This window comes from Miscanthus floridulus, chromosome 7 (assembly GCF_019320115.1).
Source record: "Miscanthus floridulus cultivar M001 chromosome 7, ASM1932011v1, whole genome shotgun sequence".
NCBI classification, from domain to species: domain Eukaryota; kingdom Viridiplantae; phylum Streptophyta; class Magnoliopsida; order Poales; family Poaceae; genus Miscanthus; species Miscanthus floridulus.
In genome coordinates, this window is record NC_089586.1 from 80,860,684 (window position 1) to 80,932,772 (window position 72,089).

The 72,089-nt window shown below is 45.3% G+C and overlaps 3 protein-coding genes and 1 pseudogene across 3 annotated transcripts; all 4 read right to left on the reverse strand.

The window, feature by feature from the left end:
• Window positions 1-3,603: 3,603 nt before the first annotated feature.
• Window positions 3,604-5,299, reverse strand: LOC136463566 (E3 ubiquitin-protein ligase EL5-like). Its single transcript, XM_066462554.1, has one exon. It carries the CDS (start codon window positions 5,169-5,171, stop codon window positions 4,182-4,184), a length of 990 nt encoding a protein of 329 aa, XP_066318651.1. The 5' UTR covers window positions 5,172-5,299; the 3' UTR covers window positions 3,604-4,181.
• A 9,002-nt stretch (window positions 5,300-14,301) lies between these two features.
• On the reverse strand, window positions 14,302-15,560 carry LOC136463567 (E3 ubiquitin-protein ligase EL5-like). The gene has a single exon (XM_066462555.1). It carries the CDS (start codon window positions 15,467-15,469, stop codon window positions 14,546-14,548), a length of 924 nt encoding a protein of 307 aa, XP_066318652.1. The 5' UTR covers window positions 15,470-15,560; the 3' UTR covers window positions 14,302-14,545.
• A 14,576-nt stretch (window positions 15,561-30,136) lies between these two features.
• Window positions 30,137-37,252, reverse strand: LOC136463568 (E3 ubiquitin-protein ligase EL5-like; annotated as a pseudogene).
• An 8,959-nt stretch (window positions 37,253-46,211) lies between these two features.
• LOC136463569 (E3 ubiquitin-protein ligase EL5-like) lies at window positions 46,212-47,383 on the reverse strand. Its single transcript, XM_066462556.1, has one exon. It carries the CDS (start codon window positions 47,292-47,294, stop codon window positions 46,404-46,406), a length of 891 nt encoding a protein of 296 aa, XP_066318653.1. The 5' UTR covers window positions 47,295-47,383; the 3' UTR covers window positions 46,212-46,403.
• Between the last annotated feature and the right edge of the window lie 24,706 nt (window positions 47,384-72,089).

Consider the following 72,089-nt stretch of genomic DNA (forward strand, 5'->3'; position numbering starts at 1 on the left):
CAAGGTGGAGAAGATCAAGACATGACTTGGCTTGATGGACCGGTTACAAGCATGAAGGGCAAGTCAGGGGCTTTGGAGTGATGGACCGCATGGCGGTGAAGCTTGAGCGAGACTTGGCACCGATGGACGAAGGCAACGGTGAAAAGCAAGTGAAGTCAAGATTGATGAACCAATACAGTCACGTGATGATATGAAGTGGATCATATCATTTGGTGATTGGTTGGTGCATGTGTTGCATCAACAATGGAGGAGATGGAATGGAATGCGCAAGGCAAAGGTATAACCTAGGGCATTTCATTTCACCGATCATAGGTGTGTAGAGAAGTTTATGACCAGGTTTAGGATAGATGGTCGTACTATCAAGAGGGGCAAACTTGTTTGCATATCGGTCATCTAGTGCCACTCGAGTAATCTAACTTTGCATCGTCGCTAGGATCGAGTGGCGTGGCAAGTTGAGTGGCTAATCCTTTGGAAAATGTTTGTGAAAAGCTAATACACATACACATGGTGGTGTACACTTGGTGGTGTTGGCACATTTAAAAAGGAGAAGAAGTTGGAGTTGATGAGGATCAACTCGATGAAGAAACAGAGGCAAGAAGGTGTCAATGTGAGTGACTGGACGCTGGCCTCGACAGGACCGGCGCGTCCGGTCAGTGGCAGCAGAGAGCGCGTAGGCGTCAGTTTTCGACCGGACGCTGGGCGAAGAAGTGACCGGACGTGCAAGGCCTACGCCCGGTTACGTGTGATGTATGGTGACGTAGCGCGGGCAGCTGAGGTAGCGAGGACCTAACGCTCGGCTGCGTCCGGTCGCAAAACAGAGGCTCGAGGAACTATCTAGAAACAACCGGACTCAGGCGTAGCAGCGTTCGGTCATCCTCACTGTACTGCGGCCAATCATCACTTACCGTTGGCACGCGATAGCCGACCATTGAAATCAAGCGATTGAGGTTGAATGGAGGCGACACGTGACGTGCATCCGTTGACCGGACGCTGGACCGGGTGCGTCCAGTCGATCTGACCGGCACGTCCGGTCGCCCCGAGCAGTGCCCAATGAAGGGGTACAACGACTCTATTTTTGTGGGGGCTATATATAGAAGGGGGTCTCGGCCATGGCTGAGTGAGAGAGCACCTTGGGGGACTTTGTGTCCATGCTTGAGAGTGCTTAGGAGCCCTCCATCTCACATATGCTTGATAGTGATCATCCGATTGTGTGAGAGAGCGATTCTAGTACAATTGCATCGTGAGGTTATATCGAGTGGCACTAGGTGATCGAGTTGCAAGCCGGTGGTGCTTGTTACTCTTGGAGGTTGCCACCTCCTAGACGGCTTGGTGGTGGTCTCCGTCGAAGCCCGCAAGAAGCTTGTGTGGTGCTTCGGAGAAGAGCTTTGTGAGGGGCATTGTGCTCACCCCGCAGGAGCCGCGAAGAGCAACTCTAGTAGAGCAAGACGCGAAGGGCGACAAGTGGTCCGGTCGGGTCAAGTGCTAGAGCTTGTGGTAAGCACTCCACGTGGGAGAGTGTGACTTGCGGGTCACTACTAGCAAGAGGACCGGCGGCAACCTTGGAGCTTGTCTCAACGAGGACTAGTGTGTTGGCAAGCACGTGAACCTCGGGATAAAAATCATTGTGTCATCCTTATATTCCCGTTGGTTTGCATCCTCGTTACACAAGCTTGTATTTACATTTCATATACATTATGCTTGTGTAGTTGCTCTTATAATTAGTTAGCTTGTGTAGCTCACTAGTTACCTTCTTGCTTGTGTAGCATAGAAGTAACTCTCTTGCTTGGCTAATTTGGTATGTGTAACATTGTTAGTCATATTGTTTAGTTTGTATAGCTAAGTATTTACACTCTCTAATTGGGCATTGGTTGCCTTGTTATTGAGCATTGCTAGTGAGCTTAGGTGGCTTTGTGCTTATGCTTACTAGCATGTGTTGGAGCTCCCTCATTGCTAGAAGTACTAGTGGTATAGGTTTGTGTGACTTTGCTCTTAGAATTGGATAGGTGAGCTCTAGCTAGCCCGGCACCTTTGTTGCCTAATTAGGATCTTTATAAGATGCTTATGAACTTCGATAGAGGGGTGTAGTCTTGGCTAGACCGATTGTTTTAATTTCGTATTTGTTTCGGTTAGCTGGCATGACTAAGTTTAAGAAAGGACTATTCGCCCCCTCTAGTCCGCCATCTAGACCCTACACTAGCTCAACGTAAAAACACTGTTCACGCAGATGGTCCACTGGGCTTGCTCGCATATCGTCGGAACTCTCTAGCTTCCGTCGGGGCTATCGACAGACATGACGAGCCAGGCGACTAAGTCCCAAAGCATCGGGACTTCCGACACCCGGAACTTCCGACTCCCGTCAGGACTTCCGACGAGCGAAGATGTGCAGGCGGCTAAGTCATGAAGTGTCGGGACTTTCGGAGGGATCCGGAACTTCCGGCACCTGGAACTCCCGACTCCCGTCGGGACTTTCGACGGACGAAGATGTGCAGGCGGGCTGCGGCTAAGTCAGCAAGCGCCGGGACTTCCAGCACCAAATGTCGGGACTTACGACAGCCGGAACTTCCGACTACCAAAAGTCCACAAACTATGTCCAAGTGTTCGTGAGGTGATTTTGTGTCTCTCTTTAGATTTTATTCTTATGATTGAGCACTCTATCTTTCTCAGACCACCTAAACTTGCATCCCTCTTTATAGTACGGCATATCTAAACCCAAAAGAAAATAAAAAGGCTTTGGAGAGCGCTTTGGGTTCGTCCGCTTTATGCACTTGAAGAATTGAGGGATACCATTTCATCTTAAATCAACCCTTTTAAAGCTTTCAAGGGATTAAAGCTATAATATATCTCATTAAGATCTCATTAGTTCCTAATTTAGATGTCATCAATACACGAAAACCCACGTAGGAGACAAATACACTTTCACTATAGGTTAGTTTTTTTTTCTTTCCATCCAACCTGGTGGACTAGGTCTGTTTTATGTTCTTATCTTTTTTTGTACTTTGCAAACAATTCCATGCTATGTTATAAGCTACCTAAGTTAATGTAGGACTCACACAACATGGAACCACTATTTAGCTATGCATAATCCTTACTATTGAGTTGGCATATGATGTCAAAGTATATGTAAAGATTGCTGATAATAGCTATCCAATTAATTCAGACTTATGCCCTTATGTCTGTTACAAACCTGCCTCTGTTTGTCTCAATGCTCATGTTCTCAGGACCAACTTTGATTACTGCTCACATATAGAGGCTCATGTGTATGCTAAAAGGGCCTTCTCTCCTTTCTAAAATTATGCGGCCATGTTTTTCGTTACTGCATGTTTATAGCCTTTTTTGGTTACTGGGTTCTTCAAAAAAACAAGATATGGGTTATCAACTCATTATTGCTTCATGCCTATTGTTCATTTGCTATCTTGTCTTCCTGCGTTCTGTACGGGTGATTTATAGAGCAACCCTGATCTTGCAGATATCTGTACTCATCTCAGGTTGCTACCTTTTTTACATTGAATTTATTTTCAGTCTTACTATTTCCCTCTTGTTATTGCATTTTGATTTACATCAGTTCCCATACACGTTAGGTTACTGTCTCTTTTTAGGCTGATTTGGATAAGGCACTGTTATTGAAAACTTCAACACTATTGCCTTTCTTAGCCTCTATCTTTTCCTGTTATAGGCATTGCTCCTTAGCACTATTATCAGATCAGTCCCTGCTATTATTAAATAGGTCTTTCTACTTTAATTTATAGAGTGAACTGTAGACAAAGAGTAAATTTAAAAAGTACATCTTGTTTATTTGCCTTTTGGTGTATTCAATTCTAGGTTCCTGTGTTCATGTTCAGCTAACTGAATAGACATGGGTTTACCAATGTGCGTCTGTGGTTGTTTATTTCTAAGAAAAATGCCTCCATGATAATTTCCTGCCGCAACGAAACTATTTCTCGAGGTACATGATCAATATTTTCGCTTTTTGTATACAACTGCAAAGGACGACGATAACGCTGTCAGAATACATTTTCAAATACATTGCAGTGCTTCCTTGGTGCACGTCCCCTTTTTCAGAAATGGAACAAAAGGTTTCGGTGCTTGATGGTTAGTCGGCCTGACGCACGTTTGTATCGACTACCTGAAAACTGGAGTTGCTCTCCGGTTAGTCGGCCTGACGCACGTCCGGGGGTCCGTCGCTACACGGCAGATCCCTGAGCCACACCGGCCGTGGCCTCTGATGGCAGTTGCGCTTCCGCGACGACCACGCCAATGGTAACGCCCATACCCTGCTCCACGTCGGCTACTTCGCCGGCGCCGCTGTAGGTGCAGGAGGAGCTCGAGCTGGGGCCTTGCCTTCCGAAGCTCCACAGCCTCCGAAACGACCTCGGCCTCGCTGAGACTGGCGATGACTTGGCCGCGTCGCGCGGGGTCGGCGTCGGCACGGGCGCCAACTCAGGAATCTCGATCACCGGAACGGGCGCAGCGGCAGTGGAAGCCGAAGCGGTCGTGTCATCTCCGTCGTTACTGGTCATGTTCACCGCGGTGACCGCGCCCTGGTCGGAGACCCCGAGAAGCACACTCCTGGGCGGGTTCGCCGGCTCCGGAGGGAGCGGACGAAGAGCCGAGGCTGGCGTTGGGGTTTGGGACGAGCCGGGGTCGGGCTTGGAGACGGTGAGCCGGCAGAGCGGGCAGGTAGTGTGGGACGCCAGCCACATGTCGACGCACTCGGCGTGGAAGCCGTGGCCACAGAGGGGCAAGAACCGCGCCTCCTCGCCGTCCTCAAGCTCCGCGAGGCACACCGAGCACTCCACCGCGTCCTCCTTCGACCCCGGCGCAGCGGCGCGGTACACCGTGACTGGCAGGGAGCGCAGCAGCTCCGGGTCGACGCCCCGAGTCCGGACTCCACCACCATTCGAACCCGCCGTCCCGTCGTCGCCACGGCGGCGGCGTCCTCGGGGCCGGGCGCCGTGGTTTTCCCTGTCCCACGCGTCGAAGCAGTACTGCAGGGAGAGGAGGCCGATGGAGATGACCACAAAGATCACGATAGCGCCGGCCACGGTGATGGCGCCGCCGGGCGTCATGGCGCCACCCGAGGCGGCCGCCACTGGCGCAGCCGTGGGAGGGCCGGCGCTCGGCCATGACGGCGACGACACGTCGGTGGCGCCTTGGTGCTGGTGCGTCGTCATGCTCGGTCAGACGACCCCTTCAGTGGCGCGGCGAAGCGCAAGTGTAGGTCGGGCACTCAGAGTCAGAGAGCTCGCACAGATATACGGGGAGGCCCTATGGGATGCAGCGTGCACGAAGTGTCCGAGCGTTGCCGTGAGCCCGTGACGACAGGGACAGACAGACAGCGGCGTTGATGCGTGGAGCAGGAGCGTGGGCGGATGTGTATGTTAGTACTGTACGAAGCAGGCAAGACAAAGAGAGAGAAGGCACCGAGAAGGAGGCTTTTGCTGGTGTTTTGCTCGCCCGGCCAGGCATGGCCGGTCGGCCGGTCAGTGGCGGCGGTGAGACCGAAAGAGTGAGACATTTGAATCCACGAACGCGAGCGGTTGGCGCTGTGGAGAGCGCCTGTCAGCGTCAACTGCTGGCGTCTAGCGACTGCAGAGCGCTGCCTGGTTTTATTTGGCTATCGATTTGATACGGCCCTCTTCGTTTCGCTCAAATTTAATTTATGTTAATGCTTATACTGATTTGTTGTGAGAGAAAACACTGTTTCTGTCAACATGAAGAGTTGATAACTCGACTGTCCAACGACCAAAACCGAAGACGCCGTGGCAACATCCCCCCCCCCCCCCCCCCTAAAAAATAACGTATATATTTTTTGACTCAAATTAAAGAATAAGATTGTGGATAACTTCCCTCCATGTAAAAATCTAAATTCGCAAAATATGGCATGCCAAATGGTCATTTTATACTTGGCCAAATGGGGAAGGCCCACTGGGCCGGCATTGGCACGGCACTATAAAGCCCGGCCCGGCCCGAGGCCTATCATGCCCATGCCTGGCACGGCCCGGTCATAGTGCCGTGCCTAGGCCGCAACTTAGGCCCGCAGTGTCGGCCCAAGCACGGCACGGCTAATGGGCTGGCATGATGCTAGCCCGATTTATTTTAACCATTGGATGGCCTTAGAGAACTCAGCACCGTTGGATTAGCCTCAAACCCTACCTTCCAATCACCATCTCCTTATCCGCGCCATCACTGCATCTCCTCCCGACTCGTGCGTAGTACACCCTCGTCCCTTCCGACTCGCCTACTCGCTCGTCCCTCCCGCCCTCGCACGCGTACTGCACTCGGCAACGCGAAGAGCTCGGGTTGTCTCCTCCCGGACTAGCGCGTGTACTCCTGCTCAGCGGCGGCGCTCCCGTGCGTACTCCCGGTCAGCCGTGCGGCGGCAGGAAGGCCTTGGCGCAAGGCCGGAGCTAGAGAGTGGTGCTACAGCAAGCTTGGCACTGCGGCGGTGCGGCAGCAAGACAGCCTCGGCGCTGCAGTGTGGCGGCGCGGCGGCCACGAGCGCAAGACGCGGCGGCCTCAAGGGCAAGGCGCAGCTGCGGGCCGGCACGGCCACGCCGGGCTGCCGTGCCTAGCAGCACGGCGCGGCTGATAGGCCATAGTGCCGTGCCTGGGTCACGACCTTGGCACGGTGCTGCCATGTCCCATCGTACCGTGCCGCGTCGTGCCTGGGTGGCCCGGTTGGCCATGTATAGTCACCGAGCTGAAAATTGCCTGGGCCAGCAGAACACGTCTCGTTGATGTCCAATGCAACTATTCGAATTCAATACCCAACCTAACTATTCAAATTATCGGATATCAAATACATGATGGTACTGCCCTCCTTATATTCAAATATGGAACATCTGAAAAAATATTCAAATATGGTACTAAAAAACTATAAAAAAATTAGTTCCAAATTATTTATTTTTCTAGAGCTCGGATCTTGAGATTGACGAAACCATCACATACAGCTCGTTGTCAACAACATATCACTTATCACTAAAAAATAATAGCATCATTAAATCTCGAAATAAATAAAACAATGAACACTCATGCCAAATCAATGGCTTAAACCTGTACTTACCTACAAGTATCCAACTTTGGCTACCATCGTATTTAATTATTTATTGACTTCGCCAAGAGATTCTATAACCGGCAACGCAACGCATTGATGCGGGCGACGCCAGTGTCAAATTCTTTCTTACCACGTCTTTGCTGATGCATGCTGATCTTTCCTTGGTCCGTCAAGTCAACAAGCAGCCAGATCCGGGCGGATGCATTGCACGCCACGCATGGCGCATCTCATGATCCTCGTGTTAGCTTTTTTGTCCATGTCGTTTTCAGTGTCAAGTTTAACAGGCCGAGCCAAGCGACGACAAATGACAAATCGGTTGGCCAGTTGGGCACTCCCTGCTGGTTGAAATAGTTCGGTTTATATACTAGTAGTAACAAGGCAGTTCAACTTGTCATTTTGGTTTTCAACTGGCCAACCGATTTGTCATCTGTCGTCGCTTGGCTCGGCCTGTTAAACTTGACACTGAAAACGACATGGACAAAAAAGCTAACACGAGGATCATGAGATGCGCCATGCGTGGCGTGCAATGCATCCGCCCGGACGGGTCACGTTGCGATCTGGCTGCTTGTTGGCTTGACGGACCACGGAAAGATCAGCATGCATCAGCAAAGACGTGGTAAGAAAGAATTTCACACTCGCGTCGCCCGCATCAATGCGTTGTGTTGCCGGTGTTACGAACGACATACAGGGATATCAAGTAAAGAATCAAATCACAGAGGAGACACACGATTTAATATGAAAAACCCCTCCGATATAAAGGGGAAAAACCACGGGCACTAGCCAGCAACAATCTCACTATCTCAAGAGTTTTGGGTTACACGCCTATGATGGCTTACAAGAGAATCAAGTCTCCACGAAACCCTAGCAAGGGTGTATATACCGTACCGTACCGCGGAGGGCTCCGCCCCCCCCCCCCCCGCACCCCCCAAGCACAGGGGCGAGACCTGATGGGCCGGCTTCAGACTCCGCTACGCTCCGGCCCAAGTCTCCGGCGACAGACCTCCGCTTCGCTCCGTTAGAAGCCTGGCCTATATCCTGGAGTGAATTTGGAATAACTCCAACAAACTCCACCTTGAGACAAATTCATCTTGTATCATAAATCAACCCTCCATCCTGAACATAACAAAGATAGAAAACCACTGGTGCCAACAATAGTCTCTTGGACTATCCAATTAAACCAACTAAGCTTGAGCACAGCTCAAACTTAGCAACAGGAACAGGCTTTGTCATCATATCAGCAGGATTATCATGAGTACTAATCTTGCATACCTTCAGCTTACCTTCTTCAATCACATCACGCACAAAATGATACTTGATATCTATGTGCTTAGTTCTCTCATGGAACATCTGATCTTTAGTGAGGTAAATTGCACTTTGACTGTCACAGTGCAAACTTATGCAAGATTCAACTCCACAAAGCTCAGCGTACAAACCTTTCAGCCAAATTAATTCTTTGCACGCTTCACAAATAGCCATATATTCTGCTTCAGTAGTAGACAAAGCAACAACTGACTATAAAGTAGCCCTCCAACTCACAGCACAAATGTCAATAGTAAACACATAACCTGTAAGTGATCTTCGCCTGTCCAGATCAGCAGCATAATCAGAATCCACATAGCCAATAAGACCCTTATCAGTTCTTCCAAACTTTAAACAGGAATCTGCTGTGCCTCTGAGGTACCTGAAAATCCACTGAACTGCCCTCCAATGTTCTTTGCCAGGATTAGACATATATCTACTAACAAGACTCATAGCATATGACAAATCTGGACAAGAGCAAACCATGGCATACATCAAAGACTCCACAGCACTAGAATAAGGAACCCTTGACATGTATTCAATCTCTGCATCTGTACTAGGACACTAAGCAGCTGACAACTTAAAGTGAGGTGCAATAGGGGTACTAATAGCCTTAGCATTTTGCATGTTGAAATGCTGAAGAACTTTCTTGATATAATTTTGTTGACTAAGAAATAGCAAACCAGATTTTCTGTCTCTACTAATTTCTATACCAAGAATTTTCTTAGCACTACCAAAATCTTTCATATCAAAACCACTACTCAATAGCTTCTTTAACTTAGTGATTTTAATCTTACTCTTGGCAGCAATCAGCATATCATCAACATATAACAGCAAATATATAGGTGATCCATTAACATGCTTGATGTAAACACAGCTGTCATACTTAGATCTTTTAAAACTGTGTGCTAACATAAATGAATCAAACCTCTTGTTCCACTGACGAGGGGACTGTTTCAAACCATACAAGGATCTCTTCAACTTGCACACATATTTTTCCTTGCCAGGCACTATAAACCCTTCTGGTTGGTCCATGTATATGTCCTCCTCAAGCTCTCCATGTAAAAACGCAGTCTTCACATCTAACTGCTTAAGCTCAAGATCATGTGAAGCAACAATACTAAGGAAAGTACGAATTGAACTGTGTTTTACCACTAGAGAGAACACATCATTGTAGTCAACACCCGGAATTTGAATGTAGCCTTTAGCAACTAACCTTGCCTTATACTTTGGAGGCTCACTTGGAGATAAACCCTCCTTTCTCTTGAAGATCCATTTACAGCTGATGGTCTTCTTATTTTTAGGCAAAGGTACAATCTCCCATGTACTGTTCTTCTCAAGAGACTGCATCTCCTCATGCATAGCAGAAATCCAATTCTCAGTATCACCACAACGAATAGCTTCTTTATAGGTTGTTGGCTCATGAACGTTCTCCACCTGTTCAGCACAACTCAAAGCATAGTAAGACAAATTACACTCTTCAATAAGACGCTTAGGAGGTGTAATTGTCCTTTTTGACTTGCGTTGAGCAATAGGTAAATCCTCCTCTAACTGTAAAATAGGAGGAGTTTGCTAAGCATCATCATGAGCATCATCCTCAGCAACATCATTATCATGGTCACCATGCTCATCAACAGGCTCCACCTGCACACCTGTATCATCATCAACATGCTCCACCTGCATGCGCATACGCTGCAGCTCTTTTTCTAGAACATGATCTGAGGGCAAACTGTCAGTAAACATCACAGATTCATTGAAAACAACACTCCTGCTCATAAAAGTCTTTCCTGTTTTAGGATTCTACAATTTATAGCATTTGACTCCCGAACTATAACCAAGGAAAAGACACTTAACAGCTCTAGGCTCTAATTTTTCATTATCAACATGAGCATAAGCAGTGCATCCAAAAACTTTCAACTGTGAATAATCAGCAGGCGTACCAGACCATACCTCAATGGGAGTTCTTTTATTTAGTGGAATAGAAGATGACCTGTTTATCAAGTAACAGGCAGTATTAGCAGCTTCAGCCTAAAAATGCTTGCTCATCCTGGCATTAGACAACATGCAACGGGCCTTGGACATGATGGTTCTATTTATGCGTTCGGCCACACCATTCTGTTGTGGAGTATGGGGTATGGTGTGATGCCTAACAATGCCTTCCGATCTGCAATAATCATTAAATTCACGCGAACAAAATTCTCCACCATTATCAGTACGAAGCAATTTTACCTTACTTTCAGTTTGCCTTTCTATCATTACTTTTCAGTCCTTAAAAGCAGCAAAAGTATCATCTTTCTGTTTCAGAAAATAAGGCCAAATCCTTCTAGAGTAATCATCAATAATTGTAAGCATGTAACGAGCACCACCAAGTGAGAACTTACGGGAAGAACCCCATAAATCAGCATGAACATAATCAAGAGTACCTTTAGTGGTGTGAACAGAAGTGTTGAAATGTACCCTTTTATGCTTCCCGAAAATACAATGCTCACAAAACTTTATTTTGCTCGAAGTGCAGTCATCCAGCAGGTTTCTCTTCATCAATTCTGCCATACCATGGTGACTCATATGTCCCAAACGCATATGCCAAAGGTTAGTTTACTAGGTTCATCATTAGTAACAGCAGCAACAGCGGAATCAGAATCAGGTAAAGTACACCCTCTAAGGACATATAACTTTGTAGAATTAAGATCACCTTTCAAGCAAACAAGAGAACCTTTTGATACTTTCAGAATGCCATCTAAACCGGAATATTTGTAACCTTCTGCATCAAGCGTGCTCAATGAGATAAGATTTCTGGACATTCCTGGTATATACCTGACGTTTTTCAGCGTGCGTGTCATGCCATCATCAGTCTTGATCTGAACTGATCCAATCTCTACAATGTCACACGGGTTATCATCTCCCATCCGCACAACATCCCCTTTCTGCACAGGCTTATACGAGCTAAACCAATTTCTGTTAGTGCAAATATAAAATGAACATGCGGAATCGAGAATCCATTCATCATGACCAGCAACACAACCAGCAAATACTACCAGACAATCTCCAGAATCATCATCAGACGCAGCAGCAGCAGCAACAGAGACCTTACCAGCCAACTTTTGTTTCCTTTTCTCCTTATTCTGTACTTTTCTGTAATCCTCAACATTATGATTTGTCAGCTTGCAATAAACACAGAACTTTTTATTACCATGCGGCTTGGACTTTGAACGGCCTCTCCTTTCGTAGTTCTTTCTACCATCATTGCCATCATTGGAGGATCTGTTTTCAGTTCTGCCTCTCACATGCAAAGCATCGCCCTTGGAGGACGACGTCCCGTCATTCTGCACCATGCCTCTCATCTTCTCCCTAGACTGGAGAGCCTCATAAACTTCCTTTAGGGTTAGTTCATCACGGCTCAAAAGTATGGTGTTATGAAAATTTGCATACGAATTTGGCAAAGAACATAGCAGTAAAAGACCTAAGTCCTCATCATCATACTTCACCTCCATCGACACTAGGTCGGCGACGATCTTCTTGAATTCAGCGATGTGGCTCATCACTGAATCCTCCTCCTTCATCTTCAGGGTGAATAGCTTCATCTTCATCTGCATCTTACTGGTTAGATCCTTGGACACACAGATCGATTCCAGTTTCAGCCATAGTTCTGCAGCAGTTTTCTCTTTCAGACACTCCTACAAAATATCATTATGAAGATGCAACTGAATTAGGGCGAGCGCCTTCTGATCCTTGCGGATCTCTTCTGGAGTCCACTCGGCCTTCCTCTTTCCGAAACTATCCAGCGCCTCATCATAGTCTTGAGTCTACGCCAGAATCCCCCGCATCTTGACTTGCCATAGCGAGAACCGCATGTCGTAGTTCGGCAGCGGAAGATCGAACTTCATCGACGTCGTCATGAACCCTAACAGCAACCAAAGCTCCGGTACCACTTGTTATGAACGACGTATAGGAATATGAAGTAAAGAATCAAGCCACAGAGAAGACACACGATTTAACGTGGAAAACCCCTCCGATGTGAAGGGGAAAAACCACGGGCACCAGCCAGCAACAATCTCACTATCTCAAGAGTTTTGGGTTACACGCCTATGGCGGCTTACAAGAGAATCAAGTCTCCACGAAACCCTAGCAAGGGTGTATATACCGTACCGTACCGCAGGGGGCTCCGCCCCCCCCCCCCCCCGCACCCCCCGAGCACAGGGGCGAGACCTGATGGGCCGGCTTCAGACTCCGCTACGCTCCGGCCCAAGCCTCCGGCGACAGGCCTCCGCTTCACTCCGTCAGAAGCCCGGCCTATATCCTGGAGTGAATTTGGAACAACTCCAATAGCCGGTTATAGAATCTCTTGGCGAAGTCAACAAATAATTAAATACGATGGTAGCTAAAGTTGGGTACTTGTAGGTAAGTACAGGTTTAAGCCATTGTTTTGGCATGAGTGTTAATTGTTTTATTTATTTCGAGATTTAATGATGCTATTATTTTTTAGTGATAAGTGCTATGTTGTTGACAACGAGCTGTATGTGATGGTTTCGTCAATCTCAAGATCCGAGCTCTAGAAAAATAAATAATTTGGAACTAATTTTTTTTATAGTTTTTTAGTACCATATTTGAATATTTTTTTCAGATGTTCCATATTTGAATATAAGGAGGGCAGTACCATCATGTATTTGATATCCGATAATTTGAATAGTTAGGTTGGGTACTGAATTCGAATAGTTGCATTGGACATCAACGAGACGTGTTCTGCTGGCCCAGGCAATTTTCAGCTCGGTGACTGAAGTGGACTTTCTTATTTTTCTCTAACATTTTATAGATATGACACTCGAGATACCAACAAACTTTTATTTTCAATTTACTTAAGCATTCCTTATAACTTTAAAGTAAAACTAAATATGCAAATAGTCAAGTTAATGTAACTTATTTAACGGAAGTTTCAATTTTGAGAAAAAATTTAGGGGCTTGAATAAAATTCAAGCACAGGTTTTAAGTACAAGAACATCATAAAAGTTATTTAACTAGTTGATTGATTACTATGCCTCTGTGCGACCATCTATAATTTTTTCCTTTTTAATATGTTAGAATGCCATGTGGTCAAGCATTTATACATATCTAACTATTTATATCTATGCAACTTGTGATTTATATCGCTGGATGGACTTGTAGTGTGGTCAGATCATCAAAAAAAATATGACGTAATTAGAAAATTTTAGATCACCCCCGAAATTCGGCCAAAATTTCGCCGGATTTTTTTAGAGGCTTAAACATGAAGTATGTTTTTTCTAGAAAATAGATCTAAACAAAATATTAACATGATTTATGACTATACATCTATTAGGTAGAAGAATATACTATATAAACAATAGAAAATATGAGTCTAGAGTTCACATGCATTGGTGTAATGCAAAATTTCAGATTTTTCTTTCAACCACCTCCGAAATTACTGAAACTTGTGAAACTTCGGTGAAATTGTGAACCTTGATATAGTTGTTGCTTTTACTCAGTGTGTGAAAAAATATTTCAAATGAGCATTGCTCGTCCCATATTTGATACGTAATTATTTATTTATTTACATTTGTAATGTAGACACTATGCGGTCATATCTGTATCTGATATTATCTATATATCTGATTATGATAGAAAATGTGAAATCAAGTATGGTTCAGCGATGTTCAATGGCATACGATTTGATTGCACCTCTACTTAACATTTTAAATCTGGAGAAAGGGCAACTCAACTACAATTTGGATGCCATGTTTCTTCACCTCTGAAATGGCACAATTGCTACCAACTATTGCTACCAACTCGTCGAAAGTAACATTCACTTTATAAGAATGTAACTATCGAGTTCCATTTTTTAGGTAATGGAACAAAGGTTCCAGCCTCTACCATAACTATCGAGTTCCATGAAGGAGGCACGTTTTTTCTTTTCAAGTAAAACGAAAACATGATAAACATTTCTTTTATGTTTTTTTTTGTTCCTTTGATGGATATGGATCAATGGAGAACGATGAACAAGAACTGAGACAAAAGTGTGAATTCCAAACGAAAACGAATGTACGTATTCTAAAACTAAGAAATGGTACATTAATTGAATATACATGTGCACCATTGCAGAGAGCGCAGTGCTCTCCGGCTGGCCGGTCGGCCGCATGTCCCGTTCCGGTGCTGTGCTATGGTAACGGTAAGTCGATAAGGCTAGCTGATACCCTGCTCCAAGTCGACTCCTTCGCTGGCGCCGGCACCGGGACAGGAGCAGGAAGAAGCCGCTCCGGCCCCTTGCCTTCCGAAGCTCCAGAGCCTCCTGATCGATCTCAGCCTCGCCGACCCCGGTGACTTGGCAGCGTCGCAGGGTGTCAGCGTCGGCGTCGGGACGGCCAACTCCGGGATCTCGATCACCAAGGTGGATGGGTTCGTGGGGACGTCGGTGGTCGTGGTCACCGCGGTGACTGCGCCGTGTTCAGACACCCCGAGAAGCACGCTGGCGGGCAAGTTGGCAGTGGCGTAGTTCGCGGGCTCCGGCGGGACGGGTGGAAGAGCTAAGGAAGGCGCCGGAGGAGATACCTCGTCGGGCTTGGAGACGGTGAGCCGGCAGAGCGGGCAGGTGGTGTGGGAGGCGAGCCACATGTCGACGCACTCGGCGTGGAAGCCGTGGCCGCAGCGGGGCAGGAACCGGGCCTCCTCGCCGTCCTGGAGCTCGGCGAGGCACACGGCGCACTCCACCGCGTCCTGCTGGTGCTGCCCCTTGTCCGAACCTTGCGTCGCCAGATGGTACACCGTGACAGGCAGCGACCGCAGCAGCTCCGGGTCGACGCCCCTGCTGGTCCGCGTCCCACCCCTGCTGCTACCACCGGCGGCCGTCCGCGGACCACGGCGCCGCCGCCCACTCCCTACGTCCCTGTCCCTGCTGGCGTGGAAGCAGTACTGGAGGGTGGCGAGGCCGAAGGCAAAGACGACGAAGAGCAGGAGGATGCCCGCGACGGTGAGGATGCTGCCGAGCGTCATGGCGGCCGCCGCACCCGCCGTGGGCGCCACGGGAGTGTCGGCGTCGCCGCCGCTCGGCCTCGGCCTCGGCCACGACGAGTGCGCAGCCCCGGCACCTTCGTCTGAACCTTGCGCCATGCTGTTTCTCGATGCCTCGATGCAACCCGGTTGGCAAGCTTGCCGGTGTGCCGTGTGTGTATGTAGCGAGTGAGCACTCGAAAGTGGGGAGCTCGAGCCGTCGAGCGCGCGCGCGCGCACATATATAGGGAAATTATTTCCTACTCCTATATATATATACACACACACACACGACTCCATGGTTGACGCGGCGACGGACCGGCGGGACGGAAGCCGCCGAGAAGTTGTCGCGCGCTTGCGCTTGCACCGGCTGACCAGCGGCTGCGGCTGCGGCTGCTGGCAAGGCTTGGGGGCCAAGGACCGGCAGGGCGGCCGGTCAACGGCAGCGATCGCGGACTGCCCGTGCCTCCGCGCGGTGTTTGGCATGGATGTCAGCATCTCGGTGCACTTTCTTTCGTTTCTCCCTTGGAGTTGGGAAGGTAGTACTGCACCGTGCCGTGACCATGAGGCACTTTCTTTGCCACGTGAGTGACGTAGTGTTCGTGATGATCAAGCAGTGAAGTGGCCGGAGTTTTTATATAGCTGTCACTTCCAGTTCCATTTTGACACGATGCATGTATTGAAGCTGCAATGACCAACTTGAATTCCTCACGTGACGTGTCTATATAAACAACTTATATAACACGCGCCTAATTAATGATGTGAAGTGAGCCTCATTCTCCGACCCTGGTAATAATCAAATACGTACGGGTGGAGTCGAATTTCGTTCCATGTGTTTGAATCGTTGCTCCTCCGTCATGGATCGATACAGCGACAGGGGGGTCATGAGATGCGGCTAACCAAATGTAGTTGGACCTTGGTCGCGTGGAGGTGTGGTGCACTCCACCTGGTTTGTGTCTCGGAAAAAGTCTGCTCCACCCCCTCAACTATGGAAGGTGGTCTACATAACCCCCTCAACTATGAAACCGTCTGTTTTACCCCTGAACTTTCCAAAACCGTCTAATTTACCCTCTGGGCGGTTTTTCAGCGGCGGTTTGCTACAGCAACAAACGGTACTGTAGCAACCCCGATGTTACTGTAGCAGACCTTTTTTACTGTGGTAGACCTCTGTTACTGTAGCAAACCGCCGCTGAAGACCGCCCAGGGGTAGAATAGACGGTTTTGAAAAGTTCAGGAGGTAAAATAGACGGTTTCATAGTTGAGGGGGTTATGTAGACCACCTCCCATAGTTAAGGGGGTGGAGTAGACTTTTTCCTTTGTGTCTCGTCCGAGCTTGACTTTCAAAGTTTCCAACTTGGCCGACTGCTATCCTGCTACTGATTATTAATCAGTTGGACTTGCTATTCCGCACTACTACAGAAACCTTCTGTGCAGGTGAGCATTTCCTCCGCCTGGAAATAAATGTCTGGGTTAATAAAGAAAAATACACGCGACCTCCATGTTCGCCTGCAAAAATGCAACTACAATGGATAACAAAAAAAAACACTCATGAACCCGCTAGCTAGCTAGTTCCAAGCCCCGATCCTGATCCTCTGTCCAGATCCACCGCCCGCGGTGAGGAAGGGGTGACCGAACCGCCGGTGGTGGAGGAAGGGGTGCCGCCATGCCAAAGTCCGCCAATCGGGGGTGGGGAAGGGGCGTCGTCGCGCTCGGTGCTAGGGAAGGAGGGAAAGGGGTGTCAGATCCGCTTGGTGGTGGGGTGCTCCGGCTCAGCGGTGGGGAAGGGGTGCTGGATCTGCCGGTGGTGGAGGTGCTCCGTCGGATCTATGCTTGGTGGTGGGGAAGAAGCGGAAGGGGCGCTCGATCCGCCGGTGGTGGAGGTGCTCCAGCTCGGTGGTGGTGGGGAAGGCTGGATCCGCGCTCGGTGGTGGGGAAGGGGCACAAGATCTGCTCGGCACGGCCCCACGCCGCCGAACTCGCACCGAGGAGGTGCGGCCCCCGCCAATAAGGATGGATTCGAATGTCCAGATATCCAAAACATCCGATATCCGTATCCGTTTTATTGTGAATATGGATATCCGTATTCGAATTCGATTTAAATATGGATGTTAAATGGATGTATCCGTATTCATTTTTGAAGTTTATTCTCTATCCGATTCCACATCTGTATCCAACAAAATATGAAATATCCGATAATATCCGTATCTGGGAAGTACAAATTATTTTGAAACCATCTAAATCTTGCAATTATGACTAATTAACTATGTAAATGACAATAAATTTAATATAACAGATGATATTCATTATTATTTAAAAGTTATCTAAGGCTAATATAATTTTAATATTATTAACAATATATAAACCTCGAGTTAAATTAATTTAACATGGCTAATCATATAATTAGTATATTTTTTATTTTGTATCATTTTAAAAATTATTTTTATTTATCTAAATTCAATAATTAATATATATAATCTTTAATTTTATTATATTTATATATTTAATTATTCAAATATTGATTAAAATATTTTATTTTTGGTAGTTGTCTTTATCCACAGTGTTATATAGCTATATGTTAAATCTCTTCATCCATAATGATTTTATTATACTATCAAAATATCAATAAGCAAATAGATACATGTGATCTTCAAAATCAAGTGGATATCCGAATCTGAATCTGAGATATCCGTTTTGTATTAGTATCTGATAATATCCGCATTCGTATTCGAATTCGAATTAAAATGTGGTAAATAGTGCTATCCGAATCCGTATCCGTTCGGATCCGATCGGAATCCATCCTTACCCGCTAAGGAGGCCCGGACCCACCGTCGAGTCAGAGAGAGAGGGGCGCGGTGAGGAGGAACAAAGAGAGGAGGCTGCACGGTGAGGGAGAGAGACGGAGGAGTGTTTAGGTTTTGTGTTTTTCTTTATATACTACAGATGATAGCGGGCTGCTATGGGTTAGCGGGCTGACCCCGATTTTTGGAGGTGGGTGCCTTATAAGTCTGCATGCGTAAATGATTTATCGAAGTGAACATTTTTTACCGTCTTCATAAATCCATTTTCATAGGTGGATATTTTTTACCACCTTCGTAAATCCATTTTTGGAGGCAGACATTTTTTACCACCTCCATAAATCCATTTTCAGAGGCGGACATTTTCTGACTGCGTTCGTTAATAAAATGTCCGCCTCCGTAAATCAATTTTGTGAGACGAACAATTGTGACTACCTCCGTAAGTAAAATTACCGTCTCCAATAATCGTCGCGTATTTTAGGAGATAGTTACATTTTGTGACCGCCTGCGTTAATGTTTGAGCATTGTCTCGTAGAATCATTTTGTAGTAGTGTAGGGTAGTGTCTCTTGGCAATTGTGCGTCTAAAATCGTGCGAGGGAACTCCCTCCCTTGTGCGCCACCTGCGCGCTGTCGCCGATCGCCTCCCTGGCGCCAGTGCCCTCCGAGATCCCTACTAGGGATGGGGCGTCGTGCTGATTAGGCGCGGGAGGAGTTTCTCCATGATCCTTGCCTTCTTCGCATCCATCACCTCTCAACCCCAATCCCTTCTGAAAGGAACAAGATGTCCAAGAGGGGGGTGAATTAGGCTAATTCTAAATTGTTTGCAATAATTAAGCCCTACACTTAGCCCACTTCACCCCATCTGCCTAGAATGTGATTCTATTGTTCTACCGCACAAAAGTTTTGCACCCTAAGTTCCAATCCTACTCTAGCATGACAATTCTAGGAATGTAAAGACATGAAATGAATTGCTCGAATATAAATGCTTAAAGTAAAGAGAGGGAAACGAACGCGGCAAAGTTTTGCCGATATATCGGAGAGTCGCCACTCCTCACTAGTTCTCATTGGAGCACCCGCACAAGGGTGTAGCTCTCCCTTGATCTGTACAAGGATCAAGTGCTCTCTACAAGCTGATTCTTCATCACTCCGTTGTGGTGAATCGCCCACAACCGCTCACAACTTGAGTTGGGTCATCCACAAGCTTTGTCGGATAATCACCAAGCTCCCAATCACCACCGAGCCGTCTAGGTGATGGCGGTCACCAAAAGTAATAAGCACAAACTCTCACTTGACCATGACAAGCCTAATGAGAAGGGTGGATACACACTTGCTACTCTCCTTGCACTAATGAGGACTTTAATCTTGAATTCTCAAATCTCAATCACCTCACTAGGCTCTTGCTCTCCTTTGCACTCTCAAGGGTGTTTCTTAGCTGAACAAATGGGCAAGAGATCTCCCTTGGACGAGTGGAGTAAGTATTTATACCCTCTCATTCAAAACTAACCGTTGGGGGCTGAGTCAGCACTTTGTGGGGTGACCGGACGCTCCGGTCAGTTATCCCTGCCACTGTGTCCGAAAGAGCCATTAAGTTTTGACCGGACTCTGACATGCGTCCGGTCAAGAAAAACTCTCTTTGGAACCTTACTGATGTTGACCGGACGCTGGCACCCAGAGTCCGGTCACTTCGCTGTTCAGCATCCGGTTAGTTATCTGATCCTGACTAGCGTTCGGTCAAGAAAACCCTCTCTGGAACCTCTCTGGAGTTAACCGGACGCAGGCACCTAGTGTCCGGTCGCAACCATACGACTTCAATTCCTGCATCCGGTCACTTTTCACTCAGCGTCTGGTCGCTACCAGACGACTTCAATTGATCAAATGAACTGATTGGACTCACCCTCTAGCATCCGGTCAAAGCCAGACCAGCGTCCGGTCATAGCCAGACCAGCGTCCGATCAGTCATTTGACCCTCCATTCACTTTGAACTCAAAATCCTATGTGAATGAAGTTTACTCCAATTGATCTTAGGGCTACTCCTGAGCTACCTAGTGCTCGATTTGACAATTGTGCACCACACCTAACCCACTAGACTTACCTAGGTCAAGCTACTAGTCCATACCCCCCTTAATAGTACGACCAAAGGAAAAATAAAGTCTTAAACTACTCTAAGTGTCTCTTCAACACCAAACAACACTTAGAACTAGTCCATCCTTAACCTTATCGTCCATCCTTTGAAAACCAAAATGATTTCCATCGACAGAGGCATGACAACCATGATTGCCTAATCAATTGCCATTACCATGACCTAACTCAAATTGCCTCTACAAAATACACGTTAGTCATAGTAATCTCATATCGTCATTAATCATCGAAACCTAACTAGGGGCATAGATGCTTTCAATCTCCCCCCTTTTGGTGATTGATGACAACATAACCTCGAGTATATAAAAGTGATGAGTGAGGTTTTCAACATGCTTGGTTCATATAAGCTTTTGACAATAAGAACAAAAGGGTTAGACATGCTTATATGACCCAAGCCAACATGGTGTACTCAATAGATATGAATTAAGCAAGAGTACATGAAGTAAAGCTCATTTGAATAGGAGTAAAACGCGGAAGCAAAGCAATGAAGTAAAGCTCATTTGAATTGGAGTAAAACGTGGAAGCAAAGCAAATGAGCATAATCAAGTGACATGACATATATATAAGTATCAATGTAGAGAGCACACATGTCACAAGTCTCACCATCACAAGTATGTAATGCAATGCATGAAGGTAAACTTGAATGCATAACATATCACACATAAAGATCCAAAAGAAATGAATCATATGCTCCCCCTAGATGTAATGCCCTAGATCTAACATACTCGCCCCCTCTCCCCCTTTGGCGTCAAGCACCAAAATCTAAGGGTCGGATGGTGGGACAGGAGCAGACGAGTCAGGCGCTGAGGTGTGATGATAAATCTAGAACTGAGCAGCATCATCCTTTGACCCCGAGCTCTGAGTGGTCTGACCTTCTGTTGCTGGAAGTGAAGGTGAAGCGGTCTGGGTCTACTCAGTAACTAGTGTGGCATGTGACTCTGGAAGTATCACTGTAGGAAGTGGAGCCACATCTGTTGTTGTCGCTGTCGCTGAAACAACTAAAGTAACTGGCTCGGACGATGCAACAGACGATGGGATCATCTCAGTAGTCCCGATAATAGGAGCAACTATGGTAGGGACAGGGACACGTAGCTCTAGAGGTGTAGGCTACCCTATAAGCTCACTGAATGTAGCACCAAGACTCCTGGAGACTAGGGTGTCAATCACTAGCACTGAGGAACTCTAAGGCGGAGTGAAGCCTGTAACAATAGGAGTGAAGTGAGGGCCCTGAGCTGTCACTGGTGAGGCAAACCACTAGGACACCTGCTCTATAGGTGAAGCAAACTGAGTAGGTGTTGGTCCCTGACTCTAAAGTCTACTAGGCTGTATAGCTGGAGTCACTGAAGTGGTGGCAGGCTGGCCGATTTGAGGTGTAGACTACGGAGGAGCCACCCCAATAGCAGTAAAGACATGCTGCATGAAGCCAAGTAACTACTATTGGATCATAAGCTGCTGCTGCTGCATGGCCTGCTGCTACCTCTAGAACTCATCTTGTCGAGCCTGAACCTAAGCAAGTGCAGCTGTGGTCTCCTATGCCTGATGTGCCTGGTCCTGCCTCATCCGCTCAAGTACAGCCAGAAGAGCTGGGTTTGTCTACGGTGGCTATGGTGGAGTGGAGCTAGAGCCACTGGTCTCTTTGTCATGTGGTCGAGGATCTATCTATGGAATAGGCTGATAGTCATCATCAGAGCTGTCACTAGGGTCGCTGTTAATCACATCCGCCTGCTGTGCATCAAGCTGCTCCTCCTCTATAGCAACAATGCCCCTGATAATATCATCTTGCTAGGCTCCTATCTCTGGTACCTCTGGGCGATGGCTCGGCTAGCGAGGTGTCCTCGCACTACTATGGCAGAGCATCTAGGTCATGTTATATGGCGGAAACTCCATAGTAGCACATGTATACTCTACCATCGCCTCAGGAGACTTCTGTGTAACTACCTTGCGAATCAAGAAGGTGATCCAATGAGCATATGGCAGCTGACGGTGACCTCAAAAGCCCTCTGCTAGTGTATCCTCCATCTCTGAAAGGATCACATCCCAAATATCAAAGACTGACTGAGATACCAAGTGATATACTAGCCACAACTGAATGCGAGTCAAGCCCTCGTGGTAACCCATCCTCGGGAGCAGAGTCCTCCTCATAATAGCATCAAGAAGCCGAGCTATAGGAGTAAGGTCATGGGGTGTCCTGCTCGACCGCTCGCCAAATGGCTCTGTGAAGCAAGGTCTGACAATATCTGTAGGTGGCACAAGTCCACCGTGAGGGCATCTTGGAGGCTCTGTCTAACCATAGCAAACCTCATGAAGGTGAATAGGTGACTCTAGAATCCTAAGAATCTCTCTGACCCTCAAGCTCTAGAGCCTGTAGTCACGGTCTTTGAATACAAAGTGAATGAACCTGTGCCTTGGGTCAATCCAAAGAGAGGAGTAGAACTCATGGACCCATGAAGGAACAAAGCGACCAGTCCATCCAAGAAGATCTGTCAAGCCTAGCAGATAAGAGAGGTGCGAACAGATCTACTTGCCTGCAGCTACAACAAGTGACTCTATGGAGCAAACTCTCTAAGACCTGAAGGCAACTCTACTGTTAAGATATGCATTATAAAAATCCTCCTATAGTATGGTGTAGAAGTGCTCTAACGCTCACTCATCCCGCCTCGGTGGAAACTAGTCCTCAAACTGCACAAAGCGTAGCTGCTGCACCTGTTTAGCTATGACTGCCCTTAGGTCAAGGTAAATCACCAGAGGCGGACCCTATGGTCTAGGAGGTAGACGAGAGCCCCTCCTCTGTGTCTTAGGCCTCAGTGACACCTGAGTGCGTGTACAACCAGAGTGTTGAAGCTATGGTTGTGCTACCTACTCTATTTGCTCAGTCTGCTCTGCCTACTGAGTACCCTCTATCTGCTTCGTTGGCCGTGTCTGCTGCTCTGTCTCCCCCTGAGGCTGACTCTCCTCTAAAGCGACACACCGTCCTCCAAGCATGATAGTCCTAGGTGGATTACCATGATGACTCTCAACCCTCTTGACAGTGGCCCTCTGATCTAGTGATAGCTAATCAGCAATACGGACACCACTCTTAGCTCCAACTCTCTCTGTTCGCTCTGCGACGGCTGCCACTACTGCTCCTCTCTCTGTTTCCACATTAGTAAACTTCCACTTCTTTGTTGTGATCTTTTTCGCCTTTCCTTTCTCCTGAGCAGTCAGGTCAGGTGAAGGCCTTGGATCCTCATCGCCAGGACCACCTCTGGCATTCTTGCAATGTGCCATTGCTATAGCTAAAGAGAATTATTGCCACTGACAATGCCAACTGACACTTGCAAGGCTTGGCCTCGATCCGTACTCATGGGCTTGGCCTTGAGTTTACTGACAACTACAAAGACAACCACAAGAGCACCGACTCGCTGCACGATAGAATAGATAGGATATATAAATAATCATAATATTCATCTAGAGGTGCAAACCCCTATGAAGCAAGCAGTAGATATGAAATTGAAAGTGATGGCTTGCTACCTGACAAACTGGCGACCAACGAGCAAAGGAGAGGATCACGGGGCACCACCGGGTCGGCAATGAAATGCCTAGGGTTAGGGTTTGGCGGCAACTGGACATAACTCATGACAATGTAGTCACTATTGTGGTGGAGGAGCGGTGTGGCCAAAGTGCAGGCAAGGTCACGGCTAGGGCATGGCGAGGCAGGCATGAGCGCTGGCGAGGCAGCGGTGGCGCGATGGCTAAGACAGGGCACTGTGGTGTGGCGATGGCCTAGTGGCATGGATGCCAGTGAGATGGCATGGAGCAGGCACGATGGTGTGAAGTAGGCATAGAGTGGGCGCGGTGGCGTGAGGCACGGTTAGGGCATGATGGCAGGGGCTGTGGCGATGCAGGCAGGCGGCGTGGGTGCACGTGGGCGTTGCAGAGTAGAGCATTGCGGGTGATGGAAGAACAAGCGGTGGCGTGGGTAACCTAGGTACGGACGAGATGAAGATTGATTGAGATTGAAACATGATTTAAGGTGGCCCCACGTGACAGACAAGGAAAGGAAGTTGAGATCCACGCGGATTCATCTGACTGGATGCACCGATAGCAACGACCGGACGCTACCACCCGAAGTCTGGTCGACAACAGAGAGGTCCAAAACCCCTCAAGTCATGACTGGACATGTCCGATTACCCTTGACCGAACGCAGCCAGAGTCTGGTCGATTCTGAGTTCGTCTTCTTCGATTGACCGGACGAAGGGACACCTTCACACCGAACGTAGGATGAGCACTTGCTTCAGCGTCCGGTCACTCTTGTGCTGCTTCTATTCACCTCCTGTGAACTGATTGGACAATGGAAGTAGAGTCCGGTGCAGCGTTCGGTCACCCTTTTTCAGCGAATCTTCAAAGTTCCTTCACGCTGCCTATCCCCAATCAAGTCCCAACTTCAATAAGACCCAAATAAACACCAATTAGGACTGATGTGAGTGACCTCTCTCAAACCCTCAATTTTTCAAAATACTTTTGCCTTGGGCTATAATTCTTTTTAAGAAAATAGGCAATAAAAGGGGCGAGAAGCAACATGTGGTCACACAATAGGGTTTTATGATCAATGGAAGCTTCAAATGCTCTCCCTATTTGTGGATAAACACAGCGGATGCTCAAAAGATAACCGAAAAGAAACAACAAATCAATATACATGCATATGTAATGCAATACTTGAAAGTAATTGTAGTTGCTTGTCAAGTTTGATCTAAGGTTAAGCTTCTTTACATGCTTTTCGATGGTTATCTTAACCATGTTAGACAAGCCCTAAGTGCATTACCAAAAATGAAACATGTTGTATATTACAATGCAATGCAAGGGACAACACGAGCTCATTTTCTAGTGAAGTTACTAAAATTAAGCACATTGAGCTCATTCCTTAACCGATAAAATATAGCCTCATCTAGAGGTTTAGTGAAGATATCCGCCAATTGATCCTCGGTCCTTACACCTTCTAGTGAAATATCATTTTTAGCAACATGATCTCTAAGAAAGTGATGGCAGATGTCTATGTGCTTGGTGCGAGAGTGTTGAACCGGATTATTAGCAAGCTTTACCGCACTCTTATTGTCACACAAAAGAGGTACCTTTTCTAGAACTACGCCATAGTCTAGCAAAGTTTACTTCATGTAAAGAATTTGTGCACAACAAGCACCCACGGCAATGTATTCTGCTTCAGTGGTGGACAAAGCCACACTATTTTGCTTCTTAGAGGACCAAGACACTAGTGATCTACCAAGCAAATAACACCCTCCGGATGTGCTTTTTCTATCAATTTTGCAACCGGCATAATTCGAATCGGAATAGCCAACTAGTTGAAATCTAGCTCCTTTGGGATACCAAAGACCAATACTTGGTGTGTGCTTAAGGTACCTAAGGATTCTTTTAACGGCAACCATGTGCGCCTCCTTAGGACTAGCTTGAAATCTAGCACACATACACACACTAAACATCATGTCGGGCTTAGATGCGGTCAAATATAACAAGCTACCAATCATAGAGCGGTAGAGAGTTTGATCGACCATTTTACCTCCCTCATCTAGGTCAAGATGTCCATTTAATGGCATTGGTGTCTTGATTGACTTACATTCATCCATTTTGAACCTCTTGAGAAGATAAAAATCCCTTCTCTCATTTGCTTAACTTGAAAATCAAGAAAGAATGTAAGCTCTCCAATCATAGACATCTCGAACTTCTTCGACATCAATTCACCAAACTCTTTGCAATAATCTTCATTTGATGAGCCAAATATGATATCGTCAACATATACTTGACAAATGAAGATCTCTCCATCAAGCTTCTTGGTGAATAGTGTGGTGTTGACCTTCCCAATGGTGAAGCCCTTCTCAATGAGGAAATCCCAAAGGCGCTCATACCAAGCTCTTGGGGGTTGCTTGAGCCCATATAGCGCCTTGGATAACCTATAAACATGATTAGGATATCTCGGGTCTTCAAATCCAAGAGGTTGATCAACATAGACTAGTTCATTTATGAAGCCATTTAAAATGCACTTTTAACATCCATTTGATATAATTTCATTTCATGATGTGATGCATATGCAAGGAGGATATGAATGGCTTCAAGTCTTGCAACCGGTGCAAAGGTCTCTCCAAAATCCAACCCTTCAACTTGAGAGAACCCCTTTGCAACTAGTCTTGCCTTGTTCCTCACAACAATGCCTTGATCATCTTGCTTGTTATGGAACACCCACTTTGTTCCAATAACTCTTGCACCTTGTGGTCGCTCTTCAAGAGTCCAAACTTTATTGCGGGTGAAGTTGTTCAACTCTTCATGCATGGCATTTATCCAATCCGAATCTTGAAGAGCTTCTTCTATATTCTTAGGTTCAACACAAGAGACAAAAGAGTGATGTTCAATAAATGAAGCAAGTTTTTGAGAGCGAGTCATTACACCATTTGAAGGACTCCCTATGATAAGATCTTGTGGATGCGCTTGTAGTAGGGGTGAATTTCTTCTATCAACTACTTGAGGGGGAGGTTGTGGAGCATCAACATCTTGAGCTTATGCCACCATTTGATCATGAGAGACAAGAGTATCTTCATTTTCTACTCTCCCATCTCAGAGATCCATAAGATTTCTTGGGCTTGGGGCATTGATGAGCTAGATGACCAAGTTCTCCACAATTATAGCAATCCATCTCGAAGTTGCGCTTCTTTCTATTGCTAGTGAAGAATTTCTTCTTCTTGCCATCAAACTTGACATCGTTCTTGTTGAGCTTCTTAAGCATCTTGGTGTTTTTCTCACCATGAAAGCAAGACTTGCATCATCAATTTCATCATCACTTGAGCCCTCATGATCAACTCTTGCTTTGCCCTTCTTCTCTTGGCTAGCCTTGAATGCCAAGTCTTTCTTCTTGGTGGAAGAAGAGCCAACTTGTAGTGTGATGTGCATATATATCTCATGTGCATTAATCTTTCCCAATATTTGAGCTGGTGTAGCGGTGGAAAGATCACCTTAATGAAGCACGGTCACAATATGCCCATATTTTTCAATGGGGAGGACACTCAAGATCTTTCTTACAACATCAGGTGGTTGCATTTGTGTGAGTCCAAGCCCATTGACTTCCTCTACAAGAACATTTAAGCGTGAAATACATCTCATTAGCACTTTCTTTAGGAAGCATCTCAAATGATAAGCTTTTTCATAACAAGATGATAGCGTTCCTCATGCTCACTCTTTGTTTCCTCATGGAGCGCACAAATGTCCGACCATAGTGCATGGGCGTTCTTGTGGTTCCGCACACGGTTAAAAACATCTTAACAAAGGCCTCTAAAGACGGTGTTTCTAGCCTTTGCATTCCATTTTTTCGTAATTAACTTCATCGCCTTGAAGATGTGTGGGATCCTTAGGTTTTGGGAAGCCTTGTGAGGTGGCTCTAAGAATTCCAACATCTAAAGCTTCTAAATAAGCCTCCATGTGGATTTTCTAATAAGAAAAATCATCTCCCTCAAAGATAGGAGGAGGTCCATCCCCGTGGCCCGTGGGACATCTTTCTCTAGGCGGTTAAGCCTAATTTAGCGAGCACAAGGCTCTAATACCAATTGAAAGGATCAAGATGCCCAAGAGGGGGGTGAATTGGGCTAATTCTAAATTCTTTGTAATAATTAAGCCCTACACTTAGCCACTTCACCCCTTGTGCCTAGAATGTGATTCCATTGTTCTACCGCACAAAAGTTTTGCACCCTAAGTTCCAATCGTACTCTAGCATGGCAATTCTAGGAATGTAAAGACATGAAATAAATTGCTCGAATATAAATGCTTAAAGTAAAGGGAGGGAAACGAATGCGGCAAAGTTTTGCCGATGTATCGGAGAGTCGCCACTCCCCACTAGTCCTCATTGGAGCACCCGCGCAAGGGTGTAGCTCCCCCTTGATCCGCATAAGGATCAAGTGCTCTCTACGAGCTGATTCTTCGACACTCCATTGTGGTGAATCACCCACAACCGCTCACAACTTGAGTTGGGTCATCCACAAGCTCTGTCAGATGATCACCAAGCTCCCAATCACCACCGAGCCATCTAGGTGATGGCGATCACCAAGAGTAACAAGCACAAACTCTCACTTGACCACGATAAGCCTAATGAGAAGGGTGGATGCACACTTGCTATTCTCCTTGCACTAATGAGGACCTTAATCTTGGATTCTCAAATCTCAATCACCTCACTAGGCTCTTGGTCTCCTTTGCACTCTCAAGGGTGTTTCTCTGCTGAACAAATGGGCAAGAGACCTCCCTTGGACGAGTGGTGTAAGTATTTATACCCCCTCATTCAAAACTAACCGTTGGGGGGCTGAGTCAGCACTCTGTGGGGTGACCGGACGCTCCGGTTAGGGTGACCGGATGCTTCGGTCAGTTATCCCCGCCACTGTGTTAGAAAGAGTCGTTAAGTTCTGACCGAACTCTGACCTGCGTCCAGTCAGCACTAACTAGACGCGTCTGATCAAGAAAAAACTCTCTCTAGAACCTTACTGATGTTGATCGGATGCTGGAACCTAGAGTCCGGTCACTTCACTGTTCAGTGTCCGGTCAGTAAACAGATCCTGGCCAACGCCCGGCCAGCACTGACTGAACGTGTCCGGTCAAGGAAAGCCCTCTCTAGAACCTCTCTAGAGTTGACTGAATGCAGGCACCCAGTGTCCGGTCGCAACCAGATGACTTCAGTTGATCAAATGAACTGACCGGACTCTCCCTCCAGCGTCCGGTCAGCCAAACCAGCGTCTGGTCGGTCATTTGACCCTCCATTCACTTCCAACTCAAAATCCTATGTGAATAAAGTTTACTCCAATTGATCTTAGGGCTACTCCTGAGTTACCTAGTGCTAGATTTGACAAGTGTGCACCACACCTAACCCACTACACTCACCTAGGTCAAGCTACTAGTCCATACCCCCTTAATAGTACGGCCAAAGGAAAAACAAAGTCATAAACTACTCTAAGTGTCTCTTCAACACCAAACGACACTTAGAACTAGTCCATCCTTAACCTTATCGTCCATCCTTTGAAAACCAAAATGGTTTCCATTGACAAGGGCATGACAACCATGATTGCCTAATCAATTGCCATTACCATGACCTAACTCAAATTGCCTCTGTAAAACACAAGTTAGTCATAGTAATCTTGTGTCGTCATTAATCCCCAAAACCCAACTAGGGACCTAAATGCTTTCACCTTATTGTCTAGATCCACTAGACCTTTGTGGGTGTACAAGGGGCTACCATTGTTGCACTTGAACAACTCAATGGTGTCAGTCGGGGTCACAGTGACAAGGATGTTGACATGATGATGGCACCAGACTACTTGAGGCAGTAGTGGCTCTAGCAGACATGCGGTTCTAGGTGGGGGTGGGGGAGGGGGGGAAGCAAAATATGGATTCCTAAGGAAAAGACATGAGATGATTAGAATTTTAGGTTTACAAAGAATCGAGGAACTAAACAAGTTGTAAAGACTAGGATAGCAATTTTATCGAGAAGTGAAGGAGCTCATCAAGAGAACTAAAGACTACCTTAATTTGGCCTTAATATAAATTGAACAGGATATAAGCTAGAAATGAGGGAAGAAAAGGAGTGGAGTGTGATGACAATGGTTTTAGGCCAAGTATTGGTAAACTAAAAAGAACGTACATATTCTAAACTAAAAGTGTATGACAATTGGTAGACCGCCTTCAAAAGTGTAAAATCTAAAAGAAAAAAGAATGTACATATTCTGGACTAAAAATAGTACATGAATTGGTGGTGCTCTCCGGTTGGCCGGTCAGCCGCATGTCCCGTTCCAACGGCAATGGTGTCTCCTAGATGAGAAAGTGACAACGGTAACGCTAGCTGATACCCTGCTCCAAGTCAACTCCTTCGCTAGCACCGGCATCGACACCGGCATAGGAGCAGGAGTAGGAAGAAGTTGCTCCGGCCCCTTACCTTCCAAAACTCTAGAGCCTCCTGATCGATCTGAGCCTCGCCAAGCCCGATGACTTGGCAGCCTCGCGTGGGGTCAGCGTCAGCGTCGGCATGGCCAACTCTAGGATCTCGATCACCATGGCGGTCGTGGAGCCAGCGCTAGCAGTGACCGTGCCATGGTCAGACACCCTAAGAAGCACGTCGGTGGGTAGGTTGGCGGCGGTGGCGTAGTTCGCAGGCTTCGGGGGTACGGGTGGAAGAGCCAAGGAAGGTGCCGGAGGAGATACATCAGGCTTGGAGACAGTGAGGCGGCATAGCAGACATGTGGTGTTGGAGGTGAGCCACATGTTGACGCACTCAGTGTGGATGCCATGGCCAAAGTGGGGCAGAAACCGGGCCTCCTCACTGTCCTAGAGCTCGGCGAGGCACACGACGCACTCCACCGCGTCCGGCTGCCCCTTGTCCGAACATTGCGTCGCCGTCGCCTTATACACCATGACAAGCAGCGAGTGCAGCAGCTCTGGGTCAATGCCCCTGCTGATCTATGTCCCACCCTGCTACTTGTTAGAATTTACATGGATAGTTTTCCTAAATCCATATGAAGAATTTCTAATAAATCTCAAAGGCCCAATACTTGTGTTCCCTAGTGGACTTTAATGTTTAAGCCCATGAGTAGAGGTAGGAGATACAATATCAATTAGTAGCATATTGATAGTGAATGCGGAGGTAGGGGGTTCTCATCCCTATATATATACCAATCCTTCTAGAAAAAGACACACTAAAAACTACTATTGGGAGTTCTAGTTTGGAAAATCCAAAGGTAGTAAATTAGTATTTTCCTCTTCTCGCTATTGCACTGCCGCCGTAGTCTCTCCATCCCGGCATCTACATGCACCGACATTCAGGAGAGAAGGTCTCTAGTACCCCCGTCCTTATGATCCTGCACCAGGAGAGGATGAATAAGGTTTTTGGGAAGCACTCGTCGTGCGACTACTCCCGACTTTCACGACAGGCCGTCTTCCATCCAAGTCAGGCGGCGCTACGTCCCGATGTATTCATCATCAACTGCTCTGAGCTCTTCCTTCACCACTCATCGATGACTTAGTACCACCACCAGCAACATCTCCCTCTGCATCATCTTCACCAGCGACACCATTTTCTTCTGCAAACAAAAGGTACACACCACGTGACCAATCTATTATTGTCGTTTGTCTACTGTGTTGATCACGATGATCTTAGCTATGTTGCTAGCTATATTGCTATTAATGCTGCCTGATTTAACCAGTATGTTAGAGATCTGCATGCTAGTTTATGAGATTGTCATGATTTATATTATGCTATTAATCTAGAAATTAATTAGAAAATTGCCTAATTATTCAACAATCCAAATACCTTATTGTAAGCTTTTTTGTGAATTATCTATGGCTAGTTTCGCTGATGCGCTAAGGCCAGAAAAGTTTTCTGGTGTGCACTTTAAGAGATGGCAAGTAAAGGTCACCAATTGGTTGACAGCCATAAAAGTGTTCTGGGTGAGCGCTGGCATGCTCGAGGGAAATATCTTTGAAGAAGATCTAAGAAGATTCTAGGATGCCAACTAGATCTTTGTGGGAGCTGTGCAGAATGTACTTTCTGATCATCTGTTTGATTCAACTCTGCACATAAAAGATGCAAAGACGTTGTGGGGTCATCTGAATGCTACTTATGGTGCATCAGATGCTGGTAGTGAGTTGTACATCATGGAGAGCTTTCATGACTACAAGATGGTTGCTAATCGATCTATAGTCAAGCAAGCTCATGAGGTTCAGGGTCTGGCTAAGGAACTTGAACTCCTTAAGTGTGTCATATCTGATAAATTTGTGTCCGGTGCATTATTGCTAAGTTGCCTCCTTCATGGAGGGGCTTTGCCACAAGCCTTAAACACAAGAGACAAAAAATATCAGTTGAAAACCTGATAGCATCTCTTGATGTTGAGAAGGCTCGGGCTAAGGACAACATTGAAAAGGGGAATGAGGGTCATCCTAGTGCCAATTGTGCCCAGAGAAAGCCACATGGCAGGAACAAAGGAAAGAATAAGCCTTTCAATGCCAAGTCTACTACTACCTTCAAGAAGAAGAAGAAAGATAAAGCAGAGTTGCCTTGCTTCACTTGTGGAGAGCTTGGCCACTTTTCCAAAGAGTGTCCGGAGCGAGCGGACCGCAAAGGGAAAATGAAGAATGTCAATCTCGTGACTACTAGCAGTGCTGATGACGGGTATGGTAATCTTCCTACTGTACTATTAGTGTTTTAATCTCCAAGTTGGTGGGTTGATACAGGTGCTAATATTCATGTGTGTACTGACATCTCTATGTTTTCTTCTTATCAGGGGCTCCAAGGTGTCTCCGTCCTAATGGGGAATGGGTCGCATGCTTCTGTTCGTGGTGTTGGCATGGTGGATCTGAAGTTTACTTTGGGAAAGATCTTGCAGCTGAGGAACGTGCAGCATGTCCCTACTATACGGAAGAACCTAGTTAGTGTCTCCCTTCTTTTGAGAGATGGGTTTAAGGTAGTGTTAGAGTCCAATAAAGTAGTAATGTCTAAGCATGGACAATTTATTGGTAAAGGCTATGATTGCGGAGGCTTGTTCCGCCTATCTTTGGCATATTTTTGTAATAAGTCAATGAATCACATTTGTGGCACAATTAGTGATATTTCAAGTGTTTGGCATTCTCGTTTATGCCATGTCAATTTTGGGTTGATGTCATGTTTGTCTAGCATGAGTTTAATTCCAAATTTCACTATTGCCAAAGGTTCTAAGTGCCATAGTTGTGTGCAATCAAAGCAATCTCGAAAGCCTCACAAGGCAGCGAAGGAGAGAAACTTGGCACCTCTAGAACTCATACATTCTGATCTATGTGAGATGAATAGTGTGTTAACAAAAGGTGGAAAGAGATATTTTGTGACTTTAATTGATGATGCAACTAGATTTTGCTATGTTTACTTGCTGAAAACTAAAGATGAAATGCTAGACTACTTTAAACTCTATAAGGCTGAAGTTGAGAATCAACTAGAGAGAAAGATTAAGCATCTACGGTCAGATCATGGTGGTGAATATTTTCCTAGATTATTTGATGAATTCTGTGAGGAACATGGCATTATTCATGAGAGGACGCCTCCCTATTTGCTCGAATCAAATGGGGTTGCTGAGAGGAAGAACCGCACGCTAACTGACTTGGTGAATGCCATGTTAGACACTGCAGGTTTATCTAAGGCATGGTGGGGGGAGGCTTTATTGACTGCAAGTCATGTCCTGAATAGAATTCCAAACATAAATAAATAGACAACCCCATATGAGAATTGGGTTGGGAGGAAACCATCACTTTCATACTTGCGCACGTGGGGATGCTTGGCGAAGGTCAGCAAACCAATTTCTAAGAAGCGCAAGCTTGGACCAAAGACTGTAGATTGTGTCTTTCTAGGATATGCTCATCAGAGCATTGCCTATAGGTTTTTAGTAGTAAAATCTAAAGTTCATGATATGCATGTTGATACAATTATGGAATCTCGTGATGCTACATTTTTTTAGAACATACTTCCTATGAAAGATATGCATAGCAATGCTAGATTTTCTTCTAAGATAGCTCCTAATTTTACTACACCTATTGAGTCTCCTGTTGAGTCATTTGAGCAACCACTTGAAGAAGTCCTTGAGAAGGATGACAATGAAGTTCCTGCGAGGAACAAGAGACAAAGGATTGCAAAATCTTTTGGTGCTGATTTCATTGTGTACCTTGTGGACGATACTCCCACCTCTATTGCAGAGGCGTATGCATCTCTAGATGCAGATGATTGGAACGATGTTGTTCATAGTGAAATGGACTCAATTCTCTCTAATGGAACTTGGGAATTATCTGAGCTGTCGTTTTGTTGTAAACCTGTGGGTTGTAAGTGGGTGTTCAAAAAGAAGCTTAGACCTGATGGTACTATTGACAAATACAAGGCTCGGCTTGTGGCTAAGGGTTATACCCAGAAGGAAGGCATGGATTTCTTTGATACTTATTAACTTGTTGCTAGAATGACCAATATTCGAGTGCTACTTTCCCTGGCTGCCTCATATGGTCTTCTCGTTCATCAAATGTATGTGAAGACAACTTTCCTTAATCGAGAGTTGGATGAGGAAATCTATATGGATCAGCCTGATGGGTTTGTAGTAAAAGGTGAAGAGCATAAGGTGTGTAAGTTATTGAAATCTTTGTATGGCTTGAAACAAGCGCCTAAACAATGGGATGAGAAGTTTGACACAACTTTAATGAGTGTGGGCTTTACCGTAAATGAGGTTGATAGGTGTGTGTACTATCGATATGGTGGGGGTAATTCTGTTATATTATGCTTATATATCGATGATATTCTAATCTTTAGCACGAACATTGATGCAATTAATGAGGTCAAGTCTTTTCTGTCTAAGAGCTTTGACATGAAAGATCTAGGAGAAGCTAATGTGATTCTAAATATTAAGCTGATTAAGAATGAGAGTGGGATTACTTTATTGCAATCTCACTATGTTGAGAAGGTCTTGAGTCAGTTTGGCTTTATGGATAGCAAGCCTTCTCCAACACCTTATGATCCTAGCGTGACTTTGAGAAAGAACAAAAACATAGGTAGAGACCATTTGAGATACTCTCAGATTATTGGTTCACTCATGTATTTAGCTAGCGCAACAAGACCAGATATCTATTTTGTTGTGAGCAAGTTGAGTAGGTACACGTCCAACCCGGATGATGATCATTGGCGTGCACTTGAAAGGGTCTTGCGTTATCTTAAAGGTACAATGAGTTTTGGGATTCACTATTCTGGGCACCCAGCTGTGCTTGAGGGATATACTGATTCGAACTGGATATCTGATCTTGACCAAATCTACGCCACTGGTGGGTATGTGTTTACTCTTGGAGGTGGCGCAGTGTCATGGAGGTCTTGCAAACAGACTATTTTGACAAAATCAACAATAGAAACAGAACTTATTGCTTTAGATACAGCTTCTGCAGAGACAGAATGGCTGTGTGAGCTCTTGTTGGACTTGCCAGTGGTTGAAAAACTAATACCGGCTATCCTTATGAATTGTGATAATCAAACTGTGATTACTAAAGTAAACAGTGCTAAGGATAATGCGAAGTCAATAGGACACATTAAAATACATTTGAAGACTGTCAAGAAGTTTAGAAACTCTGGAGTAATAGCTGTGGCCTATGTGCAAACAGACAAAAACCTGGCAGATCCCTTTACAAAAGGGCTATCACGGAATGTGATGAAAATTGCATCAAGGGAGATGTGTATGGGACCCATGTGAGTTTACAGTAGCACTAACCCAACCTTTTTTATCGGAGATCCCGCGACTAAGGATCTGGAAAGAACAAGCTATTGGTAAACTGAGGAGAGTAAACTATAACCCTCTCTATGTAAAGATGCAATACTTTCAATTTTCAAAGCAATGAGGCACTGTATGGTAGGTTGGCGAATGTCTTAATGTGTTCTATTGGCTTTAACAAGCGAAGATATTGTCCTGCAGAGCATTCTTGAAAATACATACCTATATGAGTCCGATTGTATAACGGCGCAGTCTATGAGACTTAGGTGATCTCTAGTAAGCTCATGAAGAGACCAGGGAGTACGACGTATATGCTCCACCCACGGGAAAGGCTACTGGCAGCCAGGTACTAGTTTGACTTTGAGTAAAACTCGTTCACACAAAACTTGCAATTCAAGGCATAGCCCATTGTTTAAGTTGTGGATGTGTGTAACTTAAAGCTCTAGTTGAATGTTCAACTTAACAGTCTCTGCTGAAACACTAGTATATAAACAATAGTGGAAGAAAAAAATATCTATACTGGGCAGTTGAGATCTGGTGGGGGATTGTTATAATTTATATGGATAGTTCCCCTAAATCCATACGACGAAATTCTAATAAATCTCAAAGGCCCAATACTTGTGTTCCCTAATGGGCTTTAATGTTTAAGCCTATGAGTAGAGGTGGAAAGTACAACATCAATTAGTACCATATTGCTAGTGGAAGTTGAGGTATGGGTTCTCATCCCTATATATATATGTACCAATCCTCCAGGGAAAAGACACACTAAAAACTACTATTGAGAGTTCTAGTTTGGAAAATTCAAAGGTAGTAAATTTATATTTTTCTCTTCTCGCTGCTACGCTGCCGCCGTAGTCTCTCCATCCTGGCGTCTGCGTGCACCGATGTTTGGGAGAGCAGGTCTCCGGAACCCTCGTCGTTGTGATCTTGCACCGGGAGAGGATGAATAAGGTTTTTGGGAAGCGCTCGTCGCGCGACTGCTCCCGACTTTCACGACGGGTCATCTTCCATCCAAGTCAGGTGGCGTTACATCCCAGCGTATTCGTCGTGAGCTGCTCCGAGCTCTTCCTTCACCACTTATTGACGACTTAGTACCACCAGCAGCGTCTCCCTCTGCATCATCTTCACCAGCGACACAATTTTCTTCTGTAAACAAAAGGTACACACCACGTGACTAATCTATTATTGTCATTTGTCTACTGATCTTAGCTATGTTGCTAGCTATATTGCTATTAATGCTGTCTGATTTAACTAGTATGTTAGAAATCTGCATGCTAGTTTATGAGATTGTCATGATTTGTATTCTGCTATTAATCTGAAAATTAATGAAATTGCCTAATTATTACACTGGCGGCCGTCCGCGGACAAGGGCACCGCAGCCCTCTCCGTGCGAAGCAGTACTGGAGGGAGGCGAGGCCGAAGGCGAAGATGACAGAGCAGGAGGATGCCTGCGACGGTGAGGATGTTGCCGAGCGTCATGGCGGCGGCTGCACCCACCGTGGGCGCCACGGGTGTGTCAGCGTCGGCGCCGCTTGGCCACGACGCGTGCGCAGCGCCGGCGCCTTCGTCAGAGCCTTGCGCCATGCGGCCCATGCTGTTTCTCGATGCCTGGATGCAACCCGGTAGGCAAGCTCGTCTTTGTACCGTGGTGTGTATGTAGCGAGACAGCGAGTGAGCACTCGAAAGTGGGGAGCTCGAGCATATATATACGAGTCCGGTTCGTTTATCCACACAAGGATGGTTGACGCGGCGACAGACCGGCGCGACGGAATTGCACCGGCTGACCGGCGGCTGCGGCTGCTGGCAAGGGTTGGGGGCCAAGGCGAGACCGGCAGGGCGGCCGGTCAATGGCAGCGATCGCGGACGCGAGCGGTTGCCCGTGCCTTCACGCGGGCTTTGGCCTGGATGTCAGCACCTCGGTGCACTTTCTTTCGTTTTTCCCTTGGAAAGGTACTGCACCCTGACCGTGAGGCACTTTCTTTGCCACGTGAGTGACGTGGTGTTCGTGATGCTCAAGCAGTCAAGTGGCCGGAGTTTAGATGGCTGTCACTTCCAGTTCCATTTTGACAAGATGTATTGGAGCTGCAATGACCAAGTTTAATTTTTCACGTGACGTGTTTATATAAACAACTTATATAACAAGCGCCTAATGATGTGAAGTGAGCTTCATTCTCCGGTCCTTGTAATAATTAAATACGTACGGGTGGAATCGAATTTCGTTCCCGGTTTCTGAATCGTTGCTCCTGTGTAATTGATAACAAAATAAAGAAACCAATGCTACACCAGGGTCATGAGATGCGGCTAACCAAATGTAGTTGCACTCCACTTGGTTTGTGTCTCGTCTGAGCTTGACTTTCAAAGTTTCCAACTCGGCCGGCTGCTAGCCTGCTTGCTATTCCGCCCTCTAATCAAAGGAACTAGCTAGGGTAGTGCCTCTTGGCCATTGTGCATCTAGAATCGTGCAAGGGAACTCCCTTCCTCGTGTCATCGTGCGTCACCTGCTCACTGTCGTCGGTTGCTTCCCTGGCGCGAGCGCCCTGCCGAGATCTGATATCCTTGGTAGGGATGGGGCGTCGTCCTGTAAGGCGTGGGAGAAGTCACCTCCATGATTCTTTGCCTTCGCCTCCATCACCTCTCAACTCCAGTCCCTTCTTCTCCAGATCCGCTAGATGGACAAGGAGCTGGCATGGTTGCACTTGAACAACTCTCCATCTGCTTCCTTCACTTCATCCGAGAGGTCTGAGGGAGTACCTCTCACCATCATTTTGGGATGTCGTCAAGGGAAAAGGGAAGGCGGTAGCCCCTATCCCTGAAGCCTGCCATGCATGCTCTACCTTCGAAGGGAGGATTCATGGCGAATGCTCATCGCCTAGCTCCTATCGTCACTACTGGAGACGGCCTCTTTGTCGAGGGCCTGAGGCCCTCGGCAAAGGCTTTGCCGAGGGCGGCCCTCGGCAAAGAGCTCTCGGGGAATTTTGAGTCGGTGAAGAGGATCTTTGCCGATGGCCCTTTAGCGGGCACTCGGCAAAGCCTTTGCCGAGGGTTGGAGCGGCACTCGGCAAAGAAAAGCAGCCGTCACGGCGCCGGCGCCTGGAACGGAGTCTTTGCCGAGGGCCGTCTCCGGGGGCCCTCGGCAAAGAATTATTCTTTTTTTTTTGAAAAATCTTTGCCGAGGGCCTCCAACCATGGCCCTCGGCAAAGAAATGTGCAGAATTTTTCCAAAAAATCTTTGCCGAGGGCAATGGGACGGCCCTCGGCAAAGAATTATTCTTTTTTTTTTGAAAAATCTTTGCCGAGAGCTTCCACGCAGGCCCTCGGCAAAGAAATTTTTTTTAAAAGTCTTTGCCGAGGGCCTCCAACCATGGCCCTCGGCAAAGAAATGTTGCAGAAATTTTATTTTTTTAAAAAAAATCTTTGCCGAGGGCAATGGGACGGCCCTCGGCAAAGGACCCTTCTTTGCCGAGGGCCTTGGTCATTGCCCTTAGCAAAGAGGCAGAAATTTAAATTTTTTTTTGTTTTTTGCATTCCATCGACACAAGCATTTCATATATATATATCAACCATCACATATATATATCACACAGAACCCATTTTCTCACAATATATCACAACCATAATTGTGAACCACAAATCACAATATATTACAACCACAAGTCACATGTTCATCATCATTCACATGTTTATTACGAAAGCACAAGTCAGAACCATAAACCACAAATATTACAATAAAGTCTAACCACATCACCTAGCACAGACAAAGAAATAAAAATCTTTGCCGAGGGCCCTGTATCTGGGCCCTCGGCAAAGGGCCCAACCCTAAATCGGCCAGCGGCCCAAATTCCCCGCCCACAGAAAAAAAATCTCTGCCGAGGGCCTAGCCTGGCCCTCGGCAAAGGGGGTCTTTGCTGAGGGCCTGGCCAATGGCCCTCGACAAAGAATATTTAAAAAAAATAAAAAATCTTTGCCGAGTGCCCGACGGCAGGCACTCGGCAAAGACTGACGCCAGTGGCCGCCGTGACCCATCCGGCCATATTTGCCGAGGGCCAATTTGCCGAGGGCTAGGCCCTCGGTAAAGATTTATTTTGCCGAGGGCCGTTTGTTTGCCGAGGGTCAGGCCCTCGGCAAAGGCTTCTTTTCCGAGGGCCTAGATTTGTCGAGGGCTCCTGGGGCTGGCCCTCGGCAAAGACCCCTTTTGCCGAGTACCCGAGATCTAGCCCTCGGCAAACCCAGAAGCCCTCGGCAAAGAGGACGTCTCCAGTAGTGCGTGGCCACTCCAAATGTGGTGCCAACTAGTCAGCGTTGGTATTTCTTATATGTTGAAGTAGTTAATTCTGCAAGCACAATGAAACATCGTTGTACTATTTCACCAAGAAGTATTCCAAGGTGTCATATTTATATCTCTAGGAAAGCGATGGCTAAGAGTGTTTGATAAATAAGTTGTCCTTGATTGTATTATAATTAATATACCAAACTCTAGCAGGGTAACTACAGATAATAAAAGAGTAGTGTGACACACAGAAGTTTCGAAAACAATAAAGGATAGAAGGCATAGCTAACTTGGAAGGACAATGAGGAAGTACTAGGTCCCTATAATTCCACTCTACTACTAAGGTTTTAATAAGATCAGAAAGTTAGCAAAGATATGGATAGATATAGATAACTAGCTAGAGATCACACGCAAGAACACTATGGGGGCATAGACCTAACACTGCAACGGAAAAGGATGAGAATGGTGCTAGATGGTTTATGCAATGAGCCCTACGTTTTAATAACTTACCCGAATGTGGTGGACTACAAAGGTCAGAAAGGGTTGTCACCACCTACTAACAACCATGTGGTGGCCTTCGATGTGCTTGCTGGATCACCACACACTCATCCTGGACATTGGTCGCTCTATGTCCTATATCATTGTTGAAGTGCAGTACAATAGTCAATCAAGATCCGTAGAGATACTAGTAAGGTAGGGGAGGCAGTTAATATTCTTGGTAAAAAGGCAAGATGAGCAAGCATCCCGAATTCATGTCTTTTCTCTTGCACTCGCTCATTATGCAACTTGTAATATCAAGCACGCGCTAGAAAACATTGATTTGGGTGACATGATTCCCATCTCTGTAACATGTTTACGATGCCATGAAGGTTTAAATTTTCAAAAAAAAAGATTCTAATGGTCACGGTTCAAATTTGACTCATATTTGCTCAAATCTTACATGCATTTGGTCATTGGTTATGTGATATGCACGTGTGTGTAACTCACGAGTAAACGGACATCGTTCATAAGTATATTATTTTATTTCATCACGAGAAGCTAGTTCTAAGAAGAAACAAATGTGGTAATACCATGGATGACAACAATGTCATATAGTGGCAAGGTAGCAGGTATGGTATCATCAGCTCAATGGTGACATGACGACGGCACCAGGCTACTTGAGGCAGGAGTGGCTCTAGCAGACGTGCGGCATTATGTCATGAATCTAGCAATGATTTATACCGGGGGAGGAGGACATGACACTTTTGGATATGATTATAAAGTGAGCTCATTCCTACACTTGCATAGTATTTTTTGGAACAATTCACTTGGTTACATGTTATTATTTGATTGTAGGTACAAATGTGTTTCAATGTGCAAGTCCATCAAAGTTGAACTTTCAGGTTATTAGCAGCCCGACAATACTCTATTGGAAAGGCTATAACTCTTTCATCCAGAGTGAGTTTGAGATCCATAAGCACTTGATGGAAAGCTTATTTGATAAACTTTCAAATAGATCTGGTTCCACCTCAATATCACGTCGGCAAGGTCTTCAAATCAGACATTCTGCCATTGTTTCTATCGGGTGCTACGACATCGCCGCGGGCTTGTTATTCACACTTGGGACGCCCAGGTCGCATACAGACTCCGTTTTCGACGATCCACATATGGATGGAAACATAATTTGATAAGAAAACCAATGGAAGTGGTCCCACATCAAAATCCCATCAGAATCAATGAGAATCGTCGAAACAAGTTGACGTCCAGAATCTGTCAGGACGCTGCATCGCCATCTTTTGGGCCATTTGGGCCTTGTAACGTGTCGGGACTCCTTAGGACGCGAGTAGGGGTCCTTGGACGTCCCTTAGGCTATATAATCAGTAGTCGCCACCTACGTTAGGGTTTGGGTTTTGCTTAGATCATTCTATCAAATGACAGTCGTCGTTCATCGGTTTGTGAGACCCCCACTTTGAGAACTTAATCATATATTTGCAGTTTGTCCCATACTTGGAGCTGCGTACTTTTGAGTTCTTGCTTGTGTTCTTCGTTAGGTAGGCAGGGATTTGTTTTCTTGGCGAGGTCAATGGATTGGTGACACGGTTGATAACTAGAGAAGTTATGGTGCTAAGATTATAGGGTTCGGGTCTTCCGATCTAAAGCCGGATCGATGTGTCATGCTCCACTAAAACGATAGTTATCATCAACCTGACGGAAGATCGAGAATCACGTCCCCATCAAGTGATATTAGAGCTTCAGGTATACCATCAGGTTCGTATCTTACCCTTAGTTTGAGTGTTTTCGCCTTTGTCCCATAGTCCACCACCATATTTGTTTCTTATCCTACAACCATCCGCGTCATAGCCTTGCATATTTCAGTTTCAGAGTCAGCCATGTTGAGTTTGTGCCCTAGGTTAGGTCTTGTTGCTGGTTTAGATCGTGTTTGAGTCTAGTTTGTGTGATCCTTCGCTGTTTTCCATCAACCCTAGCCACCACCATCCAAAAATTTACATCTTTTGTCCACATAAAACCTTGATTCGAGCGTCTTCCTTAAAATAGTCACAACTTTTGCATCTGAACTTGAAAGGGGTGAATTTTATATCTACGGAGAATGCCAGAAAATTTTAGATCCGTTTTTACCGACCATAGCTAGGTTTACAAAAATTAGATTTATGAAATTCGATCGGGAAAATCGAGTTTCTGGGTCCACAAGTTTTGGCATGCTTTTCAGAGCACAATCCTGATTTTGTATAGGCCACATCTTTTATCCATTTGAGCTCAATTTTTTTATGATTTATTCTTGTGTGCTCCTTCCTAAGAAAAAATATCAAAAGAGCAAAAGCAAGAAAAAAGTTTGGACAAAAAAAGAAAAGAAAAAATAGTAAAAGAGGAGAAGAGAAGAGATCGAAAACGAGCACATAAGGAACACTCAATAGCTCTATTGTTTGTGGTTACTTTTGCCTTGTCTGTATTTCTGTTGCTGCCTTTCATACTTGTTTCACTCTTTTGTCTGTCACAACTGGTGCTAGGAATACGTATAGGCCAACAACTAGGACAAGTGCTCTGGACATTCATTCAATATTGATATCTGTTACTGACTTGTGCACTTCATATACATATTTGTTCTTTTGTGTGCCTCCCAATCTCCATATATACTTTAGATTGGTACAGAAAAAGACCCTTGCAATCTTGGTGCTACGCCCTCACAGGTATCGTGAATCAGCTGCTGGTTGTACCGTCCACTGTTTTGCTTTGGTAAGAACACTTGTAGGAATTTGGTAAGACGTGTGAGAGCGTGTTTCCACCACCACATATAATAGTTGATAGGCATTTATTTTGATTTCTAACAATATCAAACAACGAGTTTCTGTTTAAGAGTAAATTGTAGGAAATCATGGACCAGAAGTTTACAAGGATGGACCAAATGAAGAACAATCAGCCATCCCATATAGACTATAATCACCAAGGTATAGAGGTAAATTGACCATATTATCCTATTATGGATTTTATGATGGAGAAGAATATTTTGATTGGGAGATGACTGTAAAACAAGAATTTAATTCTCACCTAGTTCCTGAGATACATAAAGTCTGACTTGCTACTAGTGAATTTAAGAATTTTGCTAAAATCTGGTGGCGAGAACTAGGCAATATGAGATTACAACCCAAATCATGGGATAAAAAGAAGAAGCAATGCGTGATCATTTTATTCCTCTTTCTTATAAACATGATTGGCGTAAGAAATTGCAGCGCTTAGAGCAGGGCAATATGTCTGTCCGGGAATATTATGTAGAGTTTCAAAAGTATATAATACGATGTGGGATAGTAGAGGACATAGAAGATGAAATTATTCGCTTTTATTATGGTTTGAGGCACAAAATACAGGATATTGTTTTTCCTAAAAAAAATACACTGTCAACCATTTGTTCCAGCTTGCTATGCTTGTAGAAAAAGATTTGCATGGATGTCAACAAAAGAACCAAAACAACATTAGCGACCTCACCAACCAGGTATTAGCATGGGTGGAGCAAGCATTTACGAAGATCGAGACTACGATAAGCAGACGAGTGTCCGCTTCCACTGCTACAGTAGCATCTTCGCCACCACCTCCCACACCCACTTTAGAGCATGGTAAAATTTTAAACCCTGCTGAAATTGTACAGCCTGGTAGAGAGAGTGTTGCTAGTGAGAACACAGAGATTGATATTAAATGTAAAAATCACCAAGTATCTAAATTGAAAGATTCTTTTATGCTTGCTACAAAATCTGATATTGCTGAAATTGGTGACGAAGTGTTGAATTTGTCCATCACTCATGCTATAATAGAGCAATATTTAGTGGACACTAAATCAGAATTACCTTTGTCACAAAATTGTTTTGCTATTGCTTGTGATAAAGAAGTGTTGTGTGATAGTGCTTCTATTATACATATGCCACAACTAGCGAATGAGATTGATTCTTTTGTTTCGGAATAAAATACTTGCGCTAAAAATAAACAATTGCTTCCCATTGCCACTGAACAAGATAAACTAAAATTGTTGTCTACTTTAAATACTTTGGGATATATGGAGTTTGAAACTCTGTGTACTCCGAGTAGTTTGGAGGAGAAATTTAAACGTGCTAAATTGCCATGGTTATCTAGATATACATATCACTTTATTGGCAAATATAATTGTAAATGAGGGTATATGGTGCATCGTGTCTACTTTTGTTTAAATCCAAAATCTCCTTTTGTTGTGCAACAATATGATCAATTAGAGGGCTGGAATAGATATAATCATGTCATGCTAAAATCCCCAAGTTTTCTTATAAATAAACAGGTTAAATTTCAAGAAGGAGAACAATGTTGGCTACTACCTACAACTTGCCATCCAACAAAGCTCAAACCGAGGACGGTTTGCTGTCAACAAGGGGAGGATTATGAGGACATGACACCTTCGGATATGACCATTAATTATAAGGTGAGCTCATTCCTACATTTGCATAGTGATTTTTGGAACAATTCACTTGGTTCCATATATACGTGTCATTATTTGATTGTAGGTATAAATGTGTCTCAAAGGGCAAGTCCATCAAAGTTAAACTTTCAAGTCATCGGCAACCCGACAATACTATATTAGAAAGGCTATAACTTTTTCATCTGGAGTGAGTTTGAGGTCCATGAGCACTTGATCTGGTCCCACCTCAATATCACGTCGGCAAGGTCTTCAAATCATCAAGATATTCTGCCACTATTTCTGTTGGGTGCTACGACATCGTCGTGGGCTTGTTATTCACACTTGGGACCCACGCCCAAGTTGGAGCATGGCCAAGAAGATGAAGAACACCTAAGAGATGACCTAGGATATCCTCCTCCTTGGCCACCACCTTAGGAGCCAAGCATGGGCGTCCAAGCTAAGTTGAAGGCCCAATCCAAATCAAGTTCGAGTCCATCTCTGGCTTCAGGAGCAACGTGTAGTAAAACGGACGCCTAGGTCACATACGGACTCCGTTTTCGACGATCCACGTATGGATGGAAAAATAATTTGATAAGAAAATCAATAGAAGTGGTCCCACATAAAAATCCCATCAGAATCAATGAGAATCGTCAAAATAAGTTGACGTTCAGAATCTGCTAGGGCGCTGCATCGCCGTCTTTTGGGACATTTGGGCCTTGTAACGTGTCGGGACTCCTTAGGACGCGAGTAGGGGTCCTTAGACGTCCCTTAGGCTATATAATCAGTAGTCGTCGCCTACGTTAGGGTTTGGGTTTTGCTTAAATCATTCTGTCCATTGACAGTCACCGTTCATTGATTTGTGAGACCCCACTTTGAGAACTTAATTAATCATACATCTACAGTTGTCCCATACTTTGAGCTGCGTATTTTCGAGTTCTTACTTGTGTTCTTCGTTTCGCGGGCATGGATTATTCTTCTTGGTGAGGTCAACCGGATTGGTGACACGGTTGATAATCAGAGGAGTTGTGGTGGTAAGATTGCAGGATTCGGGTCTTTCTATCTGAAGCCGGATCGGTGTGTCGTGCTCTATCAAAACGATAGTTATCATCAACCTGACAGAAGATCGGGAATCACGTCCCCATCACGAGGGAGCAAAATATGGATTCGAAAGAAAAAGATATGAGATGATCAGAATTTTAGGTTTACAAAGAATCAAGGAACTAAACAATTTTGTAAATACTTGGATAGCACTTTTATCGAGAAATGAAGGAGCTCATCAATAGAAAACTAAAGACTTCCTTAATTTGGACTTAATATAAGTTGAACAGGACACAGGCTATAAACGGGGGAAGAAAAAAGAATGGTGTGATGACAATAAGATTGGTCAATGATAACTAGTTGCAAAACTACTCCGTATGTCCAAAAGGTATTTTCAACTGAAAATCAATTTAATTTATTGAAAAAAGGGTAAACTATCCCCGCTACTTGCGGGCCAGTTATATTTATATTGGAAAAAAAGTGTAAAATCTAAAAGAAAAATAATGTACATATTCTAAACTAAAAAAATGGTACATGAATATACATCTATAATATTGTCTATTGCAGAGATCGCACAAATTGGTGCTGTTCTCCGGCTGGCGATGGTGCCTCCGAGACGAGAAAGCGATGGTAACGCTAGCTGATACCCTGTTCCAAGTCGACTCCTTCGCTACCACCCGCACCGGCACAGGAGCACGAAGAAGTCGCCCCCGCCCCTTGCCTTCCGAAGCTCCACAGCCTCGTGATCGATCTGAGCCTCGCCGATCCCGGTGACTTGGCAGGGTCGCGCGGGGTGAGCGCCGGCGTCGGCACGGCCAACTCTGGGATCTCGATAGCCATGGCGGCCGTGGAGCCAGTGCCAGAGCCAGCGGTGACCGCGCCATGCTCAGACACGCCGAGAAGCACGCTGGCGGGCAGGTTGGCGGTGGCGTAGTTGGCGGGCTCCGGCGGTACGGGTGGAAGAGCCAAGGAAGACACCGGATGAGGAGATACAGATACGTCGTCGGGCTTGGAGACGGTGAGCCGGCAGAGCGGGCAGGTGGTGTGGGAGGCGAGCCACATGTCGACGCACTCGGCGTGGAAGCCGTGCCCGCAGCGGGGCAGGAACCGGGCCGCCTCGCCGTCCTGGAGCTCGGCGAGGCACACGGCGCACTCCACCGCGTCCTGCTGGTGCCGCCCCTTGTCCGAACCGTGGCGGTACACCGTGACAGGCAGCGAGCGCAGCAGCTCCGGGTCGACGCCCCTGCTGGTCCGCACCCCACCACCGCTGCTGCCACCGGCCGTCGTCCGCGGACCACGGCGCCGCCGGCGGCGGCGGCTTTGTTCGCCCTGCTGGTGGGTTTCCCTGTCCCAGGCGTTGATGCAGCACTGGAGGGCGATGATGCCGAACGCGAAGAAGACGAAGAGCAGGAGGATGGCCGCCACGGTGAGGATGCTGGCGAGCGTCATGGCGCCCGCCGCCCCTGCTGCCGTGGGCGCCGGGGGCGTGCCAGGGCCGGCCCCTGCTTGCTCGGAGTCTTGCGTCATCTGTCGGTGGAACGCGAAGCGCCGAAGCCCCAGTTGTTGGCGTCGCCGGCAACGGCAAGCGTTGGTGTGCCGTGTGGATCGGAGGTGGAACGAGGACTCGGGAGTCGAGAGCTCGCGCGCATATATATATGCCGTGCCGTGACGACGGAGGAGGGCGAGGATCGGAGAAGATGTCGAGAAATTGTCGCGCGCTTGCACCTGCCCTCCTGCGTCTGTGTCTGCGGCTGCGGCCAAGCGAGACCGGTGGTAGCGCACCTGGCCAGGCGAGACCGGTCAATGGCGGCGGTGGGCATCTTTGATTCCACGAACGCGCGCTTGCACTTGGATGGATCCTTGCGTAGGATTATTTCCTTTAGAAACGTGCGTGCGCTATGGAGTGATTTTGATTGGTCCGTCAGTTTCACCACGTGAGTGCGAGTAGGGCGAGCGAGGTCATGTTGTTGTCTTTTTGACGCTCCAGCGATGCCCGTGTTTATCTCAGACCCCCAGAGTAACGACTTTTGACCATGTCACTTGTGGACAGTCCGAAGCACAATCTTTTTACTGTCAAAAACATGGTGCCAGACTGCCAGTTATAGTCAACGTATATTCCCTCGCCCTCACGGCTCATGCGCGCTGTCAAAAAAGAGAGAAGAAGGTAGATTCGCGTGCAAAAATTAAAAGATGGTTGCATCTTGTCTCTTTCTAATAAAACTCAGGCTCGTGTCACATCGAACCGTTCGGACGCTGATTAGGAGGATTAAACATGAACTAATTATAAAACTAATCGCACAGGAGTAGACTAATTAGCGAGACGAATCTATTAACCCTAATTAATCCATAATTAGCAAATGTTTACTATAGCACCACATTACCAAATCATGGACTAATTAGACTTATAGATTCGTCTCGCAAATTACCATCAATCTGTGTAATTAGTTTTATAATTAGCCTATGTTTAATACTCCTAATTAGTATCAAAGATTCGATGTGACAGGACTAAACTACAGAGAATATGCATGGAAGGCGCCATGACCAAGTTGAACTTTTCACGTGCCGTGTTATATAAACAGTGTGTGAAGTGATGCGGTTCGGTATATATTCTCCTCGCAATTAATCAAACGGACTTGCTAGCGGACATCCGATCCGGTGCGCTAGCGGCGGACGGTGCTCGTGCAGCGAGCGAGCGAGTGCCCCAGCAGCATCGGGCTTGTGAGCGAGCACCCCAGCAGCGGATCCACGCCGCCCCGGACGTCGGCTGCGCCGCCAGACCGTGCGCGGGGACTGCTCGTGCCCCTCCCGCTTTCCATGCGCATCACATGTGCAATGCCCTGATTTACTTTTGAAATATTCAGATGCAACACATACAACGTATAAAAGAAGATAGATGAAACACAGAAATATGCGTCTAAAACACTTGAAAACCATTGCAAACATACGCAACATCCAGATAAAAGACTTGCAACATATGTGTGAAACATATGCAACATCCAGATGTCCACTTGCAACAAACGTCTAAAAACAGATGAAACATTGTGAACAGACATTTATAACATACATGTACAACCATTGCAATACATGCAACATCCCGATCTACTTTTGCAACATCAATATGAAACACTTAAAACATACATCTAAAACAACTGAAATACTTGAAAACATGGGCTTGCAACATGTCTGAAAACACCTAGAACACTTAAAAACAACGTCGTTGGCAACCACAACCTACCTGGTGAGGAACTGCGGTGGCGCAAGACTCCCCATCCTGCCGACGACACAAGATGGATGGGGGCACACACGCAGGTGCAGGTGCAGACCTCTCCAGGTGTACGTGCAGGCCTCTCCGGCCTCCCCTTCCGTGACAGGCGAAGGTGGATGGGGGCGCGGCGCGGGCGCACGGAGCAGCATGGGAAGGGGCCTGATGCAGCGTTGCAACGCTGGAGAACATCACGGGGGGCAGCCCTACGATGGAGAAGGCGAGCAGCGCTGTTTTTTAGAAGTCGTGAAGAAGTGCGCTGAGTGGAGTGGGGCGAGCGACGTTCGTGCAGACGGACGCCCGCCTTCCATCCCGCGCCTGCGCCCCGCGTCCCCATCCCGCGCCTGCGCCTGCGTCCAGACGCAACACCCTACTCTCACCCCAACGCCAACGCCAATGCTGCAGGGATTACCAATGGCCCGGCACCGAAAGCAACACAGAGCACACGATGGTGGAGCACTGGGAAGAGGAGGATGGTCTATCGTCAGGCTGCTCACCTCGCTGGCGGCGTGAGAGGCGGAGGAGCCACACAGACCGCGCGGGCGCCGCAGACACGTCTAGACGGGAGCTGGCGCTGCTGGAGTCCAATGCCGACACCAGGTCACAGGCCATGGCAGAGTTCGAGGTCGCCACCAGGCCCGAGCGCTCCAAGCTCCCGTCTTATCTCATCTCCTCTGCAACATTGCTCCCATTGTTGCAACATAAGTAGTATACGTTTGAAACAATCAGATCTACTTTTACAACATAACAGTATAGTTATTGCAATATTCGGATCTACTTTTGCAACATTCAGACAAAACACTTACAACATTTGGATGAAACATTGGCAACATACGTCTGAAACAGATGAAACATCGAGGTAAACACAATTGCAACGTACGTCTAAAAACAGCTGAAACATTTAGAACATACACTTACAACATACCTCTAAAACATATGAAACACTTGAAATATACATATGCAACATCTCCAATTTACTTTTGTAACATCCATAAGAAACGCTTGCAACATACCTCTAAAACATATGAAACACTTGAAATATACATATACAACATAGGGGAGGGGAAGGCCGGGACCGATCGATTCCGGCTGTCGGGGTGGGAACCGGCGGTGAGCAGTGGCGTGCAAGCACCACCAACACCGGTCGCGCTCGTGGGGTGCCCTTGGCTCGGCCGGGGAAGACCTGAGGCGCCACGACACGTGCGCCCAGCGACCGTGGCGGGGACAGCGGCGCGCGCGACGGTGAGGGAGCGAGCGGCGCGGGTGGGTGCGCAGCGGGCGGGAGCTAGGGCAGAGAGGCGCGGGTGGGCACGCGACGGCCGGGAGCGAGGAACGTGCGGCGATGGGAGGTGGGAGTAGCGAGACAGAGTTGGGATCATGTGGCGTCGAAAGGGGCGCGGACGGCGCGGTAGCAAGTGAGAAGCCGCGTCCGGATGTCCTCACATGAGCATTACCAATTTTTTAATTAAATATACGGTGGCATTGAAGTTTGTTCGCAGATACTACCTCTGTCCGGGAAAAAAAAAGCTCCATTCTTGATCATACTATTTTCAAAAGTTTAATTAAATTTATGGAGAATAGTATTAATTTTTTTTTTGCAGGTAATAGGTATATATTACAAAGAAATATCTAGTTAAGAATCTAGTAATATTTATTTAGTATAAACATGTTACATTTTTTTATATAAATTTGATTAAATTCAAAATAAGTTAGGGAATCATAGCTCGTCTTTGAAGGTTTACACACAGCACGGGACAGCGAGAGGAGCGGCCAAATTAAAGCGACCGCTTGTGTGCCGGCAACCAAATGGAGTTACGTTACGTGCGTGGCTACAGTGCTACACGCCTACACGAACACGAGCGCGGCTAACCTAATGGATCAGAGTTGCGTGCAGGTGCTCAGATGCGGTGCTCTCGCTTCGGCTCTCATCTCGCCTTGACTCCCAATTCCCAAAGGTCCATTCCGGCTGCTGCTTCTTGGCGCACACGGATCACGGTCACGGTCACGGATGAGTAGTTTTGAGCAATTGTTTAATCGTCGGACGGACGACGCACTTCTTGGTTAGTCTGCCGGTTGTTGTGAAGAAATTGGCTTTTGCAGTCGATTTCTTGCTGATAAAGTTCACCGGTCGCCTTCGTCTGTGGTTGACTACCATATGTCAATTATATTTCAGCTAGCTTCACATGGACATGAAAACTCGCACTGCCACGGTTTAATACGAACTGTAGCATAATACCGTCGCGTCCCTGCAATCAAATAGTGATAGCGTTCTTTTTCTCTTTTTGAAACTCAAGGGGTTTTTATTACTGACATGAATTAATTTATCATTATTAGACAATTATATAACATTGTGACACGGCCACTTGGTGAACACGTATATACAATCGGCGTGTTTGCTGGTTAGTTTCTGGGCTGGTTTGGACTGGTTGGTGCTGGTTTGTTGTGAGAAGAAAACACTGTTGGCTGGTTGAATAAGCCTGGCTGAAACCAACAAGCGAACAGAGTGAATGACTGACACAATTCCCAATCCAGATGTCGGAGCTGGAGGTGTTGCTGTTTCTACTAGTAAGGTATACAGCATGTTCGCTTACTTGTATACGATCGTGGATTATAAGTTGGAATAGTATTTTTCTCTCCCACTAAATCAGCCAGTAGTAAATAATCCACGATCGTTTACGACGAAACAAACAGGCTAATAAACAATGAAATGCAGGGTACTGCTCCTTTTCATGCAGATCATACTACCGCCAGCACCACCAGGATGCCTGCAACTGAACAACAATGGCGAACTGCGAGGGACACTGCCGTCAGGTATGAACACCTTCACTGCAGGGGATAGTTCTGCATCGATGAATCGGACGTACAGGTCCCGAAGTCACCTGGAGGACAGATACTTTCACGCCCTGATCGGCTGGCTGGAAAAAACGGCTGATGCTAAACTGTTATTTCGCTAAAACGGTACGGCTGATAAATTCAAGCGACTACTCCAAGGCGTCGGGTGCTACACCGACGCCTCAACAACACCTGATCTACCCTCACCCCCACCCAGAAATGCGGGAATTGGATTGTTTATTATCAATACCCAGGTTTACAAGGCGCAAACCATCTATATCAAGGCCAAGATGACAGAAACTACATCAGTGCTGATGGCTGAGGCCACGGCAATGGCACTTGCTGCAATTGTCACTCACCGCCTTAACCTGCAGCAAACTAACTTCTTATCAGACAATCAACAGCTTGTGCATTTCCTAAATGCCTCGGACCAAGCAAATCCACCGGATTGGAGGATCAAACACTTCACTCAGGTGTTCACTAACTACACAAGTCAAGGGGACACAAGAATTCTCAGAATACACAGAACCAGACGGCGGACATTCTAGCTAGACAGGCTCTTCTAGACTCTCAGCCAGCTTCTCTTAGCTTGGCTTGTTCTTGCTCTAATGCAGCACATGTATCTCAGTGTCCTTTACAGGATGCACTGCTTTCAGTACCATTGACCTCTGTAACGCTCTTAACAGCTGTTTGCTGTTGAAATGAAAGCTATTTGTTGTAAAAAAAAATTTGTGACACGGCACTTTTTTTTTTGAGGGGATTGTGACACGGCACCTAGAAGTTGAGCCAAACGTTAACTTACTTTGGCCCAAAACCTTGATTTAGCTCGACAGCCCAAATTTCAGCGAGGTAGCAATTTGCTGCCGAAAATAAATGAAAAAGAAATAATCATCAGGCCGACACAACTTAATCTCCACCCAAGTTGCGCTTTTTGGGGCCCATCTCGGCCCTTACACGCGGGCCGTGCGGAAGCGGCACCGAAATGGCCTTCTTCGTGTTTGGGCTTAGAAATGGTGTGAAATGAGCCCTATAAATTTTTGCTTGAACAGTTATGCAAGGGTGTAAGGATCTATTTAGATGCACATGCCTAATTATTAGTTTGGGCTAAAAATTAGTTAATTAGTTGGTTTAGCTGGCTAGCTGGCGAACACCTAGTCAAAGAATTGGCTAAAAAATTAGTCCAACTATTAGCTCTCCTGTTTGATGCATTAGACCTAATTTTAACTAAGTTTTAGTTAGCTAGCAATTCCCTTTTGTATCAAACCGGCCATAAGTCTAGTTTACTAGTTGCTTATAAGTTGGAGGATTGTGGAGGATACTCAAAATCGCCATACTCCATTAGTCCATTCGAGCATTTTCCTAGCTCGCTCACACCCAAATTTCTACGTTGCCCAGTCGTGTAGCAAACTTGCAATGTGCTCGATTTCATTCGAGGTTGCCCATTAGGCTAGGCTTACCTTAAAAGTCACTGAGCATTATATTTTTCAAAATAGGTACATAATGGCGTGTCAGCGGCAAAAGGGCCTGTAGCCCAATGGTTATAAGAGCCTCTGTAGCACCTCGATATTAGGTATGACTCTCCGTGAGAGCGAACCTTCCAGAATTTAACGACATTGTGCTTTCAGTGGTAGACGACATTCATGTCGACAGTGAGGCGCCTTTGGTGACTTCGTCATTCTCGAGGATTTGCCGGCCCAATCTTCGAAGATGCTCATTGTCGCAGAACCGACCAATTTATAAGAGTACAAGTACAATGGCAGCCCGCAAGCGGTTGCACTGTCATACTTGAACCCATATAAACCCGGTAGTCCGTCGAGTACCACGACGGGTCTCGATAAACGATTACAACAACCAAGATCGTACATGATTCAACATACATGCCATATATTACATAAAGTTCACATATACATTTCGTCATCAGAGTACGAATAAAAGTTATTACAAACCGAGTTTGATAGATAAAGCGGAAGCAAATAAGTTCGAAAATGAAGTTTCCAACATAGTTTGATACAGTGCCAAGTAGGATCACGGTCCACAAAAGCAAAGATAGGGATTAATAAAGAAGCCTGCCCAAGGCTTACTCCTCATCCACGGCGGGATAGAAGCAACTCTTGCAATAACCATGATACACAGTGCCATCTGCAACAATGAGAAATAAAACCCTGAGTACAAGAAGGTACTCAGCTAGACTTACCCGTCATGAACCAGAAATAAAATGACTCCAAGGATTATGCAAGGCTGTATAAGTGGACGTAACTCGACAACATTTTGCATAAAGGCAATTGACTCATTGTACAATTACGATTCCTTTATCAAGTTAATTATAACTATCCATTTCTAAATTAGCAACTATCCTGTGCCAAACATGTGGTATATCATTTAAAAGCATACAATAGTAACCATAACAGGTATTGTACTTCCATATTCATTCGAACCATCATGTTCCATAACACAGTTACTACGATGTTGGGACTAGCCAAGTTTCTCACTATCCGGGAGAGACGGCGATTCGAATCGATTTCAACCAGCTGGGAATTTATTCCTAAAACAAACCCAGGCATACCGCGCGAAGGCAGCCTTAGATCACCTTTGGTACAACTCAGGTCTACATTTCGCGGGTCCGTACCGCGCCGCACAATCTGGAACATCAGATGCCAGGATGTTCAGGCCTAGCCTGCCCTTGGGCTCAGTCTGATCGTTCCCCGGAAGGAGCGCACAACAGAACGGGTCCTGTCCTGAGTTGAATTACTCGGCTTCACGGTCAGAACGAGTTATCCAGCCAGCTAAGTGAGAGGCATGCATTCAATCTTGTCAGAAGCGCCAACAACAGTATGGTCCTTAATCGACACAGACGGGGATAGATCCACACCTAAGACCTCCATGTCTTGTTGCTTCTCTATTGTCATCCCGCCCGGTCTCGATTTTCTTTTACCCCATGGTTCTGTTCCACGATAGCAAATATAGCCAACCGTACTCCGGTATCCACCTATATCTCGTAGGTGACAGGACATCACCCGACTTCTACCGGTCTAAGCATGGCTAAGCATATATTCGATCCTGGACCTATACCAGTTAAAGGTGTAATATCTGGACAAGGAATTTATATGCATCAAGTGGTTCCATTCAACTCTTATAACCTAATGCAGCAATCATAAATACTTAAGTAATCATTTGTAAAATACGGGAAGACTTAGAATGCTCCGGGGCTTGCCTTTCAGAAAAGAAGTAGGGTGGTGGTCAGGGCACTCCGGAAGCTCTTCAGGATTCTGCTCCACGCCTTCGGGAGCTGTGACTTGAGGATTCTCCGGCTGGTCCCCTTCCTCTGCTTCGTCGAATTTCAGCAACGTTATTTCTTCCTCCGATCCTAGATGCATGAATATGGCATAAGATATCGTGAATGCATATATGTTAACAAGTGCATCATGTTTATTGAGTAGGTGCATATCTATTCTCGATTATTTAATTAACTACTTCCACAATGCATCTACTATATCACAAAACAGCAGCTACTTGTTTCACTCATAACTAGAGTTCTACTAATCCAAATGCAGTGATCCTAGACTTTCTGGAAAGCTTATCAAATTATCTACAACTTTGTTATTAACCATTTTTACAGCAAACATCATCCCTATCATGCAACTTATCAAACTACAGAATCTGTCTAGAATCCTTTTAAATTTGCATTTTAAAGCAACAATACTTCTACTTCATGTAATCATTCAAAGTTTGACAACACAAAGTCTACCAACAGTTTAAGTATACCAAATACACTCAAGAAAACCTAATGGTGAAGCCCAAACTATTTATTGAAATGCCTTTATTATTCTATTTAGATATTTAGGTTAAATAATAAACATATACCAGATGTACTTCATAAATTCTCAAAAATTTATAGTGCTTTACTAAGGTTACTAAAAGACAACTGTAAAAGTTTCATGCTATTTTATACAGTAAAACATTCTATACAAAAATGACAAGACAGAAAGGCTTAAAGTAGCATAAATAGAAAACCCTAGTGAAAAGTGTCAAGCAACAGATTTCCTATTTTTCTTAGCATCCTTATGGCACTAGGATTACCCCCAACAAATTTCAGGAATTTTGGATTCATAAATAATTTATAAAAATTCATACAAGGATTAACTATTTATAAAAGAAAAATCTATAACTATTAATCTACACATGCACTGATCCTCAAATTTTTACCAGAGCTCATATATGTTAGGACTAGCTTACCACAAAAATTTCATAATTTTCGGAGCACAGGAACTCTAGATATAAAATAAACAAATTTGCATGCATTCAAAAACATATTTCAAATCTCCATTTAAATCTTCAAAAATTTCTACTGTAAATGTCAAGAATATATTTTTTCTTAAATACTACACTTCCTAAGGAACACTACACAATTTATTGCACAATTTTTGAAGCCACCAAACTGAAGATATAAAAATCACAAAACAATTCAAAATCTAGAATCAAATGACCTATCCTATCTCCTGCTGTCGCTGACCGGTGGGACCCGTCGGTCAGAGGACCCCACATGTCATCAAGACAAGAACAGAGTCGCTACGCTGCTCTACGGTGGCGTGGCCAAAGCTCACCGACGGCGAACTTTCCGGCGGTGACATCATCACACGATGATCTACGTGACCTGGCACATCGATTGAGCTACGTGGGTGGCCTTCTCGTCGGAGCTAGCGGCTACAGCGACGTCAATGGCGGGGTGGAGGTGCGAGTCGACGCTGAGACGCCGGTGGAAGCCACGGTGGCTCAATCAAACGCTACGCCGAGCATCTACGGACTACACGGAAACTATTGTGCGCGCTCTCGTGGTCTAGGGTGGTCTGGTTAGGTGGGACCACGGCGACGGAGGTGGCGGTGGAGCTCCGGTGAGGCTGTGCGCGGGGCTGGAGCTTACCGAGCTTGAACAGTGGGCACTGGGAGAAGCAATGGGGTGCTGGGGAGGCGGTGGTGCTGTTGCGATGATGGAGAAGCGGCTAGGCGCGGCTTGTGCCGTCGACGACGACGGCGACGTTGCGATGCCGAGGCTGCAGCTGCTGCAGGCGAGTGGACGGCGAAGGAGGAGCCGGGAATGCGAAACTGAGGGCGTGGACAGGAGCGGGCGGGTGCGGGAGAGGTAATGCCGTGCTCAGGCGCGTCGTGGCCTGCGCGGTCAGGGCAACGGCGACGCGTGGCCACCACGGGACTCCACGCGGCGTGCGGACACTGACGCCGGTCGGCCACTGTGCCGAGCGATTTAGTTCGTTCAGACTCGCGACATGATGCCTGACAGCGGGTTTTTTGTTTGAATTATCTCTCAATGCAAAGCAATCCAGTGAATCATTAAAAAATAAAATTTGTAGCCCTAAGTCCCATCTATAATTCTTGTTCAAAGATCATGCTCTAATTCTCAACTAATAACGAGTAATGTCATCACCAAGATGGGTTTGTCAGGCTGCCAGTCGATATGACTTAGGAAAATTTCATAAGTGTTGAAATGTTGATTTTACTGATTTTTGTGATCCAATTTTACACATGTTAGGAGCTGAATCAGTTAATGACCCAAAAATAAAAGTTGTTCCTTATAGCAAATACTACCACTTTGCTTTAGTGATCTCCTCCATGCAAGGTTTCTAACACCTAGTTCAAATTTGGTCAAACATGTCACATTTAAAGAGTGGTATGCTTCAAACCATGGCTTAATGACCTATTTACCCCTAACCATGAATATCAAAGTTGTTCATAAAGATACTCTAAACATGTTTAAGCAATTTGCAAGGTCATTAAATCATTTCATGTATTAGTCACTCATATAGCTATTTACTGTAATCACATGAAACCTAACTTAAGGCTTGATCATGGGAAATGACATTCATGAACTATGTTCCATTTGCTAACCTAAGTATTGCCAATATATTTTTGTGACTCAAATCAACCATCTACATGTATACACTCATGATCATATGCATATACACATGGAGACATGAAATAATGAGAAAAGTTGCATATGTTCAAAGAAACATGCGATAACAAGCAAATGTTGCAGATGTTTCAATCCAATGTTTCAATTGTAAATGCTTATTTATGAATGCTTGATGCTCATGCTCATGTTATGCAAGTCAGGTTATGCAAGGCTAACACCTGAGGTGTTACAGCCCCTCCCCCTTATAAAAATCTCGTCCCGAGATTTGTAAGACCTACCATTCTTGGAAAAAGGCGGGATAAACTTCTCGTAAATAATCTTCTCTTTCCTACGTAGCATCTTGTTCACTATGATTGTTCCACACCACCTTATAGAACTTAATAATCTTACTCCGTGTTACTCTCTCCATCTCCTCTAATACTCGAATTGGCTTTTCTTCATAGGTCAAATCCGATTGAAGCTGCATGTTGGTGGGTGCAATAGCTTCTTCAGGTACTCGAAGATATTTCTTCAACTGAGAAACATGGAAGACATCAAATATTGTACTCATCTCTGGTGGAAGTTGTAACTTATACGCAACGTTTCCTTTCCGTTCCAAAATCTTGTATGGCCCCACATATCTTGGTGAAAGCTTCTTTTTCATCCCAAATCTCTTCACACCTTTCATGGGCGATACTTTCAAGTATACATAGTCACCCACTTCAAAAGTCAGTGGTCTTCTTCTTCTGTCAACATAACTCTTTTGTCTTGATTGAGCTGCCTTCATATGTTGTTGGATGATACGTACTTGCTCTTCAGCTTCATTGACAAAGTCAATACCAAAGTATCTCCTTTCACCGGGCTCAATCCAGTTCAATGGAGTTCTACATTTTCTGCCATACAATGCTTCAAATGGAGCCATTTTGATACTCGCTTGATAACTGTTGTTATAGAAGAACTCAGCTAAAGGTAACCATTTCTCCCATGAACCTTTTGAAGATATAACACAAGCTCTAAGCAAATCTTCTAGGATTTGGTTCACTCGCTCCGTCTGTCCTAAAGTTTACGGATGGTATGCCGAACTTCTGATTAGCTTGGTCCCCAAAGCCTAGTGTAAGTGCTCCCAGAAACAAGCTATGAACTGTGGTCCTCGATCTGAGATTATAGTCCTGGGTACTCCATGCAGTCTCACGATCTAGGAAACATATATCTCAGCGTATTTCCCAACTATATACCGTGTGTTCACGGGTATAAAGTGTGCTGACTTGGTGAGACGATCAACAATAACCCATATTGAATCGTGACCTTGTGGTGTCATTGGAAGGCCTATGATAAACTCCATGCTGATTTCCTCCTATTTCCATCCTAGAATAGGCAATGGCTGAAGTAATCCGGCAGATTTCATATGAATAGCTTTTACTCTACTGCAGTTATCATACCTAGCAACATAGGCTGCGATCTCTTTCTTCATCTTAGTCCACCAAAAACAGGTTTTCAAATCTTGATACATCTTACGACTACCCGGATGGATAGACAATTTGGATGAGTGAGCTTCATCTAAAATTTGATTCCTCAGCTCACAGTCTTTTGGTACCACTAGTCGGTCTAAAATGTTTGGTTTCTTGCTCTTGCATTTTTCTCTTGATGTCACTTATTCCTACATCTGTCTGCTGCAGCTCTATGATTTTGCTCTCAAGTGAATAGCTGATTGTGATATTGTGTAGTACCGCAGGATGTAACAAGTTGAATCCATCTTCCAATAATGCTTCTGTGGTGTTGCAATGAGACTTTCGACTGAGTGCATCTGCTACTACATTAGCTTTACCCAGATGGTAATGCACTTCTAAATTGTAGTCCTTAATTAGCTCTAACCATCTTCGTTGTCTCATGTTCAGTTTTGGTTGGGTAAAGATATACTTGAGACTTTTGTGGTCAGTATATATATGACATACATTGCCTAACAAATAATGTCTCCATATCTTTAATGCATGAACAACTGCTGCAAGTTCTAAATCATGCGTAGGGTAGTTGACTTCATGTTTTCTCAATTACCGAGAAGCATATGCAATAACTCTTCCTTCTTGCATAAGCACACAACCCAAACCTATGCCTAATGCATCACAAAATACATCAAAAGGCTTTTCAATGTCTGGTTGTGCTAGCATAGGTGCTGTAGTCAACAAAGTTCTGAGGGTGTGAAAAGCTGCTTCACATTCTGGTGTCCATTTGTACTTCTCATCTTTCTAAAGTAGTCTGGTCATAGGTTTAGCTATCTTGGAAAAATCTGGAATAAAACGATGATAATACCCTGCTAACCCTAGAAAACTCCGAACTTCATGAACTGAAGTTGGGGCTTTCCAATCCATGACCTCTTGTACTTTTGATGGGTCTATAGAGATTCCATCCCTTGATAAGATGTGACCTAAGAAAGGTACTTTGCTCAACCAAAATTCACATTTGCTAAACTTGGCATATAGCTTATGCTCCCTCAATCTGGATAAAACAATCCTCAGATGCTCTTCATGATCTGACTCATTCTTTGAATAAATTAATATATCATCGATAAACACGACCACGAACTTGTCAAGTTCGGGCATGAATACCAAGTTCATCAGGTACATGAAGTAGGCTGGAGCATTTGTTAGTCCGAAAGACATAACCAAATACTCGTATAAGTCGTACCTAGTAGAGAAAGCAGTTTTAGGTATATCCTCCGGTCTGATCTTGATCTGATGGTAGCCTAATCTCAAGTCAATTTTGGAGAATACCTTTGCCTTCGCTAGCTGATCGAACAAGATGTCGATGCGAGGCAATGGATATTTGTTCTTGATGGTCACAGCATTGAGTGGTCTGTAATCTACACACATTCTCAGTGACTTGTCCTTCTTTTTCACAAACAAGGCTAGACATCCCCACGGAGATGAGCTAGGTTGGATAAGACCCTTGTCCAATAGATCTTGTAATTGAACCTTAAGTTCCGCTAACTCATTGGGTGGCATTCTATAGGGCCTTCTTGATATAGGTGCCGTACCTAGCACTAACTCAATTTTAAATTCCACGTCCCTCTCTGGTGGTAAGCCTGGTAATTCCTCTGGAAATACATCCGAAAACTCACAAACCACTAGGATATCACAAAGTGTGGTGGTTTGGATAGCACAAGCTAAATGTTGGAGTTCAAAATTGCGGGAGAGTGGTACTAGAAAAGCATTCCCTGCCGTGGGTTCTCTCAACATAATAGTACGGGTGCTAGTGTTAATAAGAACACCATGATCCCTCATCCAATTCATGCCTAATATTACACTTATCGATAACCCGGGCAATATTATCAAATCCGTTGTGTACTCCCTCCCTTGTATAGAGATGAGCACATTTTTTACTATCTTTTTGGAAGTAACAGTACCCCCTGCTGAACTTATGTTATAACCCCCTTTGCTTACTTCAATTATTTCTTGATCATATCTAGATGCAAATGCTTGACTCATAAATGAATGAGAAGCTCCTGAATCAAATAAAACAACAGCGGGATGCTTGTTGATGAGAAACATACCAGCCGTGACAACTTCTCCAGTGGGCACTTCCTCAACAGCGGTATAATGCACGTATCCTGGACGTGCCCTTGCGTTCGCCTGCCTCTGATTGTTCTAATTTGGGTTGCCATTCTTCTTGGGGTGGGGGCATTCCTTGGCCCAATGACCCATTTGGTTGCAGTTGAAACATGGCTGATTATTCCGAGGTCCGGTGGAGCTTCCCTGACTGCCAGTCCCTTTTGGTAAGGCAATAGTGAACGCCTTACGGAATGGTTTCTGTGGCCTGTTATTCTGAGCCTTAGGTGGTGGAGGCCTAAACTTGGGTGCATGTGGACAGAATTATGGCCTAGCTATGATAGGTGCTTTTGACTGGAAAGATCCAGAGGCACTGACCTCATATGCCCTCTTGAGACCCTTAGCAACGGCATGCATGTTGTTGTGGTTTTCTTGGGTCAAGGCATCACTAATAAACTCATTATACGTGGCACACCTAGAATTGGCCATGGTCTTCATCAGTTTGGTACCCAGACCTCATTTGAAGCTCTCTATCTTTTTCTCCTCAGTATCCACAAAACCTAAAGCATATCTGGACAGGTTGTTGAAGGCGTGCATATATTCGGTGAGAGTCTTCGTTCCTTGAGTGAGCCTCATAAATTCAGCGGCTTTCATGCACATTAGGCCCGGGGGAATATGATGTCCCCTAAAAGCCAGCTTGAACTATTCCTAGGTCACCCACGCATTAGCAGGTAGAGACGATAAGAAATGTGTCCACTAGATCCCTGCTGGTCCTTGCAGCTGATGAGAAGCATACTCAGCTTTCAGATGCTCGATGACCCTCAGCAGACGAAATTTCTGCTCAATGGTATTGAGCCACTCGTCAGCCTGTAGTGGTTCCTCAGCCACCTTGAAGATTGGAGGCTTCGTATCCAGAAATTCCTTGAATGTACTATGCTGATTTGGCTCGACCCCCGGTTGATGTGGGTGGCCACGGGCGGTGTTTTGCGCGATGAGACGCAAAGCTTCTTCTATTGTCCTTTGGCTCCCCAAGAACTAGGTAAAGAACTCCTGAGAGGATGGCGGCGGCGGTGGTGGTAAGTCATCATTATTGCCATCTTGGCTGCCACCAGCTCTAGCATGGGTGCGCGTCATCTGCGAAGTTGCAACAATAAGCGATTATTAGTTGATGCCACAAGATTGCAGATGAATCATAATCATGCCAAACTGAAATTACTGGAGAAAATTCTCAAATTCACAATAAAAAAGAGGCATAACAATTCATTCTCGCAACATGACACCACCAATTTGACCACTTATCGCGCTCATATCACATGCAAATTTAAATCGTGATCACCAACAAAGGACTGGAATTGCATTGATGTTTAACCAAACGTGCGATAGTCGTGCGATTAATAATATTACATGATAGTCGGATTACCAATACCAAATTCGAACTACAGGTCCATTACATGAATAAAGGTGATACATTAGCCCTTCCACTAAGTACTAAGCGATCTAATCCTCATCATGATCACTATTGAGGTCAGAGATAGGATCCTCTCCTCCCTCAGGCTCCACTTCTTCTTCTTCCTCATCCTCCCTAGATCCATCTCTATGGCTCTAGGTAGAACATAAGGGTGGAGCTAGTTATTCAGCTGATGAACCTCCTCATGTAGGTTGTCGTTGTACTCTTCCGCATTGGCCAACTGCTGCTCCAGCTCAAACTGTCGAGCTCTCAGAACATCTTCTCTAGACTAGGCTGCATTCCTCTGGTGAGTTAACTGAGCCATCTCTACATTGAGCCTCTCTATCTCGGCGTCGTGCTCCCTCTGAAGCTGATGTCGGTCCTCGCGGGCATGACCAAGAGCACCAGACACACGTTTTAGGCTACCTTCTACTCCATCTAACACCTTCATCACTACGAATATGGCGCTCATGGTAGGGTTATCACTGTTCTGCCCTTCTGCTGCACCAATCTCCAAGGGTCTTCCTCTTGCCTGCTGCCATGAGTTAGTGGAGGGGTTGCCCCTCGCAAAGACTCCAACCAAAGCGGCTGCCGGCTCCTGAGGAAAACGATCCACGATATCCCTCAGTATCCCAAAGGCTGCCCTGTCAGCTGCTTCTTCAGCAGTCCTGCCAGTTAACTCATAACACCAGCCTGTCCATTCAGAACCATCACCTCGGGGATGAACAACGGCCTCCACAGTAACCAAGAGACCCCTCCCCCAACTGCTCATTCGCCCAGAAGTAGCGGGGCTCCATTCCATTAGGATAACCTACATAGCTGAGCACTCTCCACAAGAGTGTAGGCATCCCAAACTCTCCAAGAAACGTGTGACGTTGATGGGTACGTGGAGCAAGCTGACGGCGGGGAGCTCTGCCTCCGGTGGACTTGCGAGCGGTCTACTTTGTGTGTGCCATCTGCACCATTAATATGTACCACTTGGTGAGAGACTAGGCCATAATGGAGAAGCGTTACATATCCGAGTAAGAAATTTATAAGGGAGGAACAATTTAATTATGTGAATGGTAATTATCATGATGCATGCTCGTTCCGTACGTCCTCACAAACTTAGGAAAATTTTGTTTCTAACGGTAAACACGGTGGCATACATACATTCTCTCATATATAGCGTAACTAGTCGAGCTACACGTTTCGTTGTTAGTGTACCTGCATAAGATTTCATTTCAGCCCTAAACCCATAATGAAATATGCAGAATGTAATTGTAAATACTTCCATATATGTATACCTATACATATACTTCCGTATCAATCTACCCGACAATAATTTAAACCCACAATTAAATACGTACCATATACACATGCAAGCATGCATACACAGCCATACCAAAGCTAACTCTCCCCGACCGCACGCTCACATCTTGCGGTCATGTCACTTATCATCTTACCTTGGCATAGAGGCAATTGATCCATACATTACCACTTAAGTGAATGACATCCATACAATAGCACGCCATATGGATGACGAAGTAAAAACCCCTATGTTAGTACTTAAATAGCCACCTAATAGTCCTTAATTTGGGCATAAGGAAAGTGATCATTGGCACACTTTAGATTTCAAATACCTATTATATAACTATTAGTTGCTAGAGAAGGGTTTTTGGAAAACAAAAACTTTTGTTTTAAATACATATGTGACAATTAACGTTGAATCTTGCTCTGATACCAGCTGTCGCAGAACCGACCAATTTATAAGAGTACAAGTACAATGGCAGCCCGCAAGCGGTTGCACTGTCATACTTGAACCCATATAAACCCGGTAGTCCGTCGAGTACCACGACGGGTCTCGATAAACGATTACAACAACCAAGATCATACATGATTCAACATACATGCCACATATTACATAAAGTTCACAGATACATTTCATCATCAGAGTACGAATAAAAGTTATTACAAACCGAGTTTGATAGATAAAGCGGAAGCAAATAAGTTCAAAAATGAAGTTTGCAACATAGTTTGATACAGTGCCAAGTAGGATCACGGTCCACAAAAGCAAAGATAGGGATTAATAAAGAAGCCTGCCCAAGGCTTACTCCTCATCCAAGGTGGGATAGAAGCAACTCTTGCAATAACCATAATACACAGTGTCATCTGCAACAATGGGAAATAAACCCTGAGTACGAGAAGGTACTCAGCTAGACTTACCCATCATGAACCAGAAATAAAATAACTCCAAGGATTATGCAAGGCTGTATAAGTGGACGTAACTCGACAACATTTTGCATAAAGGCAATTGACTCATTGTACAATTACGATTCCTTTATCAAGTTAATTATAACTATCCATTTCTAGATTAGCAACTATCATGTGCCAAACATGTGGTATATCATTTAAAAGCATACAATAGTAACCATAACAGGTATTGTACTTCCATATTCATTCGAACCATCATGTTCCATAACACAGTTACTATGATGTTGGGACTAGCCAAGTTTCTCACTATCCGGGAGAGACGGCGATTCGAATCGATTTCAACCAGCTGGGAATTTATTCCTAACACAAACCCAACCATGCGAAGGCAGCCATAGGTCACCTTTGGTACAACTCAGGTCTACATTTCGCGGGTCCGTACCACGCCACACAATCTGGAACACCAGATGCCAGGACGTTCAGGCCTAGCCTGCCCTTGGGCTCAGTCTGATCGTTCCCCGGAAGGAGCGCACAACAGAACGGGTCCCGACCTGAGTTGAATTACTCGGCTTCGCGGTCAGAACGAGTTATCCGGCTAGCTAAGTGAGAGGCATGCGTTCAATCTTGTCAGAAGCACCAACAACGGTACGGTCCTTAATCGACATAGATGGGGATAGATCCACACCCAAGACCTCCATGTCTTGTTGCTTCTCTATCGTCATCCCGCCCGATCTCGATTTTCTTTTACCCCATGGTTCTGTTTCACGATAGCAAATATAGCCAGTCGTGCTCCGGTATCCACCTATATCTTGTAGGTGATAGGACATCACCCGACTTCTACCGGTCTAAGCATGGCTAAGCATATATTCGATCCTGGACCTATACCAGTTAAAGGTGTAATATCTGGACAAGGAATTTATATGCATCAAGTGGTTCCATTCAACTCTTATAACCTAATGCAGCAATCATAAATACTTAAGTAATCATTTGTAAAATATGGGAAGACTTAGAATGCTCCAGGGCTTGCCTTTCAGAAAAGAAGTAGGGTGGTGGTTAGGGCACTCCGGAAGCTCTTCAGGATTCTGCTCCACGCCTTCGGGAGCTGTGACTTGAGGATTCTCCGGCTGGTCCCCTTCCTCTGCTTCGTCGAATTTCAGCAACGTTATTTCTTCCTCCGATCCTAGATGCATGAATATGGCATAAGATATCGTGAATGCATATATGTTAACAAGTGCATCATGTTTATTGAGTAGGTGCATATCTATTCTCGATTATTTAATTAACTACTTCCACAATGCATCTACTATATCACAAAACAGTAGCTACTTGTTTCACTCATAACTAGAGTTCTACTAATCCAAATGCAGTGATCCTAGACTTTCTGGAAAGCTTATCAAATTATCTACAACTTTGTTATTAACCATTTTTACAGCAAACATCATCCCTATCATGCAACTTATCAAACTACAGAATCTGTCCAGAATCCTTTTAAATTTGCATTTTAAAGCAACAATACTTCTACTTCATGTAATCATTCAAAGTTTGACAACACAAAGTCTACCAACAGTTTAAGTATACCAAATACACTCAAGAAAACCTAATGGTGAAGCCCAAATTATTTATTTAAATGCCTTTATTATTCTATTTAGATATTTAGGTTAAATAATAAACATATACCAGATGTACTTCATAAATTCTCAACAATTTACAGTGCTTTACTAAGGTTACTAAAAGACAACTGTAAAAGTTTCATGCTATTTTATACAGTAAAACATTCTATACAAAAATGACAAGATAGAAAGGCTTAAAGTAGCATAAATAGAAAACCCTAGTGAAAAGTGTCAAGCAATAGATTTCCTATTTTTCTTAGCATCCTTATGGCACTAGGATTACCCCCAACAAATTTCAGAAATTTTGGATTCATAAATAATTTATAAAAATTCATACAATGATTAACTATTTATAAAAGAAAAATCTATAACTATTAATCTACACATGCACTGATCATCAAATTTTTACCAGAGCTCATATACGTTAAGACTAGCTTACCACAAAAATTTCATAATTTTTGGATCAGAGGTACTCTAGATATAAAATAAACAAATTTGCATCCATTCAAAAACACATTTCAAATCTCCATTTAAATCTCCAAAAATTTCTACTGTAAATGTCAAGAATATATTTTTTCTTAAATACTACACTTCCTAAGGAACACTACACAATTTATTGCACAATTTTTGAAGCTACCAAACTGAAGATATAAAAATCACAAAACAATTCAAAATCTAGAATCAAATGACCTATCCTATCTCCTGTTGTCGCTGACCGGCGGGACCCGTCGGTCAGAGGACCCCACATGTCATCGAGACAAGAACAGAGTCGCTACGCTGCTCTACGGTGGCGCGGCCAAAGCTTACCGACGGTGAACTTGCCGGCGGTGACATCATCACACGATGATCTACGTGACCTGGCGGCTAGCGGCTACAGCGACGTGGGTGGCCTTCTTGATTGAGCTACGTGGGTGGCCTTCTCGTCGGAGCTAGCGGCTACAGCGACTTCAATGGCAGGGTGGAGGTGCGTGTCGACGGTGAGACGCCGGTGGAAGCCACGACGGCTCAATCAAACGCTACGCCGAGCATCTACGGACTACACGGAAACTATTGCGCACGCTCTCATGGTCTGGGGTGGTCTGGTTAGGTGGGACCACGGCAATGGAGGTGGCGGTGGAGCTCCGGCGAGGCTATGCGTGGGGCTGGAGCTTACCGTGCTTGAACAGCGGGCACTAGGAGAAGCAATGGGGTGCTGGGGAGGCGGTGGTGCTGTTGCGGTGATGGAGAAGCGGCTAGGCGTGGCTTGTGCCGTCGACGACGACGGCGGCGTTGCGGTGCTGAGGCTATAGCTGCTGCGGGCGAGTGGACGGCGAAGGAGGAGCCGGGAATGTGAAACTGAGGGCACAGACAGGAGCGGGCGGGTGCGGGAGAGGTAATGCCATGCTTAGGCGCATCATGGCCTACACGGTCAGGGCAATGACGATGCGTGGCCACCGCGGGACTCCACGCGGCGCGCGGACACTGATGCCGGTCGGCCACTGTGTCGAGCGATTCAGTTCATTCAGACTCGCGACATGATGCCTGACAACGGGTTTTTCGTTCGAATTATCTCTCGATGCAAAGCAATCCAGTGAATGATTACAAAACAAAATTTGTAGCCCTAAGTGCCATCTACAATTCTTGTTCAAAGATCATGCTCTAATTCTCAATCAATAACGAGTAATGTCATCACCAAGATGGGTTTGTCAGGCTGCCAGTCGATATGACTTAGGAAAATTTTATAAGTGTTGAAATGTTGATTTTACTGATTTTTGTGATCCAATTTTACACATGTTAGGAGCTGAATCAGTTAATGACCCAAAAATAAAAGTTGTTCCTTATAGCAAATACTACCACTTTGCTTTAGTGATCTCCTCCATGCAAGGTCTCTAACACCTAGTTCAAATTTGGTCAAACATGTCACATTTAAAGAGTGGTATGCTTCAAACCATGGCTTAATGACCTATTTACCCCTAACCATGAATATCAAAGTTGTTCATAAAGATACTCTAAACATGTTTAAGCAATTTGCAAGGCCATTCAATCATTTCATGTATTAGTCACTCATATAGCTATTTACTGTAATCACATGAAACCTAACTTAAGGCTTGATCATGGGAAATGACATTCATGAACTATGTTCCATTTGCTAACCTAAGTATTGCCAATATATTTTTGTGACTCAAATCAACCATCTACATGTATACACTCATGATCATATGCATATACACATGGAGACATGAAATAATGAGAAAAATTGCATATGTTCAAAGAAACATGCGATAACAAGCAAATGTTGCAGATGTTTCAATCCAATGTTTCAATTGTAAATGTTTGTTTATGAATGCTTGATGCTCATGCTCATGTTATGCAAGTTAGGTTATGCAAGGCTAACACCCAAGGTGTTACACTCATAAAGTAGGATTTACTTGTGTGTGTGTTCATAAAGATGTGATTGTGCTTACGTTATGAGTGTGTTGTAATGAAAAAAATACATTGGCGTATTAGCGTCCTCGGTTTATCCTACGATGAACGGTACAGCGTGTGTTGTCGTTGTGATTGTGTTATTACTATGCTTGACATTTTTCCTCGTTATATATTACTCCCTCCATCCCAAATTATAAATCATTTAAATTTTCTTAGAGAGTCAAAGCATCACAAGTTTGATTAAAATTATAGAGAATATTACAAAATTTATGACATCACATAGGAATACTATGAAAATATAATTAATGAAGAATATAATGATACTTGTTTTGGTATCATAAATATTATTATTTTATTATATAAATTTGGTCAAACTTTAGATGTTTTTACTCTCTAAGAAAGATGGAATGACTTATAATTTGTGACAAAGGAAGTATATTATTTTTTATTTTAGTAAAATTCACTAGGGGTCTTTAAACTTGTCTTATGTTCTAAAATAGTCTGTGTACTCTAAAAACCGGATTTTTGGGTCCCTAAACTTGTTAAATGTCGGTCCAAACCGCTTTTGAAATACTAGTTTTGCACACGTGGCCACCACCATGTCTACTCAGTCCAAAACAGATGCTGGCAGAGCCTCTCCATGGCGGGACAGCTCAATGTCTATGAGTGCCACCTACATGCACGGAGAAGACATGGTCTAGGAGCAACCTGGGGTGCGAGATCTCTACAATGGCCGCCGGGCTCAGTGCTACTGCACTACGCCGCGCCGGTTGAGGCAAAACTCATAGACCCCTGTGGAATGCTCTGGCCGCATCATGGCGAGGGTCTCAAATCTCATGTGGAGCTCCACCTCGGACGCCGCCACGTCAGATGTCTTGTTAGAATAATCTACTGCTTCCTTATGTGAAGACATGAAAGCATCTAGGCCCCTAGTAGGGTTTCAGTGATTAATGACAATACAAGATTACTATGACTAACGTGTGTTTTGCAGATGCAATTAAGTTAGGTCATGGTAATGGAGATCAATTGGGCAATCGAGGTGGTCATGCCCCTACAATGGAAATCGTTTCGGTTTCAAAGGATGGACGACAAGGTTAAGGATGACTAGTTCTAAGTGTCGATTGGAGTTGGAGAGACACTTAGAGTAGTTTAGGACTTTGTTTTTTCCTTTGGCCGTACTATTAAGGGGGGTATGAACGGGTAGCTTGACCAAGGTGAGTCTAGTGAGTTAGGTGTGGTGCACACTTCTTAAAACTAACGCTAGGTAGCTCCTACATATGCCTAAGATCCAATGGAGCAAACTTCATTCACGTATGATCGAGAGTTGGAAGTGAATGGAGGGTCAAATACTGACCGGACGCTGGCGTAGGGTCCGGTCAGTTCATTTGACTGAGGTGAAATCGTTCGGTGTGACCGGACGCTGGAAGGTCAAGTGATCGGACGCTGGAAGATCAAGTGACCGGACGTTGAGAGCCAGCGTCCGATCATTTCCAGTAAGGTTCCAGAGAGGGTAAATCATGACCGGACACGTCTGGTCAGTGCTGACCGGATGCTGGCAGCGTCCGGTCACACTAAAAACCCTAGAGTTCGGGGTGTACTGACTGGAGCGTCCGGTCAACATGACCGAAGCGTCCGGTCACCCCGTAGAGGCACATAACGGTTCGTTTTTCAGCCGATGTTATAAATACCACCTCCACTCATGTGTGGGGGTACTTTTGCTCATTCCAACAGCTAAGAAACACCTTAGAGAGTGCCAAGAAGAGCAAGGTCCTAGTGAGGTGATTGTGATTTGAGAATCCCAAAGAGAGCCCTCATTAGTGAAGATCAAGAGTAGCAAAGTGTGCATCCACCTTCTCATTAGGCTTCTCGTGGTCAAGTGAGAGTTCATGCTTGTTACTCTTGGTGATCGCCATCACCTAGATGGCTTGGTGGTGATTGGGAGTTCGGTGATCACCCGGCGGAGCTTGTGGGTGACCCAACTCAAGTTATGAGTGGTTGTGGGTGATTCACCGCGACGGAGTGTCGAAGAATCAACCCGTAGAGAGCACTTGATCCTTGCACGGATCAAGGGGGAGCTACACCCTTGTGCGGGTGCTCTAACGAGGACTAGTGGGTAGTGGTGACTCTTTGATACCTTGGTAAAACATCGCCGTGTTCCTTCCTCTCTATTTACTTTGAGCATTTACTTTGAGCAATTCAATTCATGTCATTACATTCTTAGAATTGCCATGCTAGAGTAGGATTAGAACTTAGGTTGCAAGTCTTTTGTGCGATAGAACAATTAGGAACACTTTCTAGGCACAAGGGGTTAATTGGGCTAACCATACGATTTAATTATTGCAAAGAAATTTAGAATTAGCCCAATTCACCCCCCTCTTGGGCATCTTGATCCTTTCAACACACAACAAGGGGAAGGCGGTGTCGAAAAGGATCCCTACTGTGATATTATAGCTGCTGCAGGTGCAGGCATCGAACGACTCACCTACAGCACTGTAGCCACATGTAGAGGCCGGCGTAGAGTTAGCCCTGTATGTTATCTAGTTATTGTTGCAGCATGTGCGCTGTACTAGGACTAGATGGATAGAGTTGTATAAATAGACTACCATGGCAACTCAGTAAAGAGAGTTTAGATTTATCATCTCCCATATAGGGCTTCGACCAACGCTGGTGTCTTGTACTGTGTGTGTATGCTCTGTTCTCCCTCTTCATCAACCTCGAGCCATAGTGTGTGGGGACAGACAACGCTTGTTCGTGGTCGGCTTAGCTAGTGGGTGCTCGACAATACTAACAGGAGCTTAGCAAGACTAGTGAGTGGTCCACTCACCTGAGCCGGTGATCCTATGGGCTAACAAGTGGTATCGAAGCCGTACAAACACTGTCGCTAGACTAACCGCTGGCGATGAAGGACGGTTTGGAGATGGGCGACAGTAGTGGCACTATTGTGGCTGCCCAGCCACGATCGGAGATTGTTGTTCGCACGGTATGGGAGGTCAGCGGCACCAGTTGGCCGACGCTGACTCGCACCAACTATGGAGAGTGATCGGTGACCATGAAGGTCAAGCTTAGAGCCCGATGGCTCTAGAATGCTATTGACAAGGGCACCAACAATGAGGAAGATGACATGTCAGCAT

Bases quoted from the DNA above. Each gene is read 5' to 3' on its own strand.
- LOC136463567 (XM_066462555.1), bottom strand. From the start codon at position 15,469: ATGGCGCAAGGTTCAGACGAAGGTGCCGGGGCTGCGCACTCGTCGTGG.
- LOC136463566 (XM_066462554.1), bottom strand. From the start codon at position 5,171: ATGACGACGCACCAGCACCAAGGCGCCACCGACGTGTCGTCGCCGTCA.
- LOC136463569 (XM_066462556.1), bottom strand. From the start codon at position 47,294: ATGACGCAAGACTCCGAGCAAGCAGGGGCCGGCCCTGGCACGCCCCCG.